At 37.9% G+C, this 71,791-nt stretch overlaps 3 protein-coding genes and 1 pseudogene across 3 annotated transcripts; 1 reads left to right on the forward strand and 3 right to left on the reverse strand.

Annotated features, from left to right (window-relative positions):
* Positions 1-4,038: 4,038 nt before the first annotated feature.
* On the forward strand, positions 4,039-5,923 carry LOC120723218 (zinc finger BED domain-containing protein 4-like). The gene is made up of 3 exons (XM_040014565.1): positions 4,039-4,571; positions 4,678-5,275; positions 5,471-5,923. Exons 1-3 carry the CDS (start codon positions 4,113-4,115, stop codon positions 5,653-5,655), a joined length of 1,242 nt encoding a protein of 413 aa, XP_039870499.1. The 5' UTR covers positions 4,039-4,112; the 3' UTR covers positions 5,656-5,923.
* A 3,295-nt stretch (positions 5,924-9,218) lies between these two features.
* LOC120723205 (integrin alpha-M-like) lies at positions 9,219-23,953 on the reverse strand. Its single transcript, XM_040014551.1, has 30 exons — positions 23,812-23,953; positions 21,733-21,835; positions 21,505-21,608; positions 21,283-21,353; positions 21,084-21,198; positions 19,673-19,800; positions 19,376-19,521; positions 18,922-19,072; positions 18,176-18,323; positions 17,431-17,504; positions 17,192-17,309; positions 16,291-16,457; positions 16,035-16,181; positions 15,717-15,926; positions 15,475-15,608; positions 15,098-15,240; positions 14,833-14,987; positions 14,583-14,708; positions 14,135-14,208; positions 13,918-14,059; positions 13,730-13,828; positions 13,556-13,635; positions 13,390-13,476; positions 13,202-13,271; positions 13,004-13,102; positions 12,814-12,894; positions 12,587-12,697; positions 9,935-10,045; positions 9,751-9,861; positions 9,219-9,570 (listed from the first exon to the last, which is right to left on the reverse strand). Exons 1-30 carry the CDS (start codon positions 23,846-23,848, stop codon positions 9,481-9,483), a joined length of 3,432 nt encoding a protein of 1,143 aa, XP_039870485.1. The 5' UTR covers positions 23,849-23,953; the 3' UTR covers positions 9,219-9,480.
* A 3,252-nt stretch (positions 23,954-27,205) lies between these two features.
* LOC120723224 (integrin alpha-X-like) lies at positions 27,206-46,073 on the reverse strand. Its single transcript, XM_040014570.1, has 30 exons — positions 45,941-46,073; positions 42,907-43,009; positions 42,641-42,744; positions 42,215-42,285; positions 41,697-41,811; positions 39,726-39,853; positions 39,459-39,604; positions 38,904-39,054; positions 37,975-38,119; positions 37,320-37,393; positions 37,036-37,156; positions 36,131-36,270; positions 35,871-36,011; positions 35,550-35,762; positions 35,292-35,425; positions 34,505-34,647; positions 34,249-34,403; positions 34,012-34,137; positions 30,689-30,762; positions 30,379-30,520; positions 30,191-30,289; positions 30,012-30,091; positions 29,854-29,940; positions 29,668-29,737; positions 28,492-28,590; positions 28,279-28,359; positions 28,061-28,171; positions 27,806-27,919; positions 27,621-27,731; positions 27,206-27,440 (listed from the first exon to the last, which is right to left on the reverse strand). Exons 1-30 carry the CDS (start codon positions 45,975-45,977, stop codon positions 27,339-27,341), a joined length of 3,417 nt encoding a protein of 1,138 aa, XP_039870504.1. The 5' UTR covers positions 45,978-46,073; the 3' UTR covers positions 27,206-27,338.
* Positions 46,074-57,997: 11,924 nt separating this feature from the next.
* LOC120723203 overlaps positions 57,998-71,791 on the reverse strand; it is a 16,105-nt pseudogene continuing 2,311 nt past the window's right edge.

The raw sequence follows: 71,791 nt of genomic DNA on the forward strand, positions 1-71,791 counted from the left end.
ATTAAAAGCTAGACATTTTAAATGAGAATAAGAAAGAAAAGTATGTCTTTGTGCCCCCTTTTCCCTGTTCATGCCCTATCGGCCCCCCTGGCTAAACTTTGCTAGATCCGCCCCTGCACAGTTACAGCCGTCAGCTGCGTAGAAAAAGATCCTGGTGTAGAAAGTAATATTAAATAAATTCTAACAACAGCTTATCAAGCTTAAACGTGCTGCTGTTGTTCAGCCGCTGGTTTCCTCTTTCTGGTGCAAAGTGGGCCAAAAACAAAGAAGAGAGACGGACTCTTGACAGAAAAGCCGATCAGCTGATCATTAAGCAGTTTTATCATTGAAGTAGCAGCAGGAGAGGGAGGGAGAGAGAAGAACCAGTTGCTCCATATATCGGTTGTTAAGCTTAACGTGGGAATGCTTTACAAACATTCAGAGATGAACTTACACATTTGCTTTACTTCTCTCTGGGATAACTTCCTCGGAGATAAAATGCTGGTTGAGGCTACAAATACACACAGCCGCTCTATCACGTGAGCACACTGCTCCAACGTGCTACGGTTATGAGCCGAGTTACACCTTGTCGCAAGATTTGTGAGGTGCTTTGTTGATATTTAATGGATCGGATTACATTTTTTATTTCTCTCCGATATCCGATCCAGTAATTTACGTCAGTATCGTAATTTGTACTGACACTAGATTACACACGGGTGCGCTCTATTTAGTCATTAGCACTCATCAGGCAATGTCTATGGGCAACTGACTGCACTCAGACCTGTGGTCTTCAGGGGACAAAAATAGGGCTGGGTATCGTCACTGATTTCTAGAATCGATTCGATTCCGATTCACAAGGTCCTGAATCGATTCGATCCACGATCCGATTCAATTCGATTTAAATCTGGGAAATTTTGCCTCAGACAGTCAGAAATATTATAATTGAGATCAGTACATTTACATATTTTTGTATCTATAAAAAGGAAGCTGATACTCGCAAGACTTTATCCAAGATGTAAGCATCACAGCAGATGCCTTTGTGTCAAAGTAGCTAAAGATAAAACACAGAAAAACATGAAGGTGATTTTTCTGGCCTGGGATTTTATAAAAATATTCTGCAGTACATCAAAAACGAAAGAAAACCATTAATCAACATATGAACATTACCTCTGAAGTTACAGCGGTTTGATTTGAGACACAGCTAAGCGTTTTGCATTTTGGATAATTTTAAAAAGTTTACATTTGTTCAGAAGCCTATTGAACAGCAAAAATTAGGTTTTCTTTTCGGAAGTAAGTAAAAGGAAAAAAAACAGCGGCCAACAGCGCTGTAAACAATGGTAGACTTGTGCGTAACAAGCAAGCGAATAATGAAGAAAACAGATTTTTAGACGGGAAACTGTTCTTGCAGTACACAGAGAGAGAGAGAGAGAGCTGTGCATGAAGTGTGGTGGAAGCAAAACAGCAAAAGTCAGGGGGAATTAATGACGATATTTTTGTGAAGCGTAGTTTGGATCTCCTTTTGCTGCTGGTTCGGTCAATATTGTTTGGAGAGAGATAAAGCTAACAGCTTTAGAATCAGATGTTTCGGACCCGCCGAAACATTGGAATCAGCAAGCTGTCGGCTTTCAGCCCCGACCGTGTCCGTGCCGTCGGGTGAGAAAGGCGACATCTCACTGATTCTGATCCGCGGGTCCGCGCTTTGTGTTTAAGTCTTTGTGCAGAATCCGTGTACGTGCTCTCATTTACTGTTTTAGCTGTTTGGTGGTTCTTGAAATTTTGTGAGGTTTAACCTGAGATTCTGGCATTTCAGGCAAAATAAATTAATATTAAAAAAATCGATTCAGGATTTTAATGACCAAATATCACGTTATCCAAGCCAGAATCGATTTTAATCGATAAATCGATTATCAAAACCCACCCCTAGACAAGAATGTCCTCACTTCATTTGAGTATTTTTTAGTATAAAAGTATAAAATATAAATTGTCAATCAATTCAGTTTTATACCTTAGTTTTACTTAAGACCAACATACAGTGGATTGCAAAAGTATTTGGCCCCCTTGAACTTTTCCACATTGTCACATTACAGCCACGAACATGAATCAATTTTATTGGAATTCAACGTGAAAGACCAATACAAAGTGGTGTACACGTGAGAAGTGGAACGAAAATCATACATGATTCCAAACATTTTTTACAAATAAATAACTGAAAAGTGGGGTGTGCGTAATTATTCAGCCCCCTGAGTCAATACTTTGCAGAACCACCTTTTGCTGCAATTACAGCTGCCAGTCTTTTAGGCTATGTCTCTACCAGCTTCGCACATCTAGAGACTGAAATCCTTGCCCATTCTTCTTTGCAAAACAACTCGAGCTCAGTCAGATTAGATGGACAGCGTTTGTGAACAGCAGTTTTCAGATCTTGCCACAGATTCTCGACTGGACTTAGATGGAACACATGGATATGTTTTGTTTTAAACCATTCCAATGTTGCCCTGGCTTTATGTTTTGGGTCGTTGTCCTGCTGAAAGGTGAACCTCCGCCCCAGTCTCAAGTCTTTTGCAGACTCCAAGAGGTTTTCTTCCAAGTTTGCCCTGTATTTGGCTCCATCCATCTTCCCATCAACTCTGACCAGCTTTCCTGTCCCTGCTGAAGAGAAGCACCCCCAGAGCATGATGCTGCCACCACCACCATATTTGACAGTGGGGATGGTGTGTTCAGACTGATGTGCAGTGTTATTTTTCCGCCACACATAGCGTTTTGCATTTTGGCCAAAAAGTTCCATTTTGGTCTCATCTGACCAGAGCACCTTCTTCCACATGTTTGCTGTGTCCCCCACATGGCTTGTGGCAAACTGCAAACAGGACTTCTTATGGTTTTCATTTAACAATGGCTTTCTTCTTGCCACTCTTCCATAAAGGACAACTTTGTGCAGTGCACGACTAATAGTTGTCCTATGGACAGATTCCCCCACCTGAGCTGTGGATCTCTGCAGCTCATCCAGAGTCAACATGGGCCTCTTGGCTGCATTTCTGATCAGCGCTCTCCTTGTTCGGCCTGTGAGTTTAGGTGGATGGCCTTGTAATGGTAGGTTTACAGTTGTACCATACTCCTTCCATTTCTGAATGATCGCTTGAACAGTGCTCCGTGGGATGTTCAAGGTAGTGATGTGACGTTCTGTATCGAGGCTTCGAAGCGTGTGTCGAGTAATGGAGGGGGCGTTTCCGCGAAGCGCGTATCGAGGCTTGCTTCAGTTATGGGAGGAGCTGAAAGTGATGACGTCCGAAGCCTCGCTGCCCGGCTGTACCACGTGACTGGTTCAGGAAGCGGTTCGAACTTTGCCGCGAGCTATGACAGCGATATAAACCCCTCAGACTTCATTCAAAATGTGGGTGTTTGATGGAGAGTTGCGGTTAGTGAGAGTTAGAGACAGTTTGGAGAGAGTTTGGAGGTTTAGGAGAGTGAGGAGAGAAAGTCAGGAGAGAATGGAGCCAGCTACGAAGAGAAGGATGTCCTCCCCTGTGTGGGAACATTTTGAGCTTATATCTCCCAACAAGGTATGTAAATTTCTACAGAAGATGTATTTTCATAATACTGATGGTGCAATAAAACCTATGTTAAGCTGTCTATACTTTTGTACAAGGTGAGGTGTTTGCTATGTGCCAGGGAGCTGGGATATAACAACAACACCTCATCCATGCTTAGGCACTACAGAGCTATGCATGAGAATAAGGGGAACACCGATTGTGGAGCAAGACCAAGTGAGCCATCAAATGCCATGATAATATAGCATGCTGTAATGTTACTAAATGATATAACAATATCATACAATGCAATAAGTGACGTGTGTGATATTTATATTCGTGCTTTGTTTTTATTGTCTTTCCTCAGCAGAGCAATCTCAAATAGATGAAGACCTGGTTAGCATGGTGATTGAGGACTCCCAGCCATTTAGCATTGTGGAGGACAAAGGATTTAACAGATTTGTTAAATCATTAAATCCTAGTTATGTTCTCCCCACTAAAAAGGTCATAAAAGCAGTGAAAATTTAGTTTCTAGCTACACTACACACTGCTTCACAGCCACGTCGTACTTTTGAACAAAACGTTTTTACTTTCCTTTAGGCCCTGAAAGTCATGGTGGAGGCCAGGTACCAGGAGATGAAGGAGAAAGCTAAGGCCAGCGTTGAGAAGGCAGCAGCTGTGAGTCTGACATCAGATATGTGGACCTCCATCAACACAGAGGCCTATCTTGCAGTCACCTGCCATTTTGTTGATGAGTCCAGCACATTAAACACCGTTGTTTTAGGAGTGCAATATTTTCCTAATGCACACACTGCAGAAAACATTGCACAAGTGAAAGGCTCACTCATGGCAGAATGGGCAATTACTGACAAAGTCACATGCCTAGTAACAGATGGGGCTGCCAATATGGGGGCTTGTGCAAGGGATCTAAGACTTAAACATGCCATATGCATAGCTCACACCCTGAACTTAGTGGTGAAGAAGGCCCTTGACCAGACCCCTGAGCTCTCTGACATCCGAGCCAAGTCCAGGAAGATCGTGGGATATTTCAGGAGCAGTACCTCTGCAAAGGTACGTTCTTAAGTGGCTTAATTACAGTTTCTTTAATGCTACTTATGTGTATAGTTCTACTCCCTTGACAATCTAATGTATGCTTTTTTAAATTGTATTTTGTAAGGAGAGGCTTTCAGTCGTGCAGGAACAACTAAGGAAGCTTCAACTCAAACTACTACAGGAGGTGGAAACCCGCTGGAACAGCACTTACAATATGCTGCAAAGACTTTTCGAGCAAAGGGAGCCAGTGGGTGCTGCTTTGGCAAGTCTCACAACAGACATCCCACCTATGTCATCTGAGGAATTTGGTATAATTTCAGAGTGTCTGGTTGTCCTAGCACCATTTAACGATGCAACCACTGAGCTCTCTCAGGAAAAAAGGGTGTCTGGGTCAAAGGTCATACCTTTGCTCACTATGCTGGATCATTGCCTCAATGAACAAATGGAAAAACCACCATCCATTGGATCTTCTCTGGCTCAGAAGCTTAGGATGCTATTGAGAGAGAAGCTAGATAAAATACAGACCATGAGCATTATGTTCCTTGCGACACTGCTGGACCCAAGGTTCAGAAAACTCGGGTTTCTCAGCCCTGCAAGAGCTAGCGAAGCAGAAAAAAGACTGAAAGCAGAATGTGCTTCCGTAATGAGGGCCTCCACCACCTCTTCCTCCGCACCACCACCACAGCCATCAACGTCACAATCTGTTGAGGCTGTTTCCCACGGTACCATTGTTATTGCATTTTAGTTGCATTTATATAAACTGAATGTTGGGTTTTCCACTGTATCTATTATTGTATGATCTACTGTACAATATAAAGCACCTTGAGGCGACTGTTGTTGTTATTTGGCACTATAGAAATAACATTGAATTGAAAATTGAATTGGTAGTATCTCATAAGACTCTCCTTTTTGTTTAGGTAACAACCTGTGGCGTCGCCTGGATGAGAGTGTCAGGCAGACACAGACACAAAATGTGACAGCAGACGCAAATATTGAGGTCCAACGGTACATGATGGAGCCAAATATTGGAAGGCTGGAGGATCCCCTTAAATACTGGGAGAGACAGCAATACTGTATGTCTACCCTTACTTATATAAGTTAGCACTGACATACCTGTGTACCCCTGCCTCATCTGTGCCCTGTGAGCGAGTGTTTTCAAAGGCAGGGGAAATATTGTCCAAAAAAAGAAATCGCCTACGACCTGCCATAGTGGAGAAACTGTTGTTTTTAAATAAAAACCAATGATGTGTCCCCTAAACACTAATCACTGTCCTTGCCTCAATGTTACAAAAGCACAACCACTGTCCACACCTCACCTCACAGTAAATGATCATTTCTATTTTAAGCATTTCCAAATAATCATTTTCCATACTGCCAGCATAAATATACACAGTATACTGCATCACTACAATATACATGTTTTACACACTCCTTTTGTTGTTGACATTTACAGGCTGTGTGCAAAATGCCACACTCTTCAAATTCATGCCAACTAATATTTTTACGTCCAGTAGGTGTCCTACTAGAGCAAATGAAGCTTCAAGAAGCTTCGCGTTGGGGTGAACCAATTGGATGAAAAGCTTCAGTGCTTCATGAGGCCCATCACTAGTTCAAGGTTTGGGAAATCTTTTTGTAGCCTAAGCCTGCTTTAAATTTCTCAATAACTTTATCCCTGACCTGTCTGGTGTGTTCTTTGGACTTCATGGTGTTGTTGCTCCCAATATTCTCTTAGACAACCTCTGAGGTCGTCACAGAGCAGCTGTATTTGTACTGACATTAGATTATACACAGGTGCACTCTATTTAGTCATTAGCACTCATCAGGCAATGTCTATGGGCAACTGACTGCACTCAGACCCAAGGAGGCTGAATAATTACGCAGACCCCATTTTTCAGCTATTTATTTGTAAAAAATGTTTGGAATCATGTATGATTTTCGTTCCACTTCTCACGTGTACACCACTTTGTATTGGTCTTTCATGTGGAATTCCAATAAAACTGATTCCTGTTCTTGGCTGTAATGTGACAAAATGTGGGAAAGTTCAAGGGGGCCGAATACTTTTGCAAGCCACTGTATTTAAGTTTAAAGTTCACTGATGTTATAAAAATACAATTATAGAACTAGACGTAAGTATCAAATAAACAGTAAACATACAGACAATGCCACAACAGACTAAGGATTGAGGCCCAATGCATGTGGATTGGTGGCAGCCATGTGTAACTTCCTTAAAACTTCCTTTCTTCCACTTCCTGCAATGCCACTATGTGTCAAAACTATTCACAAAATTACCTAACAGTGGTGCTAAAGGGACAGTTCCACCAACACTATCAGCACAAAACTACAAATACTAACAAGAATTTGCATGTATCGCACTGCACTAAAGACAGAGAAAAATCCTACTTGACAGTACATCTAAATGTACAAGTTGCGTAAAGCACTTTGAGTGCTCAGATTAGAAAAGTGCTATATAATAACCAGTCTATTTACCATCATCAGAAAGAGACAAAGAAGCTGAAAATGTAAAACAAAAACCACCAAAACCCACAAAACACAAGCCATAAGCGCTACACCATTTTTTGTATATCCAATGATGACCATTAACACATCCCTGAAATTCTAGTGTAATTTCATTTAAGCAATTTTAAGCTAAAAGGATTAAATGGTTTCCTTCTTGCCTTCGCCTTGGTTTTCACTCAGCTGTAACGAAGACATTCTTAAGCACTTCCAAAGGACTTTACATTTAAATCAATTGGACTGGATTATGTTGTATAATGATAATTTGATTTATAAATAAACAAGTTAAACAAGTATATGCTTATTCTATACACTACACTGCTGTTATCTTCTGGCTACATACTGCAAATACAGGGAGTGCAGAATTATTAGGCAAATGAGTATTTTGTCCACATCATCCTCTTCATGCATGTTGTCTTACTCCAAGCTGTATAGGCTCGAAAGCCTACTACCAATTAAGCATATTAGGTGATGTGCATCTCTGTAATGAGAAGGGGTGTGGTCTAATGACATCAACACCCTATATCAGGTGTGCATAATTATTAGGCAACGTTCTTTCCTTTGGCAAAATGGGTCAAAAGAAGGACTTGACAGGCTCAGAAAAGTCAAAAATAGTGAGATATCTTGCAGAGGGATGCAGCAGTCTCAAAATTGCAAAGCTTCTGAAGCGTGATCATCGAACAATCAAGCGTTTCATTCAAAATAGTCAACAGGGTCGCAAGAAGTGTGTGGAAAAACCAAGGCGCAAAATAACTGCCCATGAACTGAGAAAAGTCAAGCGTGCAGCTGCCAAGATGCCACTTGCCACCAGTTTGGCCATATTTCAGAGCTGCAACATCACTGGAGTGCCCAAAAGCACAAGGTGTGCAATACTCAGAGACATGGCCAAGGTAAGAAAGGCTGAAAGACGACCACCACTGAACAAGACACACAAGCTGAAACGTCAAGACTGGGCCGAGAAATATCTCAAGACTGATTTTTCTAAGGTTTTATGGACTGATGAAATGAGAGTGAGTCTTGATGGGCCAGATGGATGGGCCCGTGGCTGGATTGGTAAAGGGCAGAGAGTTCCAGTCCGACTCAGACGCCAGCAAGGTGGAGGTGGAGTACTGGTTTGGGCTGGTATCATCAAAGATGAGCTTGTGGGGCCTTTTCGGGTTGAGGATAGAGTCAAGCTCAACTCCCAGTCCTACTGCCAGTTTCTGGAAGACCCCTTCTTCAAGCAGTGGTACAGGAAGAAGTCTGCATCCTTCAAGAAAAACATGATTTTCATGCAGGACAGTGCTCCATCACACGCGTCCAAGTACTCCACAGCGTGGCTGGCAAGAAAGGGTATAAAAGAAGAAAAACTAATGACATGGCCACCTTGTTCACCTGATCTGAACCCCATTGAGAACCTGTGGTCCATCATCAAATGTGAGATTTACAAGGAGGGAAAACAGTACACCTCTCTGAACAGTGTCTGGGAGGCTGTGGTTGCTGCTGCACGCAATGTTGATGGTGAACAGATCAAAACACTGACCGAATCCATGGATGGCAGGCTTTTGAGTGTCCTTGCAAAGAAAGGTGGCTATATTGGTCGCTGATTTGTTTTTGTTTTGTTTTTGAATGTCAGAAATGTATATTTGTGAATGTGGAGATGTTATATTGGTTTCACTGGTAAAAATAAATAATTGAAATGGGTATATATTTGTTTTTTGTTAAGTTGCCTAATAATTATGCACAGTAATAGTCACCTGCACACACAGATATCCCCCTAAAATAGCTAAAACTAAAAACAAACTAAAAACTACTTCCACAAACATTCAGCTTTGATATTAATGAGTTTTTTGGGTTCATTGAGAACATGGTTGTTGTTCAATAATAAAATTATTCCTCAAAAATACAACTTGCCTAATAAATCTGCACTCCCTGTAGTAAACACTGACATATGAAATAAATGTCTTTTTTCATATAAATTAAAAACACAAAGTTGAAAAGTTGTATATGCTGTCAAGTCAAATGTCACATGGTTAGTTGTTTTTTTTTTGAAGAAACCAAAGGGTTTTTAGCTATATACTGGATTTCATGCATTTTACAGTACACATGGCATGAAATTTCTTTTTACATGCAATGAATTTTAAACAATCACTGTACAATGTTTGCAAAATGTTTATCTCAAAAAGATTCATTGTAGAGCAACAAAGTAAAGTCACTTTGAAAAGACAAAACTTCCATAATACTTCAGAGTACTTCAGAGTAAGTGAGGGATGGAGTGATTTCAGACATAGCTGTTTGTGTTTAGCGAATCAAACGTGGTAGCACTGACATTTATACGCACAATATTCATTCCTAAAAATATCAGGAGGGTATATTCACAGATATTCATCCTATTAATTTAGTTTACACCTACAACTAAAAAATGTGATCTTTGTTATTCTGCTGTTGCATCAGTCCCTGGACCTGGAACATCTGCTGGATTTTCATTTATCATCTGTTTGTATTTGCTCTTGAAAAATCCAGCCTAGGAATGCAAGGGAAAAAATCAAGCAATCATGAATTTCAGTGGCAGTAAAAATGAAAATAAATAACCAAGCTACATAAATGAATATTGTAACCTCTAAATTATTTTTTAACTGGAAATCTTCACTAAAATGTTTTAAACCTTTGTAATTATTGAAAAAGTGTAAGAAGTGTATTTCACCTTGTACAGGCCAGCAGTGAGTAAAGCCAGAAAAGCCAACCCTCCCAGACATCCTCCAATAATTTCTTTGGTGAAATTTGGCTCAGGATACACTTCTACCACAACTTCAATCTGAGAGAAAACAGGATGTCGATGCCAAAGAAGCTCTTAATAACTCAAACAATAGACAAGAATGTGTACTCACCTTACGAACAGGAGGGTTGTCAGAACCTGTTGAAAAGTAGATGTACTGGTTTTTGTCGTACTCGAGACTGACTGTGCTGGTTAAGAGGAATTTGGCAGATTGAAGTCCAATCTAAGAAAAAAAATAGAATGAGCTGGCCATAAATTAGATTATTTCATTTACCAAGTTACTCATACATATACAGGAACAATGTGTGTTCACCTCTCGCCTCTGTGGACAGTCTTTATCCTTCAAGCTCGGGTCTGCTACCAGAGACGTGGGAGCTTGAGGGTCCTGCTGGTCCCTTTGCTGTTCCGAGAACTGCATTCTTCTGCACAGATATTTCCTGGGATCGGCTGGAGCCATTCACCTAGCTTGGGGGTCACTGTAACAAGTGCTCCAATTACCACTGGGACCACTGTTACCTTCACCCTCCACATCTTCTCAAGCTCTTCTCTGAGTCCTTGGTACTTCTCCAGGTTCTCAAGTTCCTTCTTCCTAATGTTGCTGTCATTTGGTATCACTACGTCTATCACTACAGCCGTCTTCCTCTGCTTGTCCAGAGGAAGACGGCTGTCTTGTTGGTTAGCCATCACCATTTTGTCTGTCTGTATGTGGAAGTCCCACAGGATCTTCGCTCGGTCATTCTTGACCACCCTAGGGGGTGTCTCCTATTTTGACCTCGTGATATCCAGCCCATACTTGACACAGATGTTTCTGTATACCAGTGTTTCCCAAACTTCTTTTGCTAGGCACGCCAAGTCCAGCCTCAGGATGCTGGATTTGGGCTGAAACCCTTCATGCATGGTCAGGCGCTTTCTCGTCTTGATATCAGTGGCTTCTCCTCCTTTGGCAAGATTATTCCCCTAGTAGGGTAGCCAGTGTTGGGGAGTAACAGAATAGATGTACCGGCATTACGAATTTAAAATACAAAATATGAGTAACCGTATTCTGTTACAGTTACCGTTTAGATGGGTGAAAATTAGAATGCCATTGTTACCATCGGACTACACCACTCAAATCTGAATGAGCTTCGAATTAGGGATGAGTTTAAAAAATAGATTTCCAGATTCAAATCAGTCTTGGTTTTAATAAGCCAATATCGATTCATTAAATCCTGAATTGATTTTTAAATATAAATGTATTTTGCCAGAAACATCCGAATCTCAGGTTAACGCTCTCGAAACTATTTCAACAACAGCCAAACAGCGAAAAAAGCAAATGAGAGCAGGTAAACAGATTCCGCAAAAAGATATAAACACAAAGAGCGGATCGTTAACCCGACAGCACATACATGTACACGCTGCGGGTGCTGAAAGCCGACACCTCACAAATTCTGAAGCTGCAGGTTTCGTCATTCTGTGCCCAACAGTGCATATCCTTGGTAGATCCCCCACTTGATGGCAACTTGTGCGATGGGGTTGAAGTTAGCTTCTAGTGTTGTACGCCACTTTCCCATTCAGTTCATGATGAAGGCTCCTAGAGTCATGTTGATCTTTTACAGTTCTAGACATTCCAGGATCCAGGTGTGGGGCATCGAGTCATAGGCCTTCTTGTAATCAATCCAGGCAGCACACAGGTTGGTCACCCTAGTGTTGCAGTCTTGGCTGACTGCTCTGTCTACCAGTAGCTAGTGTTTTGCGCCTCTGGTATTCTTGCCAATTCCCTTCTGTGCCCTGCTCATGTATTGAGCAATGTGCCTGTTCATTTTAGCCAGACAATAGCTTCCATGTGGTACTGAGGGTGGTTATTGGCTGGTAGTTGGATGTGACTGGAATCTCTGGGAACTCTTTCAATACTGTTGGAAAACCATTTCAGGTGACTACATCACAAAACTCATCGAGAGAATGTCAAGGGTATGCAAAGCAGTAATCAAAGCAAAGGGTGGCTGTTTTAAAGAATCTAAAATATATGTTTTGAGTTATTTCAAACATTTTTTTCTACATAATTCCATATGTGTTCATTCATAGTTTTGAAGTGTGTCCAAACATAATGCTAGGAAAGTACCTGCAGCGGGTCAGGGAAGTCCAGAGGGGTGAGCTGAACGGTAAGAACAATGGTAAGCTATCAACACCTACACCCTGCCCATGATCAGGTACCCTGCTGGAATAATAAGCTTGCCAAAGGAGGAGATAGAAGTCATTAAGATCAAGATGAGGAAGCTCCTGACCTTGCATGCATCCTGCGGCTGTATGTTAAGTGCAAGAAAGGAGGCCGGGGACTGGTGAGTGTCAGAACCACATTCCAGGATGAGACAAAGAACATCCATGAATGCATAATGAAAGTGGCCCCAACCAACCACTGACATCAGCAACATCAGAAAGAAGGAACATGAGAAGCTGGAGAAGTACCAAGGGCTCAGAGAAGAGCTTGAGAAGATGCGGAGGGTGAAGGTAACAGTGGTAATCAGAGCACTAGATGCAGTGACTCCCAAGCTAGGCAAGAGGCTCCAGCAGATTCCAGGAACAACATCTGAGATCTCTGTCCAGAAGAGCGCAGTCCTATGAACAGCAAGAATACTGCACAGGACCCTCAAGCTCCCAGGCCTATGATAGAGGACAGTCGCTTGAAGGATAGACCGCCCGCAGGGGCGAGAGGGGAATTTTTTTTATATACAGTATATATACATATATATATTAATGAAACATGTAACACAAATTTCCCTTCAACTACCTGCTCTATCCATCCTGAACTGAGGTTGGCAGATATTTCATATGTCCTCTTCATCCGTCTTTCCAGGAATGTGTTGCACTTGAACACTCTGCACCTGGCTACAGAGCAGTCCTGAGGGTGAGTTAAAGAAGACTGAATGGAACACTTGTCTTGACCCAGTGCAATTTGAATTTTAAAATCTACTGTGAATTTACATTTCAGTAGCTAATGTGCAGAGGTGTACTTACAACTACTTTATTTGTCAGTATTTGAGGAACAACATTTTTGAAAGGTGGTTCTTCATCATTTCCTCTCTGACAGTCTGTGATCTGGAATACATTTAAGTGCCAGTGTGATTGGTCCTCATATACATCTGTCCCACAGCTAAGCTTGAGCCATTTTGGGGTCAGCAGCTAAATCTTCTGGAATATAAATTACCTGTAGATTGCTCAAATCCACCCAAATGTCTTTTTCACCAAGCTTCACTGGAACCCTGATCACCACAGTGAAATTAAGCGCTCTGATATCATTTGTAATCTAAACAAGAAAAGAAAAGAATTACAAGCTTTATAGCTAGGTTTATATCACACAATACATTTTAAAAAAATAAAAATCTATGGAGAAGGTATATTTCACCGTGACTGACTGTTGAACTGGTTTCTGCGAACTATTCATCCCAAATGTGAAATTGTTGTAACTGAGGGAGCTAAACAGATATATTTTTAAGGTTAAATACAAAGAAAAACAATTAGATAGATAGATAGATAGATAGATAGATAGATAGATAGATAGATAGATAGATAGATAGATAGAACAGCACATACTTTTCAAATGTCATGAAAATGCTGTATTTCACATCAATCCATTTCTTTTTGTAAAGTTCACTTGTAGTGGCATGCTCCTGATTTCCACTGAAAGAGAGAATTGAAAATATTTGTATTTTGTCTGGGATATTGCTTTAATGAGTACATGTACCAAAATGAACAGTACCTGCTGGCATTCACAGTGACAAAGATCTTCTTCTCAAGTAGACTGTTGTTGTCAATTCCATAGGAAACAATGAAGAAAACCTTAATTGAATGAGAGAGATAAGACTGAGTAATAATTTTTGCTAAATTATGCAGAACTTAGAATATACTTTATGTATAAAGAAAACAAACAAACCTTAGTTTTGCTCTTGAAAATTGGCTTGTCAATAGTGCAGTCTGTCCTTCCCCAGGATAAACCATCTTCACTGTCCAAGGGGCTGCACTCAATTCTTCCCTTTATTATAAAATAAAATGACTGCTAGATGGATTGGAAGAGCAGCAGATCAGTGATGAATTGATACAGACTTGATCCTGATACCTTACCTGCTGACTCGTGAACTTCCTGTAGGAGAGTCCAGCTGGGTACGTGAGAATAACATGACTGTTGTAGGAGTTTTCCCCTCTGTTCTCCACTGTGACTGTGACATTCAAAAGCTCATCAATGCCCACTTTAACCTCTGAGGATCTGGCAGAGTATAAAGGAGGATGAGAACAAAGGAAAAGGAAAGCAGCCAAGCAAAGTCTTGTAATTCTGCCACACCTGGTGAAGTTGAAATCCACTTTCAGGTTATCAACACACTTGTTGTCATTGCCACAGTTGATCTCAAACCCTAACTGTGGAAGAGAGCATGATGGAAAAAAGTATTTACATGACGTTTTATTTACGGATTGCAATTTGAACATTGTATAGCCAAATCCAATGACCAATTTTTGTGTGCTGCCATTTAGTGGAAGCTTTGTGTTGTTGTTACAGGAAACAAAACAATTTCTGCTAATATTCTTGATCCATTTATGGAAGACATCTTGGTCCTCTGGACACTCAGGGAAACAATTTAAAGTGTATAATCTAAGACACAAACTATAATTTTAAGGTATGTAGATGCTATGTAGAGTAGGACTCATTTTTCCAAAAACTGATGCCTATCAGCGTGTAGACAAAAGAATTAGAATTCAGGGTGTGGAGCAAGTTGTTTTGTTAATAGACTTACAGGATGAATGGTTGTTGTTTTAGCCTGTGGGGACAGACTTGGTTTGGGATCTGTGTTGGAAGATAAACCATCAAATGTGAATTTGAGCTCATTGGAGAGCACATTGAGAGAGTCTTCAGGACAGGCCTGCAAGAAGAGGGATGAATGGTTTAGATTCAGTGTTAAAGGACTCTTTGCATTGAAATCGATTGATTGTATTGTATTGTTTATATTTTGTTTTGTTTTTTTTCCAGATATTGTTAGATTTTACCTCAATATAGAATTTTACAGTTGAACACTGTCTGTTTCTTAAGTCTATAGTAAATGATCCAGACTGCTCTTGTTGTTTCCCACTGATGTATGCTCGGTTGTTTGGAGGTTTCCGAGTGGCATCCACTGTTAAAGTATAATGAATCCTTGCTTGAGCTGGAATAAATCACAAATGGATTTCAATGCTATGAATTTATATAAATAAAAAACATTAAGCTGATGGGCAGTGACTTTGTAGTTTAGAAAAGGAGAGGAGAATGATGAACCTGTGTTGACTGTAGACACTCTGCTCATGGTAAAGCAGAGTTCAGCTGTGTTCTCAAGTGGTTTTGAGCAGTCAACATTCGTAGTAAGGATTTGCTTTGGGCTGAATGAAACGTCAGTTTTCACGATTACTATGGGCCTTGATCTGGAAAGTAGTAATATACATGTGAACTACTTTTACCTTCATAATTAATAACATACTAACATATGGTATCATTAGTGGTGTTCTCACCAGAATTAGTAACACGATTTCACAAAAGTAAGCACAACACATTTTATAAACCACTACTGCTTAAAGGTTTTTGGTCACTTAATAATATTTTTAAGATGGCAGAAACATTGCCAACAATAACACATGATTGGACTGTCTTGGACTTACCTCAATAAAACAACTTTGCCCTTTGAGCCCACCGCTAAGTCAGGCAGTCCATCACCACTCTGGTCAAAAGATGACTGACTGATTGACACGCCAAAGAACTTCAGTCCTGACTCGACCTCAGAGCCAGTAATTCTCTGTGTACATGGAAATATTTTATCTAATCAAGTTGCAGATTTTGTCAATATTGAGATTACATGATAGATGAGTTTAGACATCATTGTGAGCTCTCTGATGCTGTGCACCTGTGAGTAAGTAGGACTGATTCGTCCTCCTTCACTGTGGAATATGTAGATGCTGCCTTCACCATCATTCTCCAAAGGTGCTCCAACTGCCAAATCCCTGAATCCATCTGAGTTTAGATCAGGCAGCACAGCAAGAGAAGAGCCGAACCTTCCTTTGACAGCTGCATGTCCTCTTAGTACTAATGGATCATCAAAATTACACTCCACAATCTAAAAGGAAGAGAGTGAATATTTTATGAACATTAAGAAAGTTGGCAAATAAACTGATTAATTTAACTGTAGTACATAAAATATTATAAATATTCTAAATATATTTACCGAACCAGTTAATCTGCAAACATAAACTCTTCCCTCTCTATCAGGCTCCGTGTACATTGGGGCTGATATAAAGATTAGATCAGTGATGTCATCATTATTTATGTCCATGGCACACACCTCTGCCCCAAAATATTCACCAGTCTGATACTGTGTAAGGAACAAATTATTAAAGAAAAAAAACATCAGATACATAAAAATAATACAGGTTTTGATTATAGTTTATTTTTCATGTCCGCCTTATACTGTAAAGCTGTACCTGCCACGGAAACGGCTCAATCGTTTGTTTCATAAAGCTTTGTCTGTTAGCTGTTGAGAACTGTAAACTCCATGTCACAGCAAGCACTGTTCCTCTGTGTTTGAACCTTGGAGCACCAATAACTGTCAGTGAGCCACGCTGGGTTTTAGCAATTGCCATGGAGTAACCTAGAATTTAACAGTCAAGCAGTCAAAGTCATTAGTTAAAAAAAATCAAATGTGGCTAACATAGACAAATTGTATAGATTTTTCTAAAGTACCTCTGCAGGGAGCAAAGTTTGAAATTACATATTTCAACAACTGTCTAACATACCAGATTAAAACAAACAAAAAAACTTACTTGTATCCTATAATTCAGCCATCATTTGCAGTAAGAAGCCTTCTATTTCAACATACCCTTTTCTTGCCTTAAGCCTACTGCATGTTACAGATGTCTGCAGACCAAAAGAAGTCTTCACCTGATTTTATTCTGAATCTATTTGATATTTAAAGTGATTACAGTTTCTATACTCTGAATCACAAAGGAACCCCCAACATACTTACTAGTGAGCATATCCATCCAACCATACATTCATCCATTTGTCTATCATCTTACTATTGAGGGCAGTTTTTGGTCATTTAAACCTAAATTTATTTGTTATTGTTGTCTTTTCTTATTCCAGTCTTCTGGGTTTTCCAGGTTTTTTTATTTATTGTTTTTATTATTTTAATTGTAGCCATTTGTTTCATATTTTATGTTAAGTAACAGACAATCAAAACAATGTGACTGATATTAAAATGCTTTTAGCATATACACCTTCAGCATTTTGAATATTTTTTTCAGTTTTTATATTTCGTCCAATAATAATAATTACAGCATAGCTATGTTTACAGTTAGTTTGTTGTCAGTGTAATATTCTCACCAAGATAACTGTCAGGCTCCAATGGCATCTCGTATGTTTTCACCCTGTCATACCCAGTTGTAAATTGAGTATAGCCTCCCGTCCACTGGTTGGCACCAACAATAGACATTTGAATTCCCTGCAGTGTAGATAGATATATATTGAATTCATAGAAATTAATTTAAAATCTGAAGTTTGTTTGGCTGCCCTTTTTTGTATATCACTTGACCGTCTGGTTAGTTTAAAGTGGTTTTAATTACCTCAGGCACATAAGCTACATTGAATCCCTCTTGAGCCATTTCCATTCTCAGTGACTCCCCACTGGTCTGAGATCCTGAAGCACAAAAATAAACACAAATTTAAAAGACTGTAATAAATTCCGATTTGCTCATTCATGCTATTATTATGACTTAATGGTATAATTCTAAATAATGACTTGCTGTTTATTGAAAGCGTGTCAGAGTGTATTTTGGTCATTTTACAAATGGACAAAGACAAAATTATCAACTTCAGATGGAAGAATTGCTATAAATTTTAAATACAGTTAGGACCATGAGTTTCTGGACAATGACTCAAGCTGTGCACATTTTCAGCTTTGATTCAAGTTGTTTGAAATAAAGACAATAACCATATTCATAAGAGTAAATAACAACTGAAACAGCAAAAAAAGCACAGACATGCGTAACAGACATGTCTGTAGACATGTAAGAGAGGGGGAAAGACACAGCACTGAAACACTGATGAGAATACTACAGAGAGTATTAAAATTTAATCAGAACTGGAGACCTCAAGTACTAGGGATATCTGAGAAGCCAAAAACAAACAATGGAATAATGAAAACAGAGGATTCCTAATATTATAAATTAATTTATTAATCAGAAACTTCCAAAAATAAAGTAATTTAGAAACAAATCCCACCAGTCACCAAATTCCTTTTTCTCCATTGTAATGCTCTACCAGGCCTTTACTCCAGAAAATGTCAACAAAGCAAGTTTATGTTTGTACCTTCGATAGAGATTTTTTTCTCTAAGTTCTGTCTTATTATTTCAAGTGCGTTGAAGTCCCTAACTTGAAACACGTGTTTGTCTGAGGGAAAAGATGCAATGGTGTCCAGTTCTTGTTTTGCCTCAGGTTTATTAAACGCATCCCCCACCTAGAGGGGAAAACACACACACACACACACACATTGAAGTTATTATATTGTGTGGATTTGTTTCCCTATTAAACCAAAGGGATCCAAGTATATTTGCATTTGTAATGAGTACTGAGTTTGTATACTGTACTTTCATAATTTCCCCAAAATAACAAAACGGTCTTATAGATGCTAACATCTAAATACATTATAATAGCCGTTTTTACATGTCTATCACCCATAGCAATCAGTTTCCTATCAATGTTTGTACTTTTTAAATTGCATAAGAAAATTAGTAAGTAAGTAAGTAAAATTTTATTTATATAGCAACTTTCAAGATAAAAGTGCTTCACAGAAGCTAAAACCTAAAAATAAAAGTCAACCAAAAGCAAGTTTTAAAAGATGAGTTTTTAGCTGTTTTTTAAAAGCGACCACGGAGTCCACAGATCTCAGGCTCAAAGGGAGCTTCACAATCTGGGGGCCACAGTTACAAAAGCTCTGTCGCCTTTTGTTTTCAGCCTCGCATGTTGGACAACCAGCCCTGGTCACATGACCTCAGGGACCTGCTGGGAATGTATAAATTAGGTTAACTTTACAGGCTCAATGAACAGGTACTTACCCCAATAGCAAATCGAACTATTTTTTTACTCTCAGCTAGCTGTGCTGCATATGGTAAGCGATTTGAGTCTTGAGATTCTCCATCAGTTATAACTATTAGCACCTTCTTTGCATTTGATCTGGATCCCCTTTGTGATGTAAAAACATTTTGGCTGTTGAATGAAGAAAATAGAGTTTCAGTTCATCTTTCATCTTGTTGTCTTAGAGGTTAAGTAAAATAACCTCTTAAATAACAATCATACCCTGCTTTTTAACAGTATTTTCTTCTAACATAACAGGGAATTTAGATTTCAGTTAAATATAGCTCTACAAGTACAGTTTTTATATCTAATATTTGACTTGCTCCATTAACTGTATAGACATCCACAAACACTAGACTCTTTTGAAAAAGGTTACATCAGTGTTTTGGATAAAAAGATCACACAATAAACATGCAAAATCTTGGCAGCACTTACACAGCGTGTTCGATGGCCTTAGCTGTGTAAGTTCCTCCACGTAGTTGTGTAATTCTATCAATGTTAGATTTCCATGATCCAGATGAGAAAAAATTATTAAAGTAGTAATGGACCTTTGGTGAATGAGAGAACTGGGAAACAGAAAACTGAAGAAAAAACATGCACAGAGAAATAAGTGGAAAGTGGAAATAAGTGGAAAACATAAGAAAAAAAAAACATATTTTTATGGAAATTTAAAAAAGCTACATGTACTTGTAATGTCTATGTCTAACTGAGAATAGCAGTGCAGTTCCTCACCTTTGTATCACTTGAGAGAAATGACCCAACGAGGTTTTTCACAAAGGTCTTCATTTTTTGAAAATCTTGACGATTTACACTCCCTGAACCATCCAACAGAAAGGCAATGTCTGTTCCAATCAGGCATTCTGTCAAAGAGATGGGCAAGGAATGCTCTTTTAGTGTTTCTGAACTGCTCTCTGTGTCCTTTTTGTGGAAAAGACTGAATTTTTTTGGTATTCTGGAAGAATAATATTAACATCATTGTTTTCCCTTTAAATCTCCTTTTCACTTCTTTTTTGGGCCCTATTTAACTTGAAATTGAGTCCTGTGTTTGAATGTTTAACACCACTTAAGACTTAGCACAACTCGCATAACAAAATAAAACAACTTTCTTTGTGGTCTGCAGTGAATTTAAAACAAAAACTTTCACTTCTTAATTTCAAATTTTATTTGTTAAAAAATTACTTTTTTATTAGTTACACTAGTTTTTGAAGTTATTTGTATTTCTTTCTAAAAGCTATAAGAAATCACAAACAAAGAAAAGGAAACATGTCACTCTTAGACTGTCACGGCTGAGCAGCCGGTGCGTTTCAGATGTGAACCCAAATGCAGACACAGGAGAACAGAACCTGAATTCAAACAGAAAGCGAGCCTTTATTTGGTTGATGGAAGGAGGAAACATGAAAACTAAGGAAACGATGAACAAACTGCAAAACTATGAACAAACTATGACAGACTATGAGAAACGATGACTCAAAATAACAGACTATGATAAATTAGACAAGACACAAACGCAGAAACCAAGGAGACAATCATAAATAATGGCTGACTTTAACCTCAACTGAAAGCTAAATAGGAATAACACATGATCATGATGAACTATAATCACAAATCTAACATGAGATGAATAAAAAAATATACTCAGAGCGTTGGTTCAGAGACCCAGCCTGTGACACCAGACCATGGTTGTTTAAGTTGACTAAAACTAAACAAAGAAAAATTTAAAAAAATAAAACTCTTTTTTAATTAACCCAATCAAATTCAAACTAGTAACATGTAGTTACAATTAATAAAAAAAACTAAAATGTACAAATTTTGTCCTATTTGCCAACTCAATCAGTCTGCTGAATACAAGCACTCTTCTCTTCTTAAGGGGCGTAGGGGTTCAAATGTACATGTATGGTTTGCAGTTCTTGATGAAGAGACACTGTAATTCTATTATATGTGGCACATGCAATGACAATAAGTATTATACTCTGTTTTATGTTGTCTCAACTAAACCCCTCTATGTATCAATCAAAGCTTACATTGCAAAAAAAAAAGAAAGTGATTAGATTTTGTTCATTCTGTGACCCCCACTGCCCATGTTGTATGTGTGGGTATGCGTGAAACATAAGTATATTTTCAAATCATATAAGTATGCTGTTACCGTCAATGGAAGAAGGGATTGGAGGTCCAAATCTATTGTACTGGTCTATCTGAAAACACACACCATTGTACATGGTGTAGCTTTTGCAGTCCTTTGGAATAGTTGGACCACATGCCTGAAAAGAAAGAAAAGGTCCAATTCTGATTAGAGTTAACTGATTATTTTCCTGTGCCAGTGTATTTGCAGTTCACCAACTCACCACAGTGTTTTGGGTTCCAGGATCACTTTTCATTGTCAAACCAAGAGACATGTTGATTGCAAAATCTGGCTCTGGATTGGAAGCATTCATTAGATGTTAAAACACTCATAAAATACATTTTGTGATCACTATAAAAAAAAAGTTGAATATGATTTAATGAATACTTGAAAAATGCTGTCAGAGTTTCAGGACATTCTGTTGAGACATTAAGAAACTACCTACCTTGAAATTGTATATTTTGGCAGTTTTCTCCAGAGGTGGTACACCTATATATTTTCCCTTTTCTGTTTTGTGAATACTGTTCTAGTGGGGCACTGATGAGCAAGCTAACGAGAGAAAACCAAACATAAGATACAAGTTTGGTGGATGAAGTGAAGTGAAAAAGCTCCCATTGTTTTAATAAGGATTACATGATTCAATATTTCTTTGACAAAAAAGCAAAAGTATTACTCTGATTGTCTTTGAACCACCTGGTAGCCAAAACCAGCAGCAGAGCTCCTCAGGGTCTTCCAAGCCGCAGGATCGATATTGAAACAAAGCGCTGCATTTAAGACTGAGAATTAAAGAAGAAAGAAAAACATTATTGAAGCTGATTATGGAATAATAATGTGATTTTATCAGCACTATCTATAATCACTTATAGAAACAGTATACAGTCTGTGTTAGTTTCATTGTATTTCTTGAATGCAGCCAGCCACAATGTTTTTTATGACCACTAGAGAGCACCAAAGTCCAACATTTTAAAGCTCTGAATTTTGTTACTCAGAACAGTTATTCAGTTAAAAAACATTTTTAATATTTTAATTTGGAATCAGTTTTGTGTCTTTGATTGTTGTATTTTAATCGATCAGTCCAAGAGTAAGTGCTGAAACATAAACTTTAAAGAAAAGATATTGTAGTACTTTTTAAAGCTCCAGATATTTATCAGGTACAGCACAGTATCAAAACATATCATTACTATACTGTATAATTTGCTTATTTATAGTATTGAAAAAATGCAGCTAAATAGACAATCACACCTGTGTGCACATACATCCTGCTCTCCTGAACTATGTCAGATTCATCAAGTTATGACACAAACACACACACACTTACAAACAAAAACACACACAACATAAGGCCTTGGGATTAGTGTTGGCCTGACAAAGACTTTAATCCTGCCCACTGGACACCTTGAAAAAGAGAGCATACATTTTAGACTTTTAACTGTATATATCTATTTTATAAGTGTTAAAGATTTTCCTACAGATAAACACACACACACACACAACCTGCAAATCAGCAAGACCTATTTAGAGACAGGACTCAAAAAGTTCAAAGCAGTTGGAAGGCCCAGTCTCCACAGGGCTTTTGCTTAGACCCAGACTCATGTCAATATTATCCCAGAGTCCACACCAGAGTCACACACCACTCAACAGCTCGCAATTTCCAAATCCTGTGCACATGGACAGACTGGTGAACATAACTTAACATAACTAACATAACATAACTTTACAACAAATCCAAACAATAACCAAAGTAGGAGTAGCACTTCACTAGCTGCTTTCAAGGCACCAAGCCATCAAAAGCTGATGCGCTGATGCATCTTTTCAAAGCTGCCCAAACAAACTCATCAGAGCGAGTGTGTGATTGCCACCAGGTATGTGATCCTGAAGGAACATAGGCCAACACACACACACACACACACACACACACACACACACACACACACACACACACACACACACACACACACACACACACATAAGTCAGAAAATGTCTGAGATAAGTAAGGTTTGTATAGCATTTCTATAAATCCCAAAAATAAATTGAAATCAGCAAACTGTGATTACTAACTTTGATATTCAAAAAATACAGAGAGGCAATTTTTTTCTCAGATGAAAACCATAAAATTACAATCTAATTTTACATTGCAAATTGAATGTCCTGTAGATGGCTTCCCCCTGAAATGACCGGCCTTATTTTTGCCTTAATTTTTTGGGCATTAGCTTTACACAGCTTTCTGAAATAACCAGTATATCATATAGTGCTTGTTCTCCATAATGTACATGTATTTGAAAAATATACCTCATCATTATTACATGCACTCATTTTTTTTCTTGTCACCATGACTCAGCCATATTAATATGATCATTATTGTTTCAACAATAGTTAAAAACTATCAATCCGCTTAGAATTTGTTTGATTTTTCATGTTATTTACATTTCTGCTCAATTGTTATACAGACATGAATAAACATGATATTAAACATGTCAGAATAAACTGGACAGATACATATGATGTGACATTAATGTAAAAAGCCTCAGGTTTGGTTTAGCCCCATACAGGGCTAAACCAAACCTAACAGTACATAACAGTCAGATATGTATGTATAACGATTGCATGGATTTATTACAGTTTTTGAACCTGTTTTAGTTTTATGATTGAAAAACACAGTTTTCATCAAAATGCCAGTCATAATTTTACTGTTTGCTGACCTTCATAATAAGAAAATAATAGATAAAATCACAACACACAAACTTGTTTTACCTGACAGGAATAGTGTAGCACTAGATATCCAGTCCATTGTGTGAGATGTTACATCTGCTGATAGTGTCAGAGAAGAGTTGAAAGCAGAAATACAAAAATGATACAGTGCTTCCTCAAAGATAAGACAGGTATTTAAAGGAATTATTATGTAGGAGGAGTTACATCATTATTTTATGACACTATAGACTGTGGTGGTATTGCTTAAGTCTTATCCAGTGATTCAAGCACTTGATTTTTATAACAACTGAAACGTTTATTAGTTTCTAGGCAACAAAATCAACTCATGTAAATAATAATTAAAGGTTTTATTTGGCTATTTATTATTCTAACTTCAGTTTTTGTTGCCAATAGATTGGTACAGCATCTGCAGTGGTGTGGAGACTGTACTAGTCTGTCATGGTAAACAGAGAGCATGAAAGCAAAGCTCTCGATTTATTGATCAATCTGTGTTTCTAAGATCATCTATGAGCAAATCAATTATTAGTGACTGAAAGATTGTGTTTATGGATGTATACAATGGAAATTCACTTCCTCTGAGATATGGTTGAGGAGATCAGTCATTTGGGAAAGCTGTTGCATCTCCACATCAAAATGGGTGTGAGCAGTGATGAGGGGTCATGGGTGCAAATATACCTCTACTTTAGACAACGCCCTTTCAATTCCAGTGTGTTGACCAAACATTCATGGATTACTACTAATGCTTCACAGCATGTCACTGTGACTCAATACTGACTCAAGTCATGCAGTGTAAAAACAACAAAATTATTCAAGGTGAAGAAATGTAATATTCTTCAATGGCCAAAAATATGTTAATGTCCAAAAACGAACTATTTTTTATAACTAGAACATTTACAGGAATTTGTTTTTAATCTTGAATGGATTAAATGTTATCCTGAAAAGAGTGCTTTATTATTTCAAGTATGTTGAGCGTCCTGACTTGGAACACATTTGTCAGAAGAAGATGTCATGGTTTCCATTTCCTGTTTTGAGCATATTTCAGCTGCCGTAGGGCGAGAGGTGGGGTACACATCACCAGTCTGTCATAGGACTAACACAGAGAGACAGACAACCATTTGTACTCACAAGTAACAGTAGTAGTAATATAACAAAAATATAGCTAGATGACATGGTCTCATTCAAAACAATAATCTGTTGAACACAATTTAATCATGGGAAAATTTTCCAGGTAATTAAATCAAGTTAACATAGGTTTTGTTAATTCACAGAAAATGTTCACTTTTTGTTCTTACTTTTTACTCTAGACCCCTTGTATTTGATTACTGTTATTTAGTATGAATAGTTTTTGAATCGTATTAAGTCACTGCTGTTTTAATACTGAAAAGTGGGCTTGTTTCTAGATTCTATTTATCATGCCCTCTCTGTTTCTCTCTCTCTCTTCCTCTTCTCTCTCGCCGGGGCGGAACTCACTGTGGGTTCACGCCCACGCCCTCGGGAGATGAGACACCTGGGTCTCATTAAGGGGAGCAGCATTTAAGCCAGGAGGTGACTGCTGTTCGTCGCTGGATCGTTGTCTACCACGCGTTAGTGAAGTCAAGCTACAGCAAGTTTAGTTAAGAGTGTTTTCCTTTGTGCGTCGTTCTTAACCCTGTCTCCCTGTCTACAGAGCTTCCTGGATTTTCCCCTGTGTGATTCCCGTGTGGCAGTGTCAGAGTGTGAGCCTGTGATCGTGTGAGTGGATATTCTGAAGAACGCGTGCTTTCCCCTGGACTTCCCTGGAGACCCCTTCTCCCCCCACTCAGCTGTATATAACACCCCCCGCACATTCTTGTATATACACCTGGTGACTTGTAAATAAACCCTTCTTGTGAGCATCAGAACCGGAGTCCTGCGCTTGAGTCCTCCTCCAAACCGTAACACTATTAGTTTTTTTTTATTTCCCCGTGTGTGAGTTTTTCTGTTTTCTCTATTATCTTCTTCAGTATATCATATCATGTTTATATTATGGTGTTTGATGTTTTCTTCTTGTGCCCTTGTCTCTGTGTTTTTGGTTTCAAGTCTGTCCCTCCATTCTCCATTTTCCCTGTGTGTGTGTGTGTGTGTGTGTGTGTGTGTGTGCGCGCGTTGGCCTATGTTCCTTCAGGGTCACATACCTGGTGGCAATCACACACTCGCTCTGATGAGATCGTTTGGGCAGCTTTGAAAGGATGCAGCAGTGCATCAGCTTTTGATGGCTTGGTGCCTTGAAAGCAGCTAGTGAAGTGCTACTCCTACTTTGGTTATTGTTTGGATTTGTTGTAAAGTTATGTTATGTTAGTTATGTTAAGTTATGTTCACCAGTCTGTCCATGTGCACAGGATTTGGAAATTGCGAGCTGTTGAGTGGTGTGTGACTCTGGTGTGGACTCTGGGATAATATTGACATGAGTCTGGGTCTAAGCAAAAGCCCTGTGGAGACTGGTCCTTCCAACTGCTTTGAATTTTTTGAGTCCTGTCTCTAAATAGGTCTTGCTGATTTGCAGGGTGTGTGTGTGTGTGTGTGTGTGTTTATCTGTAGGAAAATCTTTAACACTTATAAAATAGATATATACAGTTAAAAGTCTAAAATGTATGCCCTCTTTTTCAAGGTGTCCAGTGGGCAGGATTAAAGTCTTTGTCAGGCCAACACTAGTCCCAAGGCCTTATGTTTGACACCCCTAATTTATAAGGTTGTTGAAATCTGCAGACAGCTGAGACTGAAAAACTCACTTAGATGAGTTTATGAATGTTTCTTCCACTAAAAACACTACAAACAGATGAACAGAATCAACTTTTTAGGATGTTGTTACAAGAATGATTGTGCATGCATCACACTAAACAGTCCATTGTGTTACATCCATGGAAGTAGTTTGAGAAATGAGTGACGTATTGATTCTGCTGACAAAGTCAGAGTTGAAAACCAAAATGCAGAAGTTACAGGGTGACTGTTCAGAGTTACATCAGTGATTTAGAGGAAGCCCTGCGTACACCGAGCTACAATACTGACAGCACTATGTTTTAAACATGACACTGTATTGGGATTATTTTTGTTTTTGATCATATAAACAATATACATACAGATGATGCCAGAAAGGTCTAAGGATTAATGGCTGATGCATGTGGATTGGTTGCAGTCATGTGTAGCTTCCTTAAAAATTCCTACTTCTTTCCACTTCCTGCAGTGTCACTATGTGTCAAAACTATTCACAAAATCACCTATTGGTGGTACTAAAGAGACAGTTGCGCCAAAACTATCAGCACAAAACTACAAAAACTAACATGAATTTGCATGTATCGCACTGCACTAAGCACAAAAATTCTAGTTCACTGTACAATGTTTGCAATTCAAACTCAGAAATATTCATTGTATAGTAAAGTGTAAAGTGTTGAATGAGTGGGTGAAAGAATGATGTCAGACATAGCAAGCTGTTTTTGGTTTAATTAATCCAATGTGGTAGCATTGACATGTTTACACAAAATGTTGACATCTAAAATTATAAGGAGGATCTATAGCTTTCATATAGTTTAAACATGCAACTACAAATGTGATCTTTATTTTTCTGCCGGGGATGGACTCCCATCAGTCCCTGGATCTGGACCGTCCTCTGCATTGTCATTTATCATCTGCTTGTACTTACTTTCAAAAAATCCAGCCTAGAATTGCAAGGAAAAACATAAAAATGCACCAGTCATCCATTAAAAAGATTAGTGAAAAAAACAAAGCTATATGAGTGAATATACTAACCTTTAAACTATTTTTAACTGAACATGTTATCTAAAAACTTTAAAGCTGTACAAGTAATTGAAAAAAAAAGTCTAAAAAGTGTATTTTACCTTATACAGACCAGCAGTGAGTAAAGCCAGGAAAGCCAACCCTCCCAGACATCCTCCAATGATCTCTTTGGTGAAATTTGCCTCAGAATATACTTCAACCACTGCTTCAAGCTGAGAGATAATAGAATATGGATTATATTCAAGCTCTTTCACAACTCAGACAAGAGAAAAAAATATGTAATCACCTTGTGAACAGGAGGATTGTTGTTAGACATTGTTGAAAAGTAGATGTAATGGCTTTGGTCGTACTCCACAGTGGCTGTACTGGTCAAGAGGAGTTTGGTAGATTGCAGTCCAATCTAAGAAAAATGGAACACAATGAGCCAAAATTGGGTGTTTTTTGATTTAATGGGAAACATACTTATGTTAAAAAAAACAAGTTATTAGTACATACTCAGGAACAAATCTTAATGAGACAACACAAACTTCCCTTCAACTACCTGCTCTATCCATTGTGAACTAATGTTGGCAGAGATTTCGTATGTCCTACTCTGCAGTCTTTTCAAGAATGAGTTGCACTTGAACACTCTGCACCTGGCTACAGAGCAGTCCTGAGGGTGAGAAAATGCAACATAAGCTGTGATCCAGTGTAATGTGATTTCTTTTTAAATCTACAATTAGGGTAAATATGAACAGTTAAGTACCAAGGCATACTTACCACCACTTTATTCTTTTGTATTTTTGGAACAAAATCTCTGACACTTGGCTCTTCATCATTTCCTCTCTGACAATCTGAAATCTGTGTTTGATTTATCAAATAAAAAACAGTTTGATAGTTTTATTAGTTCTAATTTCACCACATGCATCCATCCATATCAAAATTTAAGCCATTTGTGGAGTCAAAAACTAAGACTTCTGACAAATGTAGTACCTGTAGACTGCTCAAATCCACCCAAATGTCTTTTTCACCAAGCTTCACTGGAACTTTGATCACCACAATGAAATTAAGCGCTCTGATATCGTTTGTAACCTAAACAAGTAAAGAAAAGGACAATCAACCATTAAATTTAGGTCTAAATCATACAATGGACTCATACAATGGAACAATATAGATACAGTGTTGGGAAATGTGATTTCCTATTTTTTTTTTTTGTATGTTTGTCACACCTAAATGTTTTAGACCATCAAACAACGTTAAATATTAGACAAAAATAACAAGTAAATACAAAAGGCAGTTTCTAAATGAAGGTGTTTATGTTTGAGAGGAAATAATATCCAAACCTACATGGGCCCATTCATTGTTGCAGAATTGTTGTAATTCAGACACAATGGAGGGTTTTTGAGAATTAAAACCAACTTTGTAATGTCATATCACAGCATCTCTTTGGGATTCAGGTCAGGACTTGGACTAGGTGTGCTTGCTGGTGTGTTTTGCATCCTTGTCCTGCTCCAGAACCCAAATGTGCTTCAGCTTCAGGTCATAAACAGATGGCCCAACATTCTCCTTCATGATGTTTTGGTATGTTTGTCTCATCAGTCCACAGAGTATATTCCCCAAAGTCTTCGGGATCGGTAAGATGTTTTCTAGCAAAACTGAAACAATCCTTTATTGTTCCTTTTGCTCAGCAGTTGTTTTAATCTTGGAGCTCTGTCATGCAGGCCATTTTTGCCCAGACTCTTTCTTATGTTGGAGTCATGAACTCTGACCCTAACTGAGGTAAGTGGTGGGAGATCTCAATTGCTTTGTTTCTTGTTGGTTCTGGATTTTCCTTGAAACGCAGCATGATGTCTGACTGTTGAGGATCTTTTAGTTTACTTAATTTGTCAGGCAGGTCCCATTTAAGTGAATTAAGAAAAGATATAGCAGTAATCAGGCCTGGGTGTGGCTAGAGAAATTGTACAACTTTCCAAAAATGTGATACACCACAGTTAACTTGTGTTATAAAATTAACATAAATGTTTTTTGTATTATCTTGGTCTAATAATAACAATTTTTTTGATTATCTGATAAACATTTAAGTGTGACAGACATATACAAAAAAAAAAAAACAGTAACTCTGGAAAGAGGCAAAAACTTTTTCACACCACTGTAGAAGTTTAAATGTACCTTAACTGATTGTTGGACTGGTTTCTTCAAATCATTCTTCCCAAATGTGAAATTGTTGTAGCTTAGTGAGCTAAACAGATAACGTATATTTAATGTTTAAAATATATACAATACTTGTTATTACATACTTATTTGTTACTTACTACATGTAATTCTTACTTTAGTTACAAACAAAACAACACATACCTCGCAAATGTCATAAAAATGCTGTATTTTACATTAATTGATTTCCTTTTGTAAAGTTCACTTGTAGGGGCATGCTCCTGATTTCCACTGAAAGAGAGAAGTGAACATATTTGTAATGTATACATGGGGCTGTTACTTAAATGAGGAAGGAACATTACCTGGTGGCATTTGCAGTGATAAAGATCTCCTTCTCAAATTGACTGTTGGTGTCAATCCCATAGGAGACAATGAAAGAAGCCTTAATTGAATGAGAAAGATGAGTGACTTCTCTTTGCCTTTAAATTGTGCAAAAATCAGAAAAAAAGAATTGATAAAAAATGTTATTTACAAAAAACACCTTAGTTTTGCTCTTGAAAATTGGCTTGTCAATAGTGCAGTGTGTCCATCCTCGGGATAAATCATCTTCACTGTCCAAGGAGTTGCACTCAATTCTTCCCTTTATTAAAAAACAAAATGATTCCTGGATGCATTTGAACAACAACAGATCAGTGATGAACCGATACAGACTTGATCCTGATGCCTTACCTGCTGACTCGTGAACTTCCTGTAGGAGAGTCCAGCTGGGTACGTGAGAATAACACGGCTGTTGTAGGAGTTTTCTCCTCTGTTCTCCACTGTGACTGTGACATGCAGAAATTCATCAATGCCCACTTTAACCTCTGAGGATCTGGTAGCACATGGAGAAAGTTGAGAAAAAGAGAGAGGAAACAAGGCTACAGTCATACTAATGCCACAGTGCATCAAATATAATGTACTTTGAGCTCTGATAAACCATGTTATTTTTCAGTTCAAACAATATGGCAACAATAGCTGTGCTCACACAAGCAAGCCTCACCTGGTGAAGCCGAAATCCACTTTAAGGTTATCAACACATCTGTTGTCAGTACCACAGTTGATCTCAAACCCTAACTGTGAAAGAGAGCAATATGGAAACGTAAATAAAGTATATATTATTTCCCACATGGAAAAGAAATAGTAAAAACATATATGATTTACTCATGAAAGTGGCCACTTTCTCATTACGTTCATATATTTTTTTAGTAAGTATACAAAACATACAAGTTTCATTATATAATTTTTCAAGGGATCTTATATGTGTTTTCACTCACTTGTATGCTTTTCATACAAGTTTCATACAAGACAGATAAAAACTTTATAAGATTTATATATATCTTTTCCATATGGGTTGCTTTATGAACTAGTAGATTTTAAACTGAACTGGGAGCCAATTAAGTGACTTCAGTACCAGGTTAATATGTTCAAATTTACATGTACATGTAAGGTCTGTGGCTGATATATTCCGAAAAAGTTGAAGTAATAATACGGATTATCTGGAAAATCCTGTAAATAAAATATTATCCCTAGTCTTACCTGCTTAAGCAGAGACTAATTTCTCTGAGTCAGTTTTAGCTGAGAATTATTTAATTTTTGATAAATATCTTTAAGTGATTAAAAAAAGAACTATCTGTGTGTCACGGTCCCCGTGCCTCACCGGCTGATTCCGTGTTAGGCAACATGTGTTCTTGTGCTCTCTCTCTCTCTCTCTCTTTCCCCGGTGCTCACTGTGGGCTCCACCCCTGGCCCACACACCTGTGCTCATCATCACACCTGGCGCTGGTTACCACAATCAGAAGGGCTTTTTAAGATGGCAGACCTACACTACTCGTCGCTGGAACGTTGAGTCACCCGCGTTAGTGCTTCAGCAATCTGCCTAAGTCTGTGAGTTTCCTTGTGATCTAGTGCTAATTGGATTTTCTGTTTGTGTGCGTAGATTCCCCCCGGACCCGTCCCTGTACCCCCGAGTGAGCGAGAAGAGCGACTGGAGTGGGAAAAGAGTGGGATTGTTGGATGAAAGAGCAGAGTGTGGTTTTGGACCCTTCCCCCTGGAGCCCCGGACCCCTTCCCCGAGCACCTTGTATAAATATAATCACCCGGTGACACCACTGTAAATAAACGCACTATCAGTTTCTGCAAAGGTCTCCTGGTCTGCGTCTGAGTCCGTTTACAAAACCGTGTCACTGTGGCCTTATTAATATTCTTATCAAAACTGAGAACACTTTCCAAAATTATGCCCAGATTCCAGATGTGTTTCCAAAAAATAGTATTGATATGAACAGAATTTTTTTTTCTGAACTTTTGGACCAAAAACAAAATATTTCTGCGATAGTTTCATATTTAGACAAATTTGATCTTTTCTAAAGAGATCTGTTATTTTATGGAAGGTAATAAAATTGTTCACCTAGTGGGTGTCTCTTGAACAACAGTAGCTCTTCAACTAGATAGAGCTAGAGTGAACCAGAGTTTGGATGACTGGGTGGGTAGCATGCAGACCACCCTAACACTGGGAAGAGCATCACTAGGGCAGGGGGTGAATTGAATGCTACTTGGCCACAGTGATGAGGTTGGTCCCAGAAAAGTTGGTCAAGAAGGGAGATGGACACCTGCCAGATGGAGGCAACTACAGAAGGCCACTTACTGTCTTGCACCAACTGTGACCACATCATTTTTTAGTCTGTTTATTAAAGGATTCTGATTCGGCACCCCACAGATGGAGTATGATTGTAGTTATCACCAGCAGCGTGGAAATCATCCTTATTCGGGATAGAGAATTAGGCTCAGATTTTCTGGCAAGACATGGAGCTAGCCTAGTTATTTGGCTTAGTTCCCAGCTTGTTCAAAAGGTGAAATGCCAGGTGGCAGCTACATCCAGGCATGGGAAGGCTGAAGTTAGTTTCTCATCTGCAACGGTGACTATGGAGCCAAGGAGCCGCTCAACACGTCTGATCTGGTATCAAGTAGATATTCTTCCTTCCAACTAGGCAATTTTTGTAAGTCAAACGGAGACAGTTGCCACATCCATTAGGAAGCAACGCTGAGATCTTTAACATGACCAATAAGTGGAAGAGCCCCGGCACCTTTCAACTGAAAAAAAAAAAGGTCTGGAGAACATAATGCAACCACCAAGAGAGTGAAGCACATGCAAGCAAGTGTCCAAGACATACTTTTATCTCCTTATGCAGACTCCAAAAACAGTATCAGAAGTTTTGGCAGTTTGCAAGTCAGTATACCACTTTGGTGGTTTTCAACCACTGCAAATGTGCTCCTGTGCAGCCCTCCACAATCCCAACTGCATATCGCTAGACAAAATGACCTATGCATCAGTCGAATGCTGATTTGTTGACAAGTGGTCCAGAATAGGGAAAGGGGAAACAGTGGAGTTCACCAGGAATAGATCAAATATGCAAGAAAAGAGAAAAAAAAGTCATAAAAGGTCAAAAATAGATTGTGCAAAGTACACACAGTGGCTGCCATGGACACTTGACATTGTTTTTAACACTTGGTTTCACTTCAGCTCTTTGGATGTCATAACTTTGCTTTTCTCGGTAGTTGACTGATGGACTATCAACAGCACGCAAGATTAGCCTAAAGACTGGATGTATCATGTGTTTCTGACGCTGTCCTCATCTGACAACAAACAATGTCTGCAGGCAGACGGGTAGTCTGTGACTGTCTGCAGACTGCCTTTGCTCTACTCCCTCTCAAGCAAAAAATAAGCATAATTTGGTCATTTGCACCACAAATTGCAATATATTTACGTACATATTGTTCTTCTTGAAGAATATTTCTTCACAAAGCACAATGCAATGCTTGCTAATGAACAGCAATTTGGCTATTCTACTAAGCATTGCTTTTGTGCTGTTTTTACTGGGATCCGCTTCTTGAACACTTCTTAGACATAGGCACTGTTCATAAAGTAAAAGCTTGTATATTTTTTATTTTTAAACTTGAAATTTGTCACTACTGTGGAAGCAGCTGAGAACTATATAGGTTCTCTTCTGTGTTAAAAACGTGTTTTAAAAGACTAAAAGAAATTGCACACAGAAAGCTGTTCTTTGCACAGCTTGCATGTATTGTAGGGGTACACCACTGGGGTAAATATAACCCATTTACTTACAGTACTTCAGTAGAAGTGTCTAAGTCAATTGCATGATCTTATCAAAGGTATAAGTCAATTGCATGCCAATAATACAAGGCATTTGAAAATGAAAGTGCAAAACTAAAACTGTTTCTTAACTTTGACTAGGCTCAGTTATCCAGTCAAATATTCTTTGGGTTTGTTTTTTAGTTGGTTGGTATTTTTTTTCTTGGGTTACTTACAGGAAAAATAGTTGCTGTTTGACTCTGTGGGGCAAGACTTGGCCTGAGGTTTGTGTTTAATGGCAACCCATCAAATATGAATTTGAGCTCATTGGAAAGTACATTAAGAGCATCCTCTGGACAGGCCTGCAAGAAGAGAACAACGTTAAGTTTAGAGGACTCTGAAAAAACAATCTTTTGTTTAATGAATTGAAGCTCTCTTGGTTTTAGTACTTTTTCAGATGTTTTATTTTTTACCTCGATAATGAATTTTACAGTTGAACATTGTCGGTTTCGTAAGTCAAGAGTAACTGATCCAGACTGCTCTTGTTGTTTCCCACTGATGTAAGCCCGGTTGGTTGGAGATTTGCGAGAAGCATCCAGTGTTAAAGTGTAATCAATCCTTGCTTGAGCTGGAACAAATACATTTCCATGTTACAAATGTTTAGACATTAACATTAAAATAATGGACACTGGCTTTTTTGTTTTACAAAAAGTGAGGTGAATGATGAACCTGCGTTGACTGTAGACACTCTGCTCATAGTAAAACAGATTGCAGCTGTGTTCTCCAATGGTTTTGAGCAGTCTACATTCTGAGTAGGAATTTGGTTTGGGCTGAATAACACCTCAGCTTTTACCATTACTATAGGTCTTGATCTGGAAAGTAGGGGGGAAACATGTAAATTACATTTGGGGTTTTAACTTAAAGCTACAGAATTTTGAGTCACCCAAAAATGTCCTTTTTCAAGCTGAAATTATTTATACAACAAATCTTAAATGAACATTTAAGGAAATGCTTTTTGATTGAGTTTTCATCACTCTAGAACAATAGTGTTTCAGTTAAGTAACTTTATCATACCAATTGGCTTACTAAATGATAATTATTTCATAATGTTAACATGACTTTACTACACACTATTTTATTAAATCCTCTGTTTTGGGGTAATGCATGCATTTCAATTTCTGAATGGAAATCATTTGTTACAACAAGACTGAACACAGACTATAATTCTAGATGCTTAAGCAACCACATTTATTGCTTCTTTAACCAGTAGAGCATTTTCAATCAAGTGTTAAGATAACTAGAAAAAGGAAATCCATTCATTAGTTACGTTTTGAAAATTATAAACTTTCATTAATATAATTTGACCTTTGAAAAATAAATATGTTTTACCCTGTTCTATATTTCAAACTGATGTAAACTTTTATACATTAGTGAATTCATTAAGGTTCACCATCAACAAAAATGATAGAATTATCATAAACGACAGTAATGTATGATTACACTATCTTGGACTTACCTCAGTAAGACAACTCTACCCTTTGAACCCACCGCTAAGTCAGGCAGTCCATCACCACTATGATCAAAAGATGACTGACTGATTGTGAGGCCAAAGAACTTCAGTCCTGACTGGACCTCAGAGCCAGTAATTCTCTGTGTACATATATATACATAATATTTTAATCAGATTATATATTCCAACTGTAGATTGTATAGATATTGGAATTACGTGGTAGATGATTTTAGTCATCATTGTGAGTTCTTTGATGTCATGTACCTGTGAGTAAGTAGGACTGATTCTTCCTCTTCCTTCACCATTAAATATGTAGATGCTGCCTTCACCATCATTCTCCAAAGGTGCTCCAACTGCCAAATCCCTGAATCCATCTGAGTTTAGATCAGGCAGCACAGCAAGAGAAGAGCCGAACCTTCCTTTGACAGCTGCACGTCCTCTTAGTACTAATGGATCATCAAAATTACACTCCACAAACTAAAAGGAAGAGAGTGAATATTTTATGAACATTAAGAAAGTTGGCAAATAAACTGATTAATTTAACTGTAGTACATAAAATATTATAAATATTCTAAATATATTTACCGAACCAGATAATCTGCAAACATAAACTCTTCCCTCTCTATCAGGCTCCATGTACATTGGGGCTGATATAAAGATTAGATCAGTGATGTCATCATTATTTATGTCCATGGTACACACCTCTGCCCCGAAATATGCACCAGTCTGATAATGTTAAAGCAATAAAATTATTAATTAGAAAAACTGTGTAACTGAAACAGCTTTTATTTTTGAGAAAATAATTTTACAATTTGATTCAGGTTTGTCTTCCTGCAAAAACATACCTGTGTCGAAAAGGACTCAATCTTTTGGTTTTTCAAGTTTTCTCTGTTAACAGCGACCACAGCTCCTCTGTGTTTATATCTTGGAGCACCAACAACTGTCAGAGAGCCACTTCGGGTTTTAGCAACTGCCATAGAGTAACCTAGAATTTAAGTATTCAAAGGGGGAAGAAAGATTAATATGCCTCCATTTAAATTTGTCATGGTCCTGCGTCAGTGACCCAGTGTTTTGCATTATTATTGAACTTTGATTCTGTCAGTATTTATCATTTCTAGTCTTTTGGTTTCGGTGTTAGCGTTCTTAGTATTCTGGTTTTTGTCTCTGTGTTCCATGGTTGCTTTGTCTCCCCTGTCAGCTCTATCCCTTTGTTAAGCCTGCGTTTATGTGTTATGTTTCCTGCTTTACTTTGTAAATCTGTGTCTCATGGTAGTGTGTCTAGTTTGGCTTCCCCTTGTCTTGTTGTGTTTGATTACTCCCAGGTGTGTGTCCTCCTGTGTCCTATTCCCTTGTTATCCCTCCATGTATTGTAGCCCTGTGTTTCTGTCAGTCAGCGTTGCATTGACCCCTCATGCTTGTGGGTTTCTCCTGTTGTGCTCCCAGAGATTGCAATCCTGAGTTTCCCAGTGTTTTGTTTTTAGTTGCCAGTTTCTGGGTATTGGTTTGGTTTTATAAGTGTTTTTTTTGTGTAAGTTTTGCCACTGCAATAAAGCAGCCTCCTTCAGTTCATCCCTGAGTTTTGAGTTCTGCATTTGGGTCCTTTCTCCTGCCTGACACAGCAGTTTCATGACAAAATTGTGTCCGTTTTGCAAACTCATTAGTGTTTCTGGGTGAAAGAACTGGAGCAGAGCTGTGTATATACATGATTATGTGTGTATGAGTTAGATACTTAAAGCTGTAATATTCTTACCAAGATAACTGTCAGGCTCCAAAGACACATCCTCATATGTTTTCACCTTCTGGCCTCCTGTTGTGTATTGCATGTAGCCTCCCTTCCACTGGTTTGCACCAACAATAGACATCTGAATTCCCTACAGTGTAGAAAGAAAATAAATTTTATATATAATTTATTAAACTGATTTAACTGTATAAATGTTTATTTGCCTATAGGTCATAAAAACTGCCGGACAGGCACATGTGAATCTTTCTTTCTATGACTCGGCTGTCTGGTGAGTTTCAGGTAGTTTTAATTACCTCAGGCACATAACCTGCGCTGAATCCCTCTTGAGACATTTCCATTTCCAGTGACTCTCCACTGCTTTGAGATCCTGTGTCAGAAAAATAAATGAGAAGGTAAAAGAGAGACACAATACAACATATACATCCATACAGGTTCATTCTCTCACTATGCTTCATTATGCTAAGTACAATTTTCAAATAATTTGTTTATTATAAAAGTATCTGAAAATGGATTCTTCCTTTCAAAACGTTATAGTAATAGCATGCTTAGCATGAAATTTAGCATTATTATTACATTCATTAATATAATAAATAATTTCAAATGATTTTTTACTGTTTATTATAACCGCATTTGTTGTTCATTTCTCTAATGTAAAGTTACAGGATGTTCAATTTAAAATGTGAATCTAATGAATACAATATAATAAAGTTGATACAATGTGGTGATTTTAGTTGCTTCATAGTGTAGCAGTTTACACAACAAATGAAAGTTCACTGCTTCAATTGCAGTAAAACACACAGATTATCATCATGTTAGGAATGACATCTGATGTGAAAAAACTCTTATGAATAGGTAGGCAGTAAAATAATATTTAACATAATGTAATTATTTGAATTTTTGAAACATTTACAGGAATTTTAAGTTGAAACAATAAATTCATGTTCATACCTTCGATGGAGAAAATTTTGTCCTGCAGATTCTGTCTTATTACTTCAAGTGCATCGAAGTTCTCCACTTCAAACACATATGAGGGAGTGGATGCAATGGTGCGCAGTTCTTTTCTTGCATCAGGGAGCCTAAATGCGCTGCCCACCTATGATTTTACAGATATGTTTGAGTCCTCATATTAAGCAAGATTATTTGCTCACTTTAGTAAAATACAGTCCTTATACTTCACCTGATTTAGAGTAAAATTTACACACATCACTAAGCCATTACTTAGCCTTAACAAATATTTGAGAAAGAATTAGTCATTTTAAAGACCTTAGCTAATATGAGTGTGATACTGTAATATGATCGCACTGCTGCAACAAGTCAGTTTGTGAAATTTAATCCCTCCTGTATATTCCACGATTGACTATAAATGGTATTATTTCAAAGTGGAAGCCTTTAGAGCAGGGGTCCCCAATCCCAGTCCACGAGGGCCGGTGTCCCTGCAGGTTTTAGATGTGTCCTTGATCCATCACAGCTGATTTAAATGGATAAATTACCTTCTCAACATGTCTTCAGTTCTCCAGAGGCCTAGTAATGAACTAATCATGTGATTCAGGTGTGTTGACCCAGGGTGAGATCTAAAACCTGCAGGGACACCGGCCCTCGTGGACTGGGATTGGGGACCCCTGCTTTAGAGCCATGCCAACTCAGTGTAAAAGTTGAAAACACTTTTAACGTCCTGTGGCATTAATGCAGCACAAAGATTGTGAGCTTCATAGACTGGGTCTCTATGGCCAAGCAGCTTCTGAAGGTGTAGTGAATGAGTTGCTCAGGACCTGTCTCCCTATAGTGCATTATAATGGGAGTGTAGTGTGACAAGTGAACAAAACCAAGTACTAGTATAAAACGCAACATTCTGCAAGTTTAGTAATGAAAGTACTTACCCCAATAGCAAATCGAACAATGTTTTTACTCTCTGCTCGCTTTGTTGCATCTCGTAGATCATACCGGTCAGTAGATTGTCCATCAGTAATTACTATCAAGACCTTCTTCCCATTTGGTCTGGAACCACTTTGTGGTGTGAAAACGTTGTTCCTGTCAAATAAAAACAAAATCGAATTTCTAAAGATTGTTTTGTTTTACAGTTGATCTTGTAAATTATATACTATCAGGTAAATTGCATGGTTGTTATTTAAGCATACATCATTCTGTTTTGCTTTTTTTTTTTTTACTTTCGTACAAATCAATGTAATACAAGTTTGTTTGTTTGTTTTTTTCAAATTTAAATCTGCAAACATTTGAATTTAGCCTTTTTGGGTGCCATGACTCTGGTGAAGATGCTTTAAAACCCAAGTCTGAGTACAGTGTCCCATTTAAAAGGCTTCCTGCAGTCACAGTCAAATTAGTGTGGTCAGATTCAAAGAAAAAAAGTCATCTGGACAGGAAGTCCAAACAATGAGGTAACTGCAGTGCTTCAGTAATATCATTGTATTACTTACACAACATGTGTGATGGCCTTAGCTGTGTAAGTAGATCCCCTCTGCTGTCTGATTCCATTGATGTCAGTCTCCACTGATCCAGATGAGGAAAATTTCTTAAAGTTAAAGTGAACCTCTGGATAAGTGGAGAACTGGGAAACAGAAAACTGAAAAGGCAGAAATTAAAACATGTAAAACATTATTTTTATGGTACTTAATAGAAATAACAATGGAACTATTTTATATCTGTGCCATGATTTTACTGACAGAGTGACAACAGCTGCTTACCTGTGTTTCACTTGAGAGAAATGATTGAATTATCTCTTTCACAAATCTCTTCATTGTTTGAAAATCAGGCTGAGACACGCTGCCTGAACCATCCAACAGAAAGGCAATGTCTGTTTGCAGTGGGCACCCTATCAAAGAGATTAATTTCAGAATGAAATACATTTTAAAGGGTTAATTTTAACATTTTCCTCACACTCATATTATATAAACAATAGAATCGAATAGAAAAGAATAACCCTTTGTTGCACATTGTACATGTACAATGAAACTATGGCTGCTCACACCAACTGTGCAGGACATATAAATACTAAGACAACAAAAATAAATAACAAAGAAGAGGAAGGCACACATTAAAAGGAGAAGTTGCTTGAAGTGGTTGAATGCAGTACAAGACTTGGGACTTTGTGGGTGGGGGTTACCATAAATACCTCATTTAGACAAGCTTCTCTTTAATGTAAATTCTTAATAAAGTTGATGTAAAATATCCAACTTTAACTCTAAATAGACTCTCTAAAGTATGCATTCAAAAAGGAAAATAATTACAAACCTAATTTGTGATGTGGAAATGATTTCTAGTGAACGGATACTAAAAGAATTTAGATGGTGTGCATACGATACAGATTTTAAACCAAATGAAAGTGATAAAAGATTTCAGTCTTGGATAGAGAGTGGGCTAACAACATTCCATTCCTCCACACATAAAGGGACACTACGGAGTTTTCAGTCTTTACAAATAAGAAATGTCCTAAGACAAGTAGATTTCTTCAGGTTTCTTCAAATGCGGGATTATTTTAACAAACATTACAATATCCCAAACCCAAACTCGGTTGAGTCAGGAATTTTTAAGATAGTTAAATTAACAGATGTTGTTTCTCTGAGAAAGGCAATCTCCAAACTATATAATGTGCTTCTTCGGGCAAGGAAGGATACTACTCAAAACATTAAGACCAAATGGGAATTGGAATCAGGGATGGGTATAACAAACGAGAACTGGGAGAGGATTTGTAATTTTCATTGGTACTCAACAAGTTCACTATCTTGTAGAGACCAATGAAAATGAAAGCAAAGTGCTGGAGAAGATGTGGATCAGAAAAGGCACATCAAGGCAATTCATTAAACTCTGTGCGAGGTCTTTAAGATAAAACTTGTCATTTTGTAAATTTGTACGTGGGTCTGGGGATGGGACACAAAGCTCTTACAAGCGCTATGAGTGGCCAGCAAAAAAATCAATAACCAAAAATTGGCTAAATCCAACTCCTCCAACACTTGAGGATTGGTTTAATGTGGTTTTTGAAATATTTAAAATGGAAAAATTGACATTCTCCTTAAAAATTCGAAAAGATAAATTCTACAAAATATGGAATAAATGGATTAGCTTTGTGTCCCCCATCCGCCCTGAATTTAGGTAACATCAGCCCTGAATTGGTGTATCTCCCATGTATTGTATAATGCCAGGTCGACCCTCTACTTCATAATATGTATTAAATGTACTTTAAGTAAATAAGTTAAATATGTTGCATTATGTATACACTGTCAAGCCACCGAGTTCACTTTTTGTTATGTGAATGTAAAACAAAAGGACTAAGAAAAAGTGTTTTTTTTTCCGTTTGACTAAATAATATTAATGCACTTTACTTTAACAAGCCCTTTTCAAAAAAATATAATTTTAAAAAAAGAGAAGGAAATGATTTCTAAGCAATATCTAAACTTGATTTAGGTGTTTCTCTTGCAAGTTTTTTAGGGGTGTGGCTTCAGATTTGGCCTTGACTGTCATCTCTTTTTTTACACCAAATCATACAAGTCATACATGTAGCCTGGTGTCCCTTCTACCTTTGCAGCAATCTCATCTTCCAAAAAAGTATTTTTTTTATTTGCTCCACTGCTTTTTCTGATCAGCCTTAATTTATGCTGACATGTATAAGAGAGTATGTGTTAAAGAGTGTCTCTTTGCCAAACTCCTTTTACTGTTACCTTGAATAGAAGAAGGTACGGGTGGTCCAAGCCTATTGTAACGGTCCAACTGAAAGCACACCCCGTTGTACATGGTGATGCTTTTGCAGTCCTTTGCAATGGTTGGACCACACACCTGAGAGGAGACAAAGCCAAGCTGTGATTAAACAATGGTTTATTGTTTGAGATCAACCAATTTGACAAAAAACAAATTCTTATATGGCTGTTCAGAAATGGTGATTAAAAAAAAAACAAAAAAAACAACAACTTTAGTCTTTTAAAGAAGTCGTGCAAATTTTTTACCTTGATATGATTAATCATTTCTATGTTAAGGGACAAATTTGAGCATTTTAAAACATGATTTTCATTTTTTCATTTTTACAGCACTTTAGAGCCTTCACAACTTATTAAGTACATTATGAATTGACCTTCATGCATTTTGAGATTATAACAAAACATCTGACACACAGAGGACAGAAGATTTTGATCCTTAGAGAATTTAACAAAGCACTGGCAATGTCTGCAGTTCAGTAACTCACCACAGTGTTTTGTGCTCTTTGATCGCTTTTCATTGTCAAACCAAGCGACATGTTGACTGCGAAACCTGGTGCTGTAGTGAAAACATTACATTTTTATTCTTTTTTTTTTAAACGAAACATAAAATACACTGTAAAAGTAAGAGCACAAGGGTGAAGGTAACAAATTGAAAGAAAAACAGAATAAAATTTCACTATTATGTCATTTTAAAATGTTGAAAACAATAGAAAAGAAAAACCTTAATGATTTTTTTTCTTTGCTTATTTAATTTTATTAACTGGTAGATCAATATTGTTTTTGAAGAGTGAAAGGTACCTACTAAGATACCTAGATATATGTACTCTATGAACCGGTTTAACGAGTTCCTGTGCCTGGATTTGTGCAAAATTTCTTTGACAGCAAAATATTTACTGTTACCAGTTACCTACCTTCAAATTGGATATCTTGGCAGGTTTGGGAAGATGTGGTGCACCTATATATTCTCCCTCTTTCATTTTGTGAATACTGTTCAAGTGGAGCACTGACCAGCAGACTGAGGAAATAAATTCAGTCAATGATGTAAGTTAAACTACAAAACTACAAGTGTTTTATATATTTATTTTTTGCTCTGGTGCATAACAGAGATGGTAGTTCAAAATCAATACATAAATAGCAATAATCTTAAACACATAGATGGAAACCAATGTTCACTTACTCTGATTGTCTTTGAACCACCCGGTAACCAAAACCAGCAGCAGAGCTCCTCAGGGCTCTCCAAGCCACGGGCTCAATATTGAAACAAAGTGTGGCACTAAACACTGAAAATTTAAGAAGAAAGAAGAATATCAGAAGTTTTATTTAAAGCCTTCATAAGAATGAAAATGTGGTTATAGCGCCTCTAATTACAAATCACATTGAGAAAAGTAGGCTGTGTTTTTTTTTTTTAACCTTTCATTAGCACTAGTGACTAAAAAGTTCAGAATATTGTGCTCAAAGCAGTTACTTGCTTGGAAGTTATTAGATTTCATTGTGGAAGCTTAAATGTTTTTTGATTTGATTACCATACAGTGAAAATTTCATACCACAACATCCATACGTAACAAAGTCAAAGGGCTATGCTGTAGTCATGCAAGTCCCAACAAGAATCTCAGCAGCACTGAGCGTGTGCAGCTGAGCTAAATTGCTAATTGCAAACGTCCCACTAATTTTCTCTGCCAGTTTACACCTAGAAAGTATAGCTATATTTTAATCAACTTCAGCACTCTGGAAGACTGCAAATTACATCATTTATGAGTGTTTCAGTGCATTGTTATTAGGAACCCAAACGCACTGACTTGCTCAAGCAGCAAACCGGCATCATCCATGAAGAGAATTCACTCTGAAGATTCCCTGCAGCCGGCCTCTCCACAGACCGGTGACATGGTGGGCATTTTGAAGTCAATAAGCACAAAACTCTGCAGCTGTGACTTACGCCTGGCCCTTTTGGCAATCCTTCAAAAAGACTTTCAAGTGCTGCATGAGTCAGTGGAATTCAAACAGCAGCTGCTGGCTGCAAACACTTGCTGCTGTAAACACCATCCTCAGAGAGTCGGTGAAATCCATCGAGAAGGAATGACCCGAGAAAACTGAAAGATCAAAGACACTATTATTGAGCTCCAGGCTCACAGCATGATGGATAGCTTGGTGTTTTCAGGAATACCAGAGATGGCAGAAGAGGATCCAGAAACAACGGTGAGTCATGATATCCAGACTTATCTGAAACTCTGGGTGGATGTAGTTAAAAACATCAGGATACACCGTGCTCATTGTTTTGAAGGTAAATGAGCAGATGGATGTAGATCCCGATCTTTTGTGGACAAATTCAAACGCTGGTGCAAGACTGCAGCCGGGAGCTGAGAGGAACAGACTTGAATGTTTGCAGTTTCCAAAGGAAATGCTGGAGTGATGCAAGTTCCTGTTCTCTGTCCAAAAAAGGCTCATTCAAGGAGGCTCCCAGGCTGTCATCGTGGTCAATAAGCTGTATGTCAAAGGGCAGCTTTCTCATGACTAAAACACCACACAATGGCTGTACTGATCCTAGTTAGTACTAGGATAGGTTATACATGACCACAGTGAGATTTGTCGCATGGCATGTATGGGAAGTTGGTTTGAAGTAAAAGAGGCTTAAGCTTTCTAACCCGTTAAATGGCAAACATTGTCTTTCTACATTGTGGACTCATTGGTCCGAAACATCTGTGCACACACTTATCCACATTTTCCTCACACATTTTCATTTTGTTACAACTCAAAAACAGAGGTGTAGCCATACTAATAAGCAGAAGAATAAACTTACTGTTAGCAGCTGTTATTACAGATCCAGAAGGTAGATTTGTAAAACTTAGATCCACTTAGATCCAGGCTCAGTATTTATGTATTGCCAGTATCTAGGAATCAAATGTTTCTAGCAATTAAAGGCTCAGTACAGCAGTGAGTCAAAGGAATGGGCAGTCCACAGACATTCTTAAACAATACATGAGTGATTTTGGTCTTTGCAATGCTTGGCATTAACATCACCCCACTGTCAGGCATTAGACCTTCTTATAACCAGTACACTACTCCAGTACTCACACTCTTGCTTGGACTAGTTTTTAGTTAACAGCTTCATTATATCACCATCAGATTATGCACCAGTGCCAGTCTCTCTGATACAGCCACAAATCCTGATGGTTTTCCAGCTGAGGGTTACAAAGAACTTTGGCCTATGATAGCACCTACTTTTTTTTGGTAAAGGGTAACTCAAATTCAGAGTGATCTCCAAACATACCGCCCAATTCCAGTCATAAATGTTGACCTTAAAATACTCTGCAAAGTCCTTGTCAGAAGATTAGAATAAAATCACTTGATTCATAATACATCCTGATCAAACAGGGTAAACACTCCACCACTAAAAAAAACACACAGACTAATAAATATAATATAAATATAATAGATTATTGCTCCATCAATAAATTAGAAACCGCAGTTGTCTTTTTAGCTACAGAGAAAGTCTTTGACCGGATAAACTCTAAATTTTTATTAGCCGCTCTATACAAATTTGGATTTTTGGTACATTCTTCATCGATTGGATCTATACAGCTCTCCGAATGCATGTGTTAGGACTAAGTACTTCCCAAAACAGATCACGAGCTCGCATCTGGTTCACTGCTTGTGTTGTTAATGGGTGGATATGTGTGAGCGAGTAAGTGAATGCCTTGGGTGTGTGTGCGAGTGTGTGTGTGTGTGGGTGTGTGCCTACATGGCTGGATCTGTGTCTGGGGCTCACTGAGCTTTTCCATGGTCATGGAAAATGGATATATACACAAGAAGTGATAAGTATATTGAATTTTATGTCCAGTTCTACAGTTGGTTTTGGGTTGTAAGTAAGAATTTACTTTTGTTATGTTTGACTATTCAGGAAATAAACTCATAAACATTTTAGTAATTAAACTATTTATACAGTCAGAAGTTAACTGAGTTGATTGCAGAGATAGAGGAGAAAAATGCAAATAAGGAAACAGCCATTACAAAAGTATTTGTAAATGATTTGCTTTCCCTTTCTAATCCGTAGTGTCTACTTGTTTTTAATTCCACAAAAAATATATTTTTTAAAGACACTTTGTCACTGTGCTGTGTGTATTTAGTAGAAAAACTTACTTACATATTTTTACTGTTTGCAGACATTTATTATTAATGAATAAAAGACAAACACAGAATGTGCACGCTTGCCTTACCTGACAAGAATAGCGTAGCACTAATTATCCAGTCCATTCTGTCACTCACATGGAAAATGTAAACAACACAGGAGTTCAGTATTACTTCTCTTGAAAGTTTCAGAGGAGGAGATGAAATCAAAATGCAGAAATCATAAGAGAGTTCCTCAAAGGTAAGAGTTTCATTCAGAGGAACGGTTGGTTATGTAGGAGGAGCTACAATAGTGACAGCACTGTCTGTTTGATGCCAAACTACACTGTGGTGGTGTTGTTTAATGCGAATTAAACACTTATTTTTAAGTAAACAATACTGACACTTACAGTAAACACATTGGATAGTTTATTAGTTTCTGAGCCACAAGATAAAATCCCTGTGATTATGAATATGAAGATAAGAAATAGTAAAACAAAAACCTTCAATTTAAGGTGCTATCAGTTTGTTATTTGCTGGTGTGAAAATATTTTTTTGGGTAAAAAGTTGGTCTTAATCAAATCTAAAAGCAAAAAGAAATCTAAAAATACAAATTCAGTTTCTGCTTTTCATGTGACTTCTTCTGAACATCTATGAGTGAGAAAATTTGGTATCGTGGCAGTTTTGCAAGCGACGAAGAGGCCTGGATTTATTATGTTCCTACTTCATGTGTGTGGTTGACTGTTCATACCCTGACAACCCTAATCTTGAACAGTGTAGATCTTTTGTGAGCACATTATCCTGATATGCACATAAAGTGAATACATTTTTAGTATTTGGCATCACTTTGAACATCTAATAATAGTTCATTTTAGAGCCTCGCCTCACTGGTAGATAACTAACCAGCTGATTCTTGCTGTATGCGGAAGTCTAGAAGTCACTCTCCCCTAACCCATACCACACCAGTGTTAAAGTATATTTTTGACACCACAAACTTACACGTGATGCTCTGAGCATATCCAAGGTGCAACATTTCACATGTTTTCAAATGTGTGCTTTGTTTCATAAGCTATTTGGATGAGAGAAACTGAAAGCGATGTGATGTGTAGTAAAACCTGACGATATGAATGTGTAACCTGATCCTGAAAAACACAGACTGATTAACCCTCTTAGGCTAAAATTAAACTTTTTGTTGCTAATGCACAACCAAGTCCTGCAGTGGTACTTCTGAGTAAAAAAAAACTCATAAAATATGTATGTGGGGTAATCAGGTTGTTAGTTTTTAACTGTTGCAAATCGACAACGCCTGCCTCGAGAGGGTTAATGGAAGATGGTCTGTAGTGACTTCAGTGGAGAGTGTGTACTTCAAAGAGATGCTTAATCCTACTGACACACCTTACATAGAGGAAGTAGAGCCTGGTGTTTAACTGGATAATGTCGATGAGGGAAATAACTTCCTTGTGTTGTGGTGGGGTGACTGAGGTATGATTTTCCTCCTGGTAATGGAACACTGCACCAGCTCAAGTTTTGCAATATCTAACTAAATCATCAATGATTATAGCACACTAAGAGATAAGAAGCAAAAAAATGAAAACATGATTTATGCATGATATAGACCACTACACTTGGGGTAAAAGCGTCAGAAAGTTGTGGTTGTGGTTATTTAATATCTAGCTAAAGCAAAAGAAGTCGAGTGAGAATGAAGGACAATCTTAACTAACTTTTAAATAAACTTTTTTTAAGCAATTGTAATGGGAAGAAGCCCTGGTTTCATGTGTGATCACACAACTGAGGCTGAACTATATTTTCATAGTATATATAAATTTTTTGATTTGTTTTATTTATTTAATTGAGACACAGCTTGCAGCTTTAATTGAAATGGCTGTCAAGACCACCTAAACCAAGACCAAGACAATACCAAGACCAGAGGGTATCGAGACCAAGACAAGACCAAGAACAAGACAGACCGAGTCAAGACGAAGACAAAGATGAGACCAAGACAAAAAAGTCTTTAAACTGCAGCCAGATGCTGCTTTGTTTACGGGTGTTGACTCCAAATCTCCTGACCACTATGTCGATCTGAGACAGCAAGACCGAGACAGCGAGACCAAGACAAGACCACGTAAAAGTGGTCTCGAGACATCCAACTCTAGTTTATAATTAGTGAATAAAACTTGTTGTACACGACAAGAACAGTGTAGCACTAAATATGCAGTCCACAATGTGCACATCCTGGATAAGCTCTTGGACCAAGATTGCACCTGTGCTTGGCTCTATATTGTCTTTTAAGCCTCACTTTGGGATGAACCATCTTTAGTGAACACTACCGCCGTATCTTCCACCTCATCGCCCCTATGATTGCAGTGTAGATTACAGCCTCTCTAAACCAGAGAGGGAGGCTATAGAGAAGTATATCATGGATTCCTTAGCTGCTGGTATAATCAGTCTCTCCACTTCTACACTCTGGGGCCGGATATTTCTTTGCGGAGAAAAAGGAGAAGTCTCTCCATCACTGTATTATTTGATTACCGAGGCCTGAATAAGACAAACAAGTACCCCTACTTCCTCTGTTGCCATGCACATTCAGTCTTTTCTAAACTGGATTTGAGTAATGCTTACCATCTTGTCAGGATCAGGAAAGGAGACGAGTGGAAGATGTCCTGGTAAGAATCGCACTATTTCATTCATGCAACACTCGTTCTGGTGACCAGCCTTGGCCAGAGATGTCCAGGAATTTGTCTCTGTTTGCCCCACCTGGGCAAAGAATAAGACTTCAAGCTCACCTCCCACCAAACTCCTAAGACCAGTTCCCACTCCTGGTAGACCGTGGTCCCATATTGCTTTACTTCCTTTCTTAGGTAATATTACCATTTTCACCATTGTTGACTGTTTCTTCAAGACTGCCCAGTTTGTCCCTCTCCCAAAATCCCCCACAGCCCTTGAAACAGCACAGTTAGTTACCAAACATGGCTTCACGACATCCCCAAGGACACTGTATTGGACCAAGGTCCTCAGGTCACTTCCCAAGTTTGAAAATGTCTGTCCATTTAAACCTGCCTCAAAACTTGAAAATTCATAACTCTTTACACGTCTCTCTTTTGAAACCTTTTGTTTTTGAAGTCCTGGGTTTGGGATCTGCTTTTATGACAGACCTGACACATGTCCTAAATGCAAACAAAATTAGCACCATGATCATAGCTCTTCCTGATTTATATTCTAAAATTAGGCTCTTAAATGGTTCAAATGCTAAACTCTTATACTCATGTAGCATCTGTAGTTCCTGTTTTTTAATTTAAGGAACATTTCTAAATTGCGACATATTGTCTCTTTAGGAGAAATGGAGAAAATTATTCATGTTTTTTGTGTCATTATTAGATTAATCTAATACCTTGTTTAATGCCTTAGATTACTAAACCAAAAAAAAATCTAGATTATCATACAAAATGCTACGGCCAGAATATTAACATGATCCAGCAAGCGAGCTCACAAGGGTCCCATTCTATATTCTTTACCTTGGTTTCCAGTACATTTAAAACTTTGTTTTAAATTGTTGTTCTCACAAACAGAGCACTAAACACCCAGGCTCCAGACTATTTATCCCAGCTTTTTACCAAGATCTTTGCTGCTCATAGAATTCGTTCAGAGGCTGAGAATCAGCTGCTTGTTCACATATTAGATTCAAGGCTAAGTTGGGACTAAGCTTTTCAGTTTGTGGCAGCGTGACTTTGGAACAGTCATCCACTGCATTTAGATTTAGCTCAGTTTTTTTAAAGATTTATTATTATATTTTATTATAGACCCCTTCTTAAAAACAAAACAAAACAAAACAAAACAAACAACTGTAATTTTTTTAGAGGGACTTTTTTCATTTGATATAATGTGGTTAATGGTTAATATTTTGATATAGATGCTCTTGACCTTTTTCTTTTTTGCTTGACTTTCTCTGCACTTTCATCCAGTTCTTGTGAGCCAGAAAATCTGATAATTTGGCTTTTTTTTTTAATGACGCATACAGCATGAGTTATTCAGATTAGTCAGAACTGGATGAGAGTCGGTAACACTAGCTTGCAGGCTGGGGGAGGAAGCAGATGGATCCTCCCTTCCTCTGTAAGACTATATATAAACAAAGAAAAGTAAAACGGAAGTTAGTTAAAACCAGCAAAACTAAGACTGACATTGTGTAAGTGTCATGGTCCGGAGTCTGTGACTCCGTGTTTATGTTTTAGTTTATTGTTATTCTGGGGTTTTGTACCTGTCCTTTTTTCACGTTTCATGTTCCTATGTTCTGTCTCCCCCAGTCTGTGTTTAGTTTGTGTGTGTTGTGTCATTACGTGTATGTGTTCCTGTTTTATTCTGAAGGTCCTTGTCTTATGTGAGTGTGTTCAGTTTACGTTTCCCCTGCCTCGTCAGTCGTGATTTCACCCAGGTTTGCTTCCCTCCTGTCTCCCATCCCCTGATTACTGCCGTGTGTATTTAAGCCCTGTGTGTTCTCCTGCCTGTTGCTGGTTCGTCTGCGTCTCTCTGTCCATCATCCCGTGTAGTTCCCTGTGCCTCCCTGCATCTTTGTTTCTGGTTAGTTTTGCCCAGTTTAGGTTTTCTTAGTTTCATGTTCACCCTCGCCATTTCTGTTTGTATCTACTTTTGTTTATTAAACTCAATTACACTAGAGTTGCCGCTTCCTGGGTCCTAAATCTTTCACACCCTGGCAACCCGTGACAGTAAGTGAGAAGTGCAAATTCTATTCCTAAATAACATGTATATTTTAAACCAAAGAGAAATAGCAAAATTAAGGTATGATGTGAAAATATTTTTGGCAGCCTTATACTTGACAGTCATGTTCACCTGGCACAGAGTTGTTATAAAGCTTTATAGATAAAAAGTATAAAAGTATAGCTGTTCCACCTCATGATCCAAAGCATACCACATCATCTGTCAAACATAGCAGAGACAGTGTGATGGCTTGGACGGGCATGACTGGCAGCGGCACTGGGACACTAGTGTTTATTGATGATGTGACACAGGACAGAAGCAGCCGAATGAATTCTGAGGTGTTCAGAGACATACTCTCTGCTCAAATCCGGCTAAATGCAGTCAAATTGATATGGTGGAGTTTCACAATACAGATGGAGCAACCCAGGAGTTTATAAAAGCAAAGAAGTGGAATATTCATGAATGGCCAAGTCAGTCACCTGACTGAAGGGTCAATAAACAAACAGCTACTGGAAGTTGTTGCAGTAAAGGCCTGGCAGAGCATTAAAAAGGATGAAATCCAGTGTCTAGTGATGTCCATGAGTTCAAGACTTCAGGCTGTCATTGCCAGCAAAGAGTTTTCAACAAAGTATTAGAAATTAACATTTTATTTTCAGTTATTTAATTTGTCCAATTGCTTTTGAGCTCCTGAAATAAAGGGATTGTGTTTAAAAATGCTTTAGTTGCTCACATTTTTATGCAATCTTTTAGATCAACCAATTGAACTGAAAGTCGACACTTCAACTGCATCTGAGTTGTTTTATTTAAAATTCATTGTGGTAATGTACAAAACCAATCTTAAGATCTTCCCCGCTGTCAGTTCACACCATATTTACCCTTGTTCTCAGATCTAAAGGTTCTCTTTACATTCAGTAGGGCATTCAGGTAATTGGTGATGCAGGGCTTGTTGTTAGGAAAACACTGTACAATCCTGGTTGAGAAGCTGGTATCCTGACAGAAATTTATATAGTGATGCAGTCTGTGATGCTGTTGATGTGGATTGCAGAGCATGTCCTAGTCTGTAGTCTCAAAGCAGTCTTGCATGGCCTTGCTGGGTTCATGACTCCAGCTCCTCACAGACTTTGTGGCAACAGGAAGTCTTTGAACTAAAGGAACATATTGAAGTGTTAAGAGGACCGGGTTGTGGTCTGATCTACCTAGTGGGGGGAGGGCAGTGGTTCTGTTTGCCTCATGCATGTTTGCATGCAGAAGGTCCAAAGTTTTACCGTGCCGTGTTTTGCAGTCCATATTATGCAGGAAAATGGGTAGAGTGGAGTCCAGACTGATACATAAAGTCACCAGTGATGTTGATGAAAGGCTCTGGGTGTTTACACTGCAGATCAACTAGTGACACATGTCACACAACAAATATGTAGAACTGCTTTCTTCCATTTGCGCAATATCTCTAAAATTAGAAACATCCTGTCTCAGATGTCACGATCCTGGGTCTTATGACCCAGTGTTTTGAGTTTTAGTTCACTTTGATGTTTTAGTTTATGTAAGCCCTTCAGGTTCCTAAGTTCATTTGTTATCATGCTTAAGTGTTTCTAGTTCTTATTATTTCCCCCTCGTGTTTCCAACTATGGTAAATCTCCCCTGCTCTTCATGTGTTTCATGTCTGTGTCTTACATTGTGAAGTTTGGGTTGTCATGTCTACGTCTCATTATGTTTCCTGTTTTATTGTGAAGAGGTCTGGTGTTTCTGTGTTCATCGTGTTCAGTTTTACTCTTCCCCTGTGGCGTTGTTATGTTCATGTTGATCTACTGTGCCTTTCTGTTCCATGTTTCAGATCCCTATGTTCTGTCTCCCCCAGTCTGTTAAGTTCACATGTTTTGAGTTCCGTCAGTGTGTTTCCTGTTTTACTTTCACGGTCTGTTCTATGTTAATGTTTCTAGTTTTGCTTCCCTTGCCTCGTCCTGCTTAATTACTCTCAGCTGTGCTCTCCTCCTGTGGCTCATTCCCCCTCGTTATCCCTCAGTGTATTTAAGCCCCATGTTTCTCTTTGTCAGTGTTGCGTCCTCCCTCATAGCGGTGTGATTTTTTTTTTTTTTCTCCCTGTGGCTCCTTGTGCTTTAGTTTTCCCAGTTTAGTTTACTTTGTATTGTTTTTTCGTGTCCCACTTCACGCCAGCAATAAAGCTGTGTTTTTTGAGTTTACCTTTTGTCTCTGTGAGTTTGCGTTTGGGTCCTACTTTTGCCTGCACACAGCCGTACTGTGACATCAGAGTGACACTGAGAAACTAGTTCATGCATTTATTACTTTTAGGCTGGATTACTGTACCGGTAATTAATTTTTATCAGGATATCACCCCATTGGAGCACTTCACTCTCACACTGCAGGCTTACTTGTTGTTCCTAGCATATTTAAAATTTGAATGAGATGCAAAGTCTTCAACTTTCAGGCCCCTCTTGCGCTTCCAGTTTGGATTCGAGAGACGGACACTATCTCTACTTTTAGGATTAAGCTTAAATTTAGCAGATAGTCAGGACTGGACCAGGTGACCCTGAATCTTCCCTTAGTTCTGCTGCAATAGGTTTAGGCTGCTGGGGGACTCCCATGATGCATGGAGTATTTCTTAGTGAGTGAGAAAGGTGACTAAATATGTGTTAATAGACCTCTCTGCTTTGAATCCTACTTGTTATTAACCTTTGGCTCTCTTCCACAGCATGTCTTTTGTCTTGTCTTTCTTCTCTTACCCCAAATGGTCATGGCAGATGGCCGTCCATTACTGAGCCTGGTTCTACCAGAGGTTTCTTCTTGCTAAAAGGGAGTTTTTCCTACTGACTATCGCCAAAGTGTTTGCTCATAGGGTGTCAGATGATTGTTGGGTTTTTCTCTGTGCCTTGTATATTATATGTATATGCATATACCTTGAAGCGACATATTAAGTAATATGGATGCATACTCAAAGATAAAATTTCAATGTCCAGCGACCACAGACATTCCTTATCAGTGGTGGTTTGAGAAGGAAGTGTTGAAGGGGACCAAGAAGTCAAGCAAGCAAGTATGTGCTTGATTGGAGAACGGGAAGAGGTTGGAACCACACACTTGAGGCGAGCAGCAGTCATCACTTCATACAAGGAACTTTCATGAAAAAACGATATCCTGCACACTAATGGAGGTAGCGATAATTTGATGGGGAATGACTATCAGAGCTGGTTCATTTGTGCTGCAGCTAATTAGACCAATAAGCCATAGGTGATCCAGCCAGGGAGTAGAAAAAGCTCCAAACTCCACCTCAAAGGGCAGAGAGCTGATAGATCACTTCCATCACTTAGAACATCAAAACATGCGAAGACCAGCAACAGATTAAGACAGACTCTGTACATTGAAGGATATCAACTCTCCAAAAGTTCTCACTAAGAAAACCATTATTCTCTAAAAAAGCGAAACATTTAGAGAGTGCTAAAATCTCCTCAGCAAGATCAGTGTAACAATCAAAAAAAACAGGGCAGGTTTAAAAGGAAGAAAAATGCATTTAATCATGGCAAGAACCACCAGACCTACTGTTGAGAAATCAGTTTTACCCACGTTCTTTTATTCCTCGAGCATCCAGAGATGGCACCGGACTCAGTAGTCATTTTCACAAAATCTTTATTCATCTTTTACTCATCTTCATTTAAGCATGCACTTCTAGAAGGGAAGACGAGGCCAGTGTCCCTCTGCAAAAATCTTCACCCCTTTGTCTGTGAAACACAGTTTTATAGACGGGACCCCATCATAAAACCCCTTACGGTGTGCTGCAAACTCTGTCTGTGTCTATGTGCACGAGCACATGAATGCCTACATGTGCGCGTTCCCACTTGTCTATGTGAGTGCTCGTGAGTGACTGTGTACGCATACCTGTGTGTATGTGTGAGTGCACATGAGTGAGTGTGCGTGTGGATGTGTGTGCGTGACAGTTAAAACACTGTGGGTGTAGGTAACTCCCTAGAGGTCATAAAACCCCTCTCCCTTCCAAACCACAGTTATCCAGTTAGAAATGTTGAGACCCCCACCCTAAGACATCCTCTGGGGAATTTCCACTCAGTGGGGGAGAGGTCTCCTACAATCTACTCCTAAGTTCACGACACAGTGAGGCCTTTATTATTTTAAGGGCAGTATCAATGTCTCTACAATAGTTCTACATTCTATGATAACACATTTCTAAACTCTAAAATAAGCTAAACATTCTACACTACTCTAGGAAAAATCTCCTCAAAAAAATCAAGAAGTAACAGCATCAAGGGAAGAACTGGAGGGTCAGAGTCACCAATAAAAAAAATAAAAAAAAAAGTTCAAAAATGTATTACACATTTTCGGGAGTTTTCAAAAGAGACAGACTGAGGCATTAAGAACAGAGTCAGAAGTTTTAAACAACAGGCATGGGCTATGAGAGTGGGATGCAATAACGTTTGATAGGTGTTAGTTAAAATAGCTCGAAGGTTTCTATCATGTCCTACCCATGGTTCTCCGTCACCACAGCACAGAATCTAGCTTATATAGTCTCAACCACTTCAAATTACTTTACATTTATTACAATAAGATGGCTTTATCCCAAAAATTTGATTCTGTTCATCTGGATGTAGCCAATTCGGTGGGAGAAACATTTTGTCACTCATTCAAGTGACTTCTTCAGTTTCAGCTGTCGGCAGGTTTCCCCAACTTTATAAACAGTACCTTTGCACAATGACTGAAACTCGCACCACTGGCGAGTAATAGGCTGTGAGGTCAGTTTCTAGATCATTAATATGCAAATTGTCGTGACCATTGATCAAAGCTCATTGATCATTGATCAATCACTACTGATCAGAGAACATGAGTACCATTCACAGAGAGTTAGGGAATGTCTGCAGTCACAACATTGTAAGATGGTGAAAGATGTACCCTTAGGCAGAGATGGGCAGTAACGCGTTACTTGTAACGCGTTACTGTAATCCGATTACTTTTTTCAAGTAACGAGTAATGTAAGGGATTACTATTGCAAAAACGGTAATTAGATTACGTTACTTTCTCGTAAGCAAGCTGCATTACTGCGTTACTAAAACCGTGGGGGTTTTTTGGGGGGTTTTCTTTGTTTTTTTTTTTTTTTTATTTTTGCGAGAATGTCTCATGACAGTTACGTAAGCGAGTGCGACATTCGTGACAACAGCTGTGTGCAGATCAACAATGGATAGAGTATGAGCATGCAGCGTTTAAAGCGTGGAAGTACTGACCTTATTTTGAGTTTGATTCCATAAAGTGACAAAAACATTAGCGTTCGTTGTGTGTGGGAAGAAAACTTCATTTTATAGTGGTAAAAAAAAAAACCTAAACTTCCAAGCAAGCACCGAGTGCGCTACCACGTAATGGGAAATTTACAGAGAAACTCGCGGATTCTTCACCTGACCGCTGCGGCACACCTGCACCAGCGCAAACCTCCACCTACCCCACTCCTGCTTTACAGGTGATAATAGAGCAACAGGACAGCTAGTCTTGGATTTTATTTATTTCCTGCTGTGTTTTACTTGCATCAATTTGAAAGAGTGAGTGTAAACACAAAAAATATTTTATTTTATGTCCTGGAATGTGCAGAAAATAAATGTTAAACAAATTTCTTCCAGTCAGAGAATGTTGCATATAATTAAATTTTTGCTTGATGCATAACGTTAAAAGATTAAAACTAATAAAAGTTTTAAAAAGAGACTTTTCCATTTGATTACATTTTGTATGATGGATTATGCAGGAAAAAGTAGAATTGGGCTCAAAGATCTATCACTTTATCACCTATTTGGGTTGTAAATCGTGTTTTTAAAAAGTAACTGACTAAGTAATTAATTACTTTTGAAAATAAGTAATCAGTAAAGTAACGGGATTACTTTTTTGGGGAAGTAATTAGTTACTGATTACTTTTTTCAAGTAACTTGACCAGCACTGCCCTTAGGCCCCCTCCTCGGTTCAGAGATGGTCTCTCCCTTTTCATGTAAATTGCCTCCTTTAATCAGTGCTCAAACCAGCGTTCCTCCCTGTCCAGGATGTGTACATCCTCATGGTTGAAAGAGTGGCTACTGGTCTGTAGGTGTGACTAGACTGGAGGCTTGGCCTAACGAGTTAGCTCTTCTGTACTGTGCCATCCGCTTCACCAGAGGTTGTTTAATATATGATACAATGTAATGGCAATCCTCCTATATTACTCTACTTTGTGCCGGAGGACCAGATCCTAGACACTATTTTAGCGCTGCATGTTTTAGGGTTTAAAACCCACAGAGATGCAGTGTTTAGAGAAAATGCTTCACAACTGTTGTATTATTGTAAGGTCTACTTTAGAATATAAAGCCTCCTGAGGTAACTGTGTTGTGATTTAGCGCTGTATAAATAAAATTGAACTGAATCGATAATCCTGACACATAAGGGATCACTAAGGGTTTTCATTTAAACAGCAGTTGTCCTTCGTCTCTCCTGGATCACCTGGAGCTTTCTTTAGGTGCTTTCCCAGCTTTGACAAATGTCCTGCTGGGATAACCACATTTACTCACGGCCTTTTTGATATGATGTTCCTGGCCACTATGTCTGTGGGCATCTGTGTTCGCTCTGTGTTGTGGCATCCTAATGACACCCAGTTTGTGCTCCAGTTAATGATGATAGTCAAACTTTAAATGCTGATCACTATGCATTGCTTTATGGTACACATCAACTTTTAAAAGTCCCTCATACTGTTAGTTCAAAGAGCAATCACACTTGGTCGCTGCTGAGAGTAGTCCTGTTGCTGAATTTGGGGTCATCCTGTAATCTCTCCGTGGCTGGAACGCCAGTGAAGAGAGATGTAACATCATACGAGACCATTGTTTCATCTGCTTCCATAATGACCTCTCTCATCTTTTCAACAAAATCCAAGGTAAGTTCCTTCCTCTCCTCCACACTGATGTTGGATGCTGGGTGCTTTGCATTGCTAAGACAGGCTGAAACTTCCATCCACAGTTGCTTTGTTTCCACGTCTGCAATGTTGTTGTTTCGAATTGCTGTTTCTGTGACACAGTATTTTGTGTTCATTTTGTATTTTTGATTTCTTATATTATATTGAAAATATGTTAGTCTTGTGTTGGTATTATCAGTTAGGATTTAGCTGAGTGCTATTCTAGTTTAGGTTTTCATCTATATCCCTTTGTGTGAGTCTGCTCTTGTTCTCTGTGTCAGTATGACTTGTATTTCTTGTCTGTGTGTTTCATGTTATCAAGCCCATATTGTCATGTCTACAAGTATATTCTTAACTGGATGATTGACCACGCATCAAAGACAACATGACAATATGTTTTGTTTTGTTTTTTTTAATAAACTTATGATATGAGTATATGGTTACTCTAAACTGCTGTTATCGTTCTAATTATAACTTAATCATATGAAACCAAAAAACATTTTTTTTTTTTTTTTACATTTTGCAAATGACAAACACTGACACTGTATGAGAAATACTTTTTATGCAAAGTCACATCACAGAGCTAAAACATTGCATACCCTGTCCATTCTTTCTCAACAAAGCAAGTCACATTTCACAAGTTCAGTTTTTTTTTGTTTGTTTTTTTTAAAGCAAGCAAAGTGTTTTTTTAACTATATCTATTGAATTTGAAAAGTTTTACAGTACATAATGGCATGACAATTAGTTTCACTGTACAATGTTTGCAGTAATTTAAATTGAAAGATGAGCAGAAGGATTCCTCACAAAATACAGTATTGTGACCCTGTTTTCAATGTCTTGACCACCAGTGAGGAAACTGAATGAGTGATATTAGACACAGCAAGCTGTTTTTGTTCGATCAATCAAATGTAGTAGAATGGACATCTCTACGTACCATGTTCACTCCTAAAACTATCCGGAGGGTCTATAGATTTCATATAAATTAAATGTACAACTACATATGTGATCTTTTTTACTCTGGTAGGGTTGCGCCTGCATCAGTCCCAGGACTCGGACCATCTGCAGCATTTTCATTTATCATCTGTTTGTATTTGCTCTTGAAGAATCCAGCCTAGGAGTGAAAAAAAAAAAAACCCCACACATAAATGTAACGATCATGCATTAAAAATGAACAAAAATAATCAAGGTATATGAGTAAATATAATAACCATTAAACTATTTTCAACAGGATATGTTCTCTAAAACCTTTATAACTGATTAGTTGAAAAAGTGTAAGAAGAGTCTTTCACCTTATACAGGCCAGCTGTGAGTAAGGCCAGAAAAGCCAACCCTCCCAGACATCCTCCAACGATCTCTTTGGTGAAATCTGGCTCAGGGTAAACTTCTACCTCTGCCTCAATCTGAGAGATGAAGTGACAGGATGTTGATACCAATGAAACTCTTAATAAGTCAAACAAGAGAAAATAATGTGTACACACCTTGCGAACAGGAGGACTGTTGTCAGACCCTGTTGAAAAGTAGATGTACTGGGTTTTGTCGTACTCCAGACTGGCTGTGCTGGTCAAGAGGTATTTAGCAGATTGAAGTCCAATCTAAGAGAAAATGTAAAGCTTAAAGATTTAACAGTTGTTAAAAAAAAAAAAAAAATCTTTCATTAAACCCCAAAATCCCTCCAGTTACCTGCTGTATCCACCGTGAACTAATGTTGGCAGAGATTTTATACGTCGTACTCTGCAGTCTTTCCAGGAACGTGTTGCACTTGAACACTCTGCACATGGCTACAGAGCAGTCCTGTGATTTAAAGAAGAGAAGATGCAACACAAGCTGTGATCCAGTGTAATGTGCTTTTTGTTTGTTTGTTTAAATCTACAATTAGGTTAAATTTGAACAGGTAAAGTGCAGATGCATACTTACCACCACTTTATCCTTTTGTATCTTTGGAACAAAATCTCTGACACTTGGTTCTTCGTCATCTCCTTTCTGACAGTCTGGAATCTGACATATATTTGATTTAAGTTTTATTGGTCTTAATTTTACCATATGCATCCATCCACAATAAAATTTAAACTATTTGTAGTTTCAGCAGCTAAAACATATATTACATAAATATTACCTGTAGGCTGCTCAAATCCACCCAAATGTCTTTTTCACCAAGCCTCACTGGAACCCTGATCACCACAGTGAAATTAAGTGCTCTGATATCATTTGTGACCTAAATGAATGAAGAAAAGGACAAAATGAATTAGAGTTAGGTCTAAATCATACAATAAACTTTTAAAGAGGATAGTTATATTTTACCTTAACGGACTGTTGGACTGGTTTCTTCAAGTCGTTCTTCCCAAATGTGAAATTGTTATAGCTGAGTGAGCTAAACAGACATATTTTGAGGTTTAAATATACATTATGTAATAGAACATTTGTTACTGTGTGATTTCTTTTGTTACAAACATAACAACACACACCTTTCAAATGTCATAAAAATGCTGTATTTTACATCAATCGATTTCTTTTTGTAGAGTTCACTTGTAGGTGCATGCTCCTGATTTCCACTGAAAGAGAAAAGAAAAAAAATCTGTTCTGTATCTGGTGCTGTTGCATAAATTAAGAGTATCTGTACCAAAGAAACAGTACCTGGTGGCATTTGCAGTGACAAAGATCTTCCTCGCAAGTCGACTGTTGGTGTCAATCCCATAGGAGACAATGAAGAAAGCCTTAATTGAAATAAAGGAGAGAAATCTTGATTCCCTCACATCCTTTTACTAAACTGTGCAGAAGTGAGAAGAGAAAATTGCATCAAAAAGCAAACCTTAGTTTTGCTCTTGAAAATTGGCTTGTCAATAGTGCAGTCTGTCCTTCCTCGTGATGAACCATCTTCACTGTCCAAGGAGTTGCACTCAATTCGTCCCTTTATTAGGAATAAAATGACTGCTGAATGGATTGGAAGAGCTGCAGATCAGTGATGAACTAAAACAGACTTGATCCTGATGCTTTACCTGCTGAATCGTAAACTTCCTGTAGGAGAGTCCAGCTGGGTACGTGAGAATAACACGGCTGTTGTAGGAGTTTTCTCCTCTGTTCTCCACTGTGACTGTGACATTCAAAAGCTCTTCAATACCCACTTTAACCTCTGAGGATCTGGCAAAGTACAAAGCCTGATGAGAACAAGGCAAAACAAGACAAGACTAGAACCATACTAATGTCACAGTATATCAAATATAATGCACTTTGAGCTTTGATAAAATATGTTATTTTTCTGCTCAAACAGTAAGGTAAATGGCTTTGCTAAGATACTGATGCTAAAAGTGAAAAAAAAAAAAAAAACATTCGTCCCTTCTTAGTGAGTTAACATTCTAATACTTGCTGGTTACCCATATGGAAAAGAAAACTTTTTAAAGACTTGCATGAGATGTGGCCTACTTCATATAGTGAATCATAAAAGGCTTATGTGATTTACTATATGAAGTAGGCCACATCTCATGCAAGTCTTTTAAAAGTTTTTTCTATTTCTTTTCCATATGGGTAGCACAAAAAAAAACAGCGTCATCAGTTTCAAAAATATTAATAATGGTTGTATAAGGACAAGTTAAGTGACATTAAGTACAGCTTGCAAATAACAACACATTTGAAGAAAACAAGACGCACAAGCAAAGCTTAGGTTTTGTAACTGTGCCTCACCTGGTGAAGTTGAAATCCACTTTCAGGTTATCAACGCATTTGTTATCAGTGCCGCAGTTGATCTCAAACCCTAACTGTGGAAGAGAGCATGATGGAAAAAGTACACATTATAAATTATTTAAAGACTAAATGAGTGGTTTTATGGTGATCCAATGTGCAACCACATATAGGTCTACGGGCAATAAAATCAACAAAATAAAACTTTACAAAGACAGAAAATACAGTTAATATATACACACAAAAAACACAGTTAATAACTGCAACCTTGCACAAATTAAAAGGACTTTGAGTCTGTTTTGAATGTAAACACAGAGCCACAGTAACAGAAACCCCTCCCTTTAGCACACTTCTAATCTAATGGTGGGAACAGTTCAAAAAGCTGCACTTGACCTGATGTGAGGTTTTTTTGAGAGACTGGGGAAAGCAGTTGTTCTGGAGTTTTATGAACCAAAAGAAGGATTTTTATTTAAATTTTTATTTATAAAGAATGAGAGCATGATGGTAAAGTGTAAAATGCATCCTGGACAGAAACAACTGCATTATGCTGCTAACACAACTTCAGCTCTTTGCAATCACCTGCACAGACAACATGCTGATACAAGTATTCAGAGTGATGTTAGCTGAGTGAATGTCGACCTCAGGTCAGCAGCAAGACCCTGAAGTTCAACATGTAACAAAATGATAAGCTGTCAGGCTGCAGCCTCTGCTTCTACCTGTTCATGTTTCTAAAGTAGAATCACTGTGGCGATAGCTTGAAAGTCTCTTTTTGCAGGGTTTCATATTTGCTTTTTGCTGTCAGCTTTGTATTCATACATAAATACTAAGAGGAAGGTCATATGTGTGACTTAAAAACACATTTTTTTTTTTTCTGTTTGATATTTATTTCTGAACAGGCAGAAGGCCTTCATGGGCTCAGCTTTAAAACATGCCGTCACTGCACTAATGGTGACTCATTTACTTCAAGTACTTGCACAGAAGTCGCTCAAAGAAGTATCAGTCAGTTGCATGCCTACAATAAAATTGATTCAGTAAAGTTAAGGGCAAACCTAAAAGTTTCTCATAACTTCATAAAGACTAGCCTCAGTTGGTCAGCTAATAGGGTTTTTAAAGGTTTACTTACAGGATGAATGGTTGTTGTTTGGGCCTGCGGGGCAAGACTTGGTCTGAGGTTTGTGTTTGAGGGCAAACCATTAAACGTGAATTTGAGCTCACTGGAAAGTTGGTTGAGATCATCTTTGGGGCAAGCCTGCAAGAAGAGGTTTAGGTTCAATGTTGGAGGAGTCTTAAAAGTAAAATTAATTAAACAAAATCTTAAGTTTAATGACTTTTAAGGACTTTATTTTAAGATTGCTATTAGATCTTACCTCAATGAGGAATTTTACAGTTGAACATTTTTTTATTCCTAAGTCAACAGTAACTGATCCAGACTGCTCTCGTTGTTTCCCACTAAAATAAGCTCGGTTGTTTGGAGGCTTGCGAGTGGCATCCAGTGTTAAAGTGTAATCAATCCTCGCTCGAGCTAAAATAGAGAAATAGAACGTAATTTTAATGTTGCAAGTTCAAATACATTAAAAATAAAATGATGTGCAGTGATTGAGAAAAAGAGAGAAGGATGATTAACCTGTGTCGACTGTAGACACTCTGCTCATAGTAAAGCAGATTTCAGCTGTATTCTCTAATGGTTTTGAGCAGTCTACATTCTGTGTAGGGATTTTGTTTGGGCTAAACGATACCTCAGCCTTTACTGTTACTATGGGTTTTGATCTGGAAAGTAAAAAGAACACGTGTGAAGGACATGGCAGATGGCTGCCCCTGCCTGAGCCGTGTTCAGACAGAGGTTTCTTCCTGTTAAAGGGGAGAATTTCCTTTTGGAAAGAGAACTTTTGATTTTATCTAATTGTCTGGGTTAAGCTGTGTGAAAGGGAAAATATGGACCTGAGAAATGATATCTAAACCGAAAAGGCAGCTTTAATGCTGAATACTTTCAAAACAAAAGCAAAAAAAAAAGCAAGGGATTCAAAACCAGAAATCACAGGACTTATTTAGAGGGAATATGCAACACGGAACAGAGGGAGACTCAGACAGTATAAAACATCAGATAATGATGGAGATAGGAAACAATGAAACAAAACACAACTGAAAATAATAAACAAATAATTCACAGAGGGAAGTTTGAGTATAAAGGGAAACACTGGGGCGCACTAGAAAGTCAGAAACTAAAAACTTAATAAAAATTGAAGAAGGTCTAAATCATACCCCAAACCCCAAAAAACAGAAATGCTGTAAATTATTGTTAATGATTTGTGTAATAATTTAACATAAATCATTAAAGCTTTTAATAAAATATATTTGTAAATGTGCCAGACTTATAATAATGAACTTTAGAATGTACCTAAATATTTGACCATTACCTGGACTTACCTCAGTAAGGCAACTCTACCCTTTGAACCCACCGCTAAGTCAGGCAGTTCATCACCACTCTGGTCAAAAGATGACTGACTGATTGTCAGGCCAAAGAACTTCAGTCCTGACTGGACCTCAGAGCCAGTAATTCTCTGAAATATTTTAATTAATCAGATTTCGTAAAATATTGACTTTACTTGATAGATGAGTTTAGACATCTTTGTGAGTTCTTTGATGTTGTGTACCTGTGAGTAAGTAGGACTGATTCTTCCTCCTCCTTCACTGTGGAAAATGTAGATGCTGCCTTCACCATTATTCTCCAAAGGTGCTCCAACTGCCAAATCCCTGAATCTATCTGAGTTTAGATCAGGCAGCACAGCAAGAGAAGAGCCGAACCTTCCTTTGACAGTTGCATGTCCTCTTAGTACTAATGGATCATCAAAATTACACTCCACAGTCTGAAAGGAAGAGAGTGAATATTTTATGAACATTAAGAAAGTTGACAAATAAACCGAATAATTTAACTGCAGTAAATAAAACTGAGATTTACCAAACGAGTTAATGTGCAAACATAAACTCTTCCCTCTCTATCAGGCTCCATGTACATTGGGGCTGATATGAAGATTAGATCAGTGATATCATCATTATTTATGTCCATGGTACACACCTCTGCCCCGAAATATTCACCAGTCTGATACTGTGTAAGGAAGATATGATTATTTTTGTATCTGAGATCATTTCTATGGAAATTATAATTTAATTCATATCTGTCTTAATACAAATGCATACCTGTGATGCCAATGGCTCAATCGTTTGGTTTTTCAAGTTTTCTCTGTTAACAGCAAACACAACTCCTCTGTGTTTATATCTTGGAGCACCAACAACTGTCAGAGAGCCCTGCCAAGATTTAGCAATCGCCATGGAGTAACCTAGAATTTTGGTTTTCAAAAGGAGAAGACAGATTAAGATTCCTGATTAATCCTTTTAAATTATGTCTGTTATGCAAACTCTTCAGTGTGTTTGTGTCAAAGAATTACAGCAGAGCGGTTTATATACATGATCACATGTGTATGAGTTAGATACTTAAAGCTGTAATATTCTTACCAAGATAGCTGTCAGGCTCCAAAGACACATCCTCATATGTTTTCAGCTTCTGGCCTCCTGTTGTGTATTGCACGTAGCCTCCCTTCCACTGGTTTGCACCAACAATAGACATCTGAATTCCCTACAGTGCAGACAAATAAACATTTTATATACAATTTATTTTACCTTTAAAATCTGGACTGTCTTTAACTGTCTATTTGCCCTTAGGTCTTAAAATCTGCCACAAAGGCACATGTGAATCTCTCTTTCTATGACTAGACTGTCTGGTGAGTTTCAGGTAGTTTTAATTACCTCGGGCACAATAACTGCACTGAATCCCTCTTGAGACATTTCCATTTCCAGTGACTCTCCACTGCTTTGAGATCCTGTAACAGAAAAATAAATGAGAAGGTAAAAGAGAGACACGATGAGTCAAATTCAATTTGAAGGTTTATTTTTTTATGTTTCAAGTAATTATTTAAAATGATCTTTTTACAGTTTATTTTAAAAAACATTACATATGACTTTACTGAATACAGTACAATAAAGTTAATACAATGTACTAATTTTAGTTGCTTCTTATTGTAGCATTTTACACAACAATTGAAAGTTAACTGCTTCAATTCCAGAAGGACACAGATCCTCATAATGAATGTGAAAAAAATCCCTTGTGAAAAAGTGAACAGCTGAAAGTAGCATTTATTACAGTGCAATTATTTTAATTTTTGAAACATTTACAGGAATTTTAACAAAGTTGTAACAATAAATTTATGTTTGTACCTTCGATTGAGAAAATTTTGTCCCGCAGATTCTGTCTTATTGCTTCGAGTGCGTCGAAGTTCTCCACTCGAAAGACGTGTTTGTTTGAGGGAGATGATGCAATGGTGTCCAGTTCTCTTTTGGCATCAGGGTTATTAAATGCGTTCCCCACCTTGTTGACAAATATGTTTGAGTCCTCATACTATGCAAAATTATTTGCTCACTTTATTAAAATACATTCGTTAAACTTCACTTGATTTACAAACAGGTTTTAAACTCTCTAACACTGAATAGAACCTAAATCCATGATAACATTTATGTCATGCTATAAAATAGTTTCTACACATATTTTTTCCTCTACTAGCTGTATTTGTATTACACACATAGCTCATGTTTCCATTAGTAATTCAGCTTTTTCATTTAAGAGACTTCATTTAAATTTTACATGGTCAGTGAGTTTGGCTTTGATTTAAATAAATGAACTACATGTACATTATATGGTGCATATACAAATGTGTGGCCAGCATGTAACCAAAACTCCTAATCTTTGAATTCGGGTGTTTTCGGTCATATCACTACAGGCAAAAAAAATTCAATCGCTTAGCCATGCAGTCTGAATTTACAAATATTTGTGAATGAGTGAGTCATTCTAAAGAGCTCACTGAATTTAAGTGTAGTACTGTAATATGATCCCACTGCTGCAACAAGTCACCAAATTTTATTTGGTCTGCCTGTATATTTCATGATTGACTTTAAGTGGTATTATTCCAAAGTGGAAACATTTAGACAAAAACTGTGCGACAGGAATTTCATAACATTGGTTTCTACGGCCAAGCAACTTCAGGAGCTGTAGTGAGTGGGTGGTTCAGGACTTTTCTCCCTATAGGGCAGCATAATGTGACTGTAGTGTGACAACTGAATAAAACTCATTATTACTGTAAAAGTCAACATACTGCAGGTTTAAATAATGGAAGTACTTACCCCAATAGCAAATCGAACAATGTTTTTACTCTCTGCTAGCTGTGCTGCACCTCCCAGATCAATCCGATCATGAGATTGTCCATCAGTAATTACTATCAAGACCTTCTTGACATTTGGTCTGCAACGTCTTTGTGGTGTGAAAACATTGTTCCTGTCAAATAAAAAAACAAATCTCATTTCAAAATATCGTTTTACAGTTGATCTTGTAAATTATACACAATCAGGTAAACTGCATTATTATTATTATTATTTCTGCATGTCATTCTCTTTGGAAATTTTTTAAACTTTTGTACAAATCAACATTATACAAGTTTGTTTGTTTGCTTGTTTGTTTGTTTGAGTTTTTTTGTTTGTTTTTTCAAATTAAACTCAGCAAATATTTGAATTTAGCCTTAGTTGGGGCCATATCATCTTCTCAGTAGAAGATGACACTCTGAAGCACAAGTTTGTGTACAGTGTGTCTTTTAAAAGGCTTCCCTCAGTCATACAGTCCACACAGTACTTAATGTGATCAGATTTATGGAAAAAAATCAACTGGACAATAATGTATCTGCACTTCTTCACTATTATAACTGCATTATTTACACAACATATCTGATGGCCTTGGCTGTGTAAGTAGTTTCCTCCCTGTTGACTGATGTCATTGATGCCAGTCTCCACTGATCCAGATGAGGAAAATTTCTTAAAGTAAAAGTGAACCTGTGGTGAAGTAGAGAACTGGGAAACAGAAAACTGAAAAAGAGAGAAAAAATACTTAATAGAAATAAAAATGTAGCTATTTCATGTCTTTGCTATGATTTTACTGACAGAGCAGCTGCTCACCTGTGTGTCACTTGAGAGAAATGATTCGATTAGATCTTTCACAAATTTCTTCATTGTTTGAAAATCAGCATTATATACACTGCCTGAACCATCCAACAGAAAGGCAATGTCTGCTTGTGTTCTACACTCTGTCAAAGAGATGGATTCAGAATTATATTGTTTTAAACTCATATCATGCAAGCAAAAGGATTTTGTACCTTGGTAAAGGGTCAGTGAATACCACACATTTAAACATAGTCCCTTTAAAGTGTCCCCTTAGAACATTTTAGAGGGCATCACTAAATGTAATCAGGTACCAGGAGTAATGATATACATGGTGTGTGTGTGTGTGTGTGTGTGTGTGTGTGTGTGTGTTTAAGAGAGAGAGAGAGACAGAGACAGAGAGGCAAAGACCATTTACTGTTACCTGGAGGAGAAGAAGGTATGGGTGGTCTGATCCTTTTGAAACTTTCCAACTGAAAGCACACACCGTTGTACATGGTGATACTTCTGCAGTCCTTCGGAATGGTTGGACCACACACCTGAGAGGAGACAAAGCCAAGATGCCATAATTCAGCAGGTTGAGTATTTTTTGTCACTTAAGGCAAGGCAAGGCAAGTTTATTTGTATAGCACAATTCAACAACAAGGTGATTCAAAGTGCTTTACAGAGACATTAGAAACAAGAACAAATAAAAAGCATGATTTAAAATTGATTAAAACAAGCAAATAAACTAACTAACTAATTAACAAACAAACAAACAAACAAACAAACAAACAAACAAACAACAGTATATAAAATCAAAACAGATAAAATCAGAACAGTAGATAAAATCAGTAGTTAAATGTAAGTTTTGAAATTTAAGCTTAAAGTGTGGATTTGGTGCTTTATTCAAATGCAGCTGAGAACAGGTGAGTCTTCAACCTGGATTTAAATAAACTGAGTGTTTCAGCTGATCTGAGGCTTTCTGGGAGTTTGTTCCAGATATAAGGAGCATAAAAGCTGAATGCAGCTTCTCCGTGTCTGGTTCTGACTCTGGGGACTGATAAAAGACCGGATCCAGATGACCTGAGGGATCTGGATGGTTCATACTGGGTCAGGAGGTCATTGATGTATTTTGGTCCTAAACCATTCAGAGCTTTATAGGCCAGCATCAGAACTTTAAAGTCTATCCTCTGACGGACAGGCAGCCAGTGTAAGGACCTCAGAGCTGGACTGATGTGGTCCACTTTTTTGGTCTTAGTGAGGACTCGAGCAGCAGAGTTCTGAATGAGCTGTAGTTGTCTGACTGACTTTTTAGGTAGACCTGTAAAGATGCTGTTACAGTAATCAAGCCTACTAAAGATGAATGCATGGACTAGTTTTTCCAGGTCCTGTTGAGACATCAGATCTTTTATCCTTGATATATTCTTGAGGTGATAGTAAGCTGACTTTGTTATTGTCTTAATGTGTTTTTTCTAAGTTTAGGTCTGCATCCATCACTACACCCAAATTTCTTGCCTGGTTTGTGGTTTTTAGATGTATAGATTGAAGTTCTCTGGTGACCTGTAATCGTTTTTCTTTGGCGCCAAAGACTATTACCTCAGTTTTGTTTTTGTTTAGCTTGAGAAAATTGTGGCACAACCAGTCATTAATTTCCTCAATGCATTTACCAAGAGCCTGTACAGGGCCTCGGTCTCCTGGTGACATTGTGATATATATTTGTGTGTCATCTGCATAGCTGTGATAGTTTATTTTGTTGTTGTTTATAATCTGTGCCAGTGGGAGCACTTAAACAATTATTAATTAGAAATTCCGACACAACTCTTTAAAATCTGCTGACTTTTAGTCTATTTAAAGAAGAGAGGGAGAGACAGAGAGATATATAGATATAGGGATAGATATAGAGAGATACAATCACTGGCAATGTCTGCAGTTAAGTAACTCACCACAGTGTTTTGTGCTGTCGGATCACTTTTCATTGTCAAACCAAGCGACATGTTGACTGCAAACTCTGGTGCTGTATTGAAAGCATTACAAATGTGTTAAAACACTCCTAAAATACACTTTGTGTAGGGAAGAAAACAATATTCAAATTGAGAACTACAAAGTGCCACAATTCATGATTTGGCATAATAAATATTTTCAAAATGAAGGAATGCAAAACAAAACTCAGTTTTACTTTTCTTCGTCACTATTGTCAAAATTTAAGAAATTTTTTCTTGTTTTTATCATCAGTTGGAAAGTTTATTTCATTTTTAAGGCTGAACGTTACATACTAAGATATCTAATATGGAAATCTACTGTAACTGTGATTTGATTTAAACAAATGTATGCGACATCATCTATGGATATCTATTTTTATGGCAAAATACTATCCGAGTTTTAGCACATTTAGAAATGAATGGTTACCTACCTTGAAATTGTATATTTTGGCAGTTTTGAGAAGAGGTTTTGCAGCTGTATATTTTCCCTCTTCCATTTTGTGAATGCTGTTCCAGTGGAGCACTGACGAGCAAACTAACAAAATAAATCCAGTCAATCATGTAAGTCTAGAAAGCAAACTCTAATTAAATAAACTCCATATGTCCATATAGCATAACAGAGATGGTAAATAAATAAAAAAAGAAATAGCAGTAATGTTAAACATGCAGCTGTAAACCCGCTTTCAACATAACAATGCATGTCCTGACTTACTCTGATTGTCTCTGCACCACCTGGTAGCCAAAACCAGCAGCAGAGTTACTCAGGGTCTTCCAAGCCACGGGATCAATATTGAAACAAAGTGCAGCTTTTAACACTGAGAATTAAAGAATTAAGAAGGACATCAGTAATTTTATTTAAAGCCACTGTAAAGGATGATAATGTGGTTACAGGCCTCTAATTATCATCACACATAGGAAATGGTAAATAGTATATGAGTATACATGTATAATATATCAGTTGCTATTAAATTCCTTTCTTTTGAATTCTTTTGGCGACAGAGAAAGACTGGACTCAGAGTGGTCAAGCTCAAAAAATGATCTTTATTTTTACATTTCCGGAAATGGAGACCTGCCACACGAACACACAAGCTCTGGAAGCAAACTATATTAAAAACAAGTAACAATAAACACTAAATAAGCACTAACAATATATTAATTTCGTGACATTGCGTTCATTTTTATCTTTTTTTTATAACCATAAGTTTATGTTGTTACCACTAGAGCGCACCAAAGCCAGACATTTTAAAGTTCTGCACACTGTGGCTCAGAACAAATTTCCCCATAAAAATTTTAATTTAAATTTCGCTGTAGTTAAATATTTTCTGACATAATCATTCTATAGTGAAAATCTACAACCACACATAACAAAATCTTTGTTTAAAAAAACGGAACACCTAAACTGTCCTGTTGTTTATATTTGTTAAAAAACAAAGCCTTCCTTTTTTGGGCATGATAAGAACAGTCAGTATGACATCATGTAGCACTGTTGCTTGTTCAACAATGACAGCTTCATGATGTCTTAGTTTCCAGAAATATAAGGTTATCTAATATTCTTCCTCATCTGCATGACACCCTCAACTTGTTTTTTGTGGCTTTCAAAGGAATAAAGAAAAAAAACTTGTGATATACACTACCATTCAAAAGTCTGGACACACCTTGTCATTCAGTGGTTTGTCTTTATTTTTTGGTCCTTTCTACACTGTATATACATACTGAAGACATCAAATACAGTAAGTAAGGCATATGGAATTATGTAGCAAAGAAAAAAATATATAACTCTAAATATGTCTTATATTTTAGATTCCTGAAAGCAGCCACTCTTTGCTTTGTTGACAGCGCTGCAAACACTTGGCCTTCCCTTAATGAGCTTCATGATGTAGTCACTTGAAATGGTTTTCACTTCACAGCTGTGCCTTTTCAGGGTTCACTTGTTGAATTTCTTGCATGTTTAATGGGGTTGGGACCATCAGTTGTGTTGTGCAGAAGTCAGGTTAGCACAGAGCTGACAGCTCTATCTGACAACTGTTAAAATTCATATTATTGCAAGAACCAATCAGCTAAGTAAAGAGAAGCGGCAGTCCATCATTACTTTAAGAACTGAAGGTCAGACAATCTGGAAAATTGCTAAAACTTTTAAGGTGTCCCCAAGTCACCTCTGCTGCTGAGGATATGTCACACAGTGGAAATTTATATTTATCTTGTATATTGTTTTTATTCTGATTTTTAGTGTTTATTTATGAGTGTCATTTTATTTGCATGGTTTTATTTTGTTTCTATTGCATGGTTTTTAGTGTTTTATGTGACGTAGTTTTTAAATCCACTGTGGACTGGCTACACATGTGTCAAAATTAGCTGATAGGGACCACCTGCTGAGGCATGGGTGTGTCCAGAGGTGGCCTATCAGCTGTGTAAAGACCTTTTAAAAGCAGGCTAGCTGAGCACTGAAGGAGAGAGGCCCCAGACTGGAAGGTTAATGCTAGATGGCCAGCGTGACGCGGCGACCCAGTCCTGACCTCATGGAACGGCAACAGTAGGAGACAACGCATGTGATTGGCAGCAGGGCAGAGGTTTACCTCTGCCTCCATTTGTGAGTAGAGTCTCTACTGTTGTTTACTGGGTGCAGCTGGGTTGGGAGAGGGTCGCCATGGCCATGAGCCAGGGCCGCTTCTGGGACC

Source organism: Simochromis diagramma, unplaced genomic scaffold (genome assembly GCF_900408965.1).
Source record: "Simochromis diagramma unplaced genomic scaffold, fSimDia1.1 OVJJ01000186.1, whole genome shotgun sequence".
Classification (NCBI taxonomy): Eukaryota; Metazoa; Chordata; class Actinopteri; order Cichliformes; family Cichlidae; genus Simochromis; species Simochromis diagramma.

Bases quoted from the DNA above. Each gene is read 5' to 3' on its own strand.
- LOC120723218 (XM_040014565.1), top strand. From the start codon at position 4,113: ATGGTGGAGGCCAGGTACCAGGAGATGAAGGAGAAAGCTAAGGCCAGC. The intron at 4,572-4,677 runs GTACGTTCTTAA...GTATTTTGTAAG, and splicing joins GGAGCAGTACCTCTGCAAAG to GAGAGGCTTTCAGTCGTGCA. The intron at 5,276-5,470 runs GTACCATTGTTA...CTTTTTGTTTAG, and splicing joins TGTTGAGGCTGTTTCCCACG to GTAACAACCTGTGGCGTCGC.
- LOC120723205 (XM_040014551.1), bottom strand. From the start codon at position 23,848: ATGGACTGGATATCTAGTGCTACACTATTCCTGTCAG. The intron at 18,324-18,921 runs GTAAGTACCTGT...TTTCCCCTCTAG, and splicing joins TAGTTCGATTTGCTATTGGG to GTGGGGGATGCGTTTAATAA. The intron at 10,046-12,586 runs GTAGTTGAAGGG...TTTTTTTCTTAG, and splicing joins GTTCAGGATGGATAGAGCAG to ATTGGACTTCAATCTGCCAA.
- LOC120723224 (XM_040014570.1), bottom strand. From the start codon at position 45,977: ATGGACTGGATAATTAGTGCTACGCTATTCTTGTCAG. The intron at 30,763-34,011 runs GTAAGTAACCCA...TCTCTTTCACAG, and splicing joins AAACAGCAACTATTTTTCCT to TTAGGGTTTGAGATCAACTG. The intron at 28,360-28,491 runs GTACTACATTTG...AATCAAACACAG, and splicing joins TGGATTTGAGCAGTCTACAG to ATTTCAGATTGTCAGAGAGG.